Source organism: Pezoporus wallicus, unplaced genomic scaffold (assembly GCF_028554395.1).
Source record: "Pezoporus wallicus isolate ANWC-B61680 ecotype Strahan unplaced genomic scaffold, APGP_CSIRO_Pwel_v1 contig_1739, whole genome shotgun sequence".
Taxonomy (NCBI): Eukaryota; Metazoa; Chordata; class Aves; order Psittaciformes; family Psittacidae; genus Pezoporus; species Pezoporus wallicus.
Genome location: NW_026637351.1, coordinates 2,066,875 through 2,137,460, shown reverse-complemented (window position 1 = coordinate 2,137,460; position 70,586 = coordinate 2,066,875). Strand labels below are relative to the sequence as shown.

General features: G+C 42.5%; 1 protein-coding gene across 5 annotated transcripts; it reads right to left on the bottom strand.

Annotated features, from left to right (window-relative positions):
* Positions 1-25,480: 25,480 nt before the first annotated feature.
* Positions 25,481-45,076, bottom strand: NDP (norrin cystine knot growth factor NDP). Of its 5 annotated transcripts, XM_057405074.1 has the most exons (6): positions 44,734-45,076; positions 43,716-43,835; positions 41,106-41,166; positions 38,689-38,763; positions 32,684-33,038; positions 25,481-26,510 (listed from the first exon to the last, which is right to left on the bottom strand). In XM_057405074.1, exons 5-6 carry the CDS (start codon positions 32,900-32,902, stop codon positions 26,283-26,285), a joined length of 447 nt encoding a protein of 148 aa, XP_057261057.1. In that variant the 5' UTR covers positions 32,903-33,038; positions 38,689-38,763; positions 41,106-41,166; positions 43,716-43,835; positions 44,734-45,076; the 3' UTR covers positions 25,481-26,282. The 5 variants fall into 5 exon arrangements, with proteins under 5 accessions (XP_057261057.1, XP_057261058.1, XP_057261059.1 ...); XM_057405075.1 differs by lacking the exon at positions 38,689-38,763; XM_057405076.1 differs by lacking the exon at positions 41,106-41,166.
* Positions 45,077-70,586: the final 25,510 nt, after the last annotated feature.

The window sequence follows — 70,586 nt, the reverse complement described above, 5'->3', positions numbered from 1 at the left end:
AGAAAACAGGCAGGGTTCAATAATTTTTTAAAATATATATTTTACATAATTTCAATTTTCTTTAAAGCAATCAGTGTAGAAAACCTGAAAGCACATCTCAGTGCTATTGAAATAGCATACAATTAGATGAGCATAAGCTCCATGCCAGGCTTTCCAATAAAGGAAAACTGCTGGAAGGAGTCTCCAGAGGTTGTCTAGTCTGTCCCTTTGCCCTGCGGTGGCATCAGCTTAATTAGCAGTGAATGTTAACTGGAGAGGTTAAATGTTAATAGCCAAGATTTTTAATCCGTGAAACAGCCTGACATTAATCTGGAGCTAATAAGCAAAAATTGAATATTTTACCAGTCAGATTCCATTCGAAGTAGGACTGATCATTAAATGTAAAACCTACAAGATTAAGCCCATTAGTGGAAGCAATGAGTGAATGTAAACACATTACTCCTCAGCACACAGAGCCTTAGCGCAAGAACAGAACAAGGGTCTGAGTACCATGGTGCAGCCAGGCCAGCAGCTGCCTGAGGCTGTAGGGTGGGATCATGGGAGACCCCATGGGATGGCAACAGGGCAGGCCCTGGCAGCCCCATCCTACCCCCAGCCTGGAGCAGCTGAGGGCACCAAGGCAGTCCCAGCCCCAGGCATCGGGCACATCCCTGTGGAATGGGGACTAGTGAGGCAGGGCAAGGCCGTAGTCCTGCAAATGGGCCTGGCTTAGCTGGGTTTATGGCAAGGTAGAGCAGGGCTGTTAGGAGCTGGAGACCAGCTCTGGTGTCCCTGGGGCAGTGGCTGACAGCCACAGAGGGGTGATATGGGGTCCTGGGCCATTGACAGATATGGGGAGCACTGGGGAGCTTCCAAGAGGCAGTCAGAGCTGATGGTAACTTCAGGGCTCTCAAGTTGAGTGAAAACTGCTTTGCATATTTTCAGATTTATCAGAAAGACCAGCAAAATTAGGTCCCTGCCGATACCGTAACTATTAAACACAAGTGCACAAGTTTCTAGACCACGGCACTGTAACACCAAATAATCTTGACTTTCTTCTTATTAGCTCTTCATCTATTTAGACTTAAGGATCCTCCTGGCCAAAAGCATCTGTAATGAATACAGAGGCAGCCTCCAGCTCAGTGGAGGAAAGACATATAAGCTGTAACATAACGATAAGTCAATCACATATTCCCTCATTAGAACTCATGGAGAACCCATTCATTCAGATGAGAACACTAGATCTCATGGAGAACCCATTCATGAAATCCCAAGGAGTGTAGGCAAGTTAATGCGATGTCTCAAACCATTCCATCTAGTCCTATTTCATAGTTTCTAGTTCCCTTTCCCACTCTTAATAAGCCTGCTTTTACTAATCTGTGACTGATGCAACTACCATTCTGTTGCAGGGATTAATAACAATTATGATAATTGTACAAGTATGTGCATACTTATTAGTATAGCAAATACAATAAAAACAGGGAAAAAAACCCAGCATAAATTCTTTTACCAGGATCAAACTCATCCTTGTGTTATGCTAATCTCTTCCTCAGTATTAGCTGGAAGTTCAGGCTGGTCCAGTTTCCTACACCTTTTTCCTTTTGTAGCCTCCAAAAGAAATTCACCATCCAATTTGCAGTGATGTTTACTATTGGTATTAGCATGCATATCTGGCACAAGTGCCTGGTACTGCCATAGCATCTATGATGTAGAGTTCTACCAGTTTCTAAAGAGACTTTGCATTCATTCACAGGCAATGCCAGTTCATGCCATGCAGGGAAACTAGCAGACAGGTCCACAGGTAACCCAGGCAGAAAAAGATAAAGACAGAATGGAAAGAAACGTGTTAAGTATATTTAAAGGAGTTAGAAAATTAAAATCCCTTAGAAGGTAATAAAAATGGAAAATGGAAAAAAAAAAATATCTCAGCAGCAGCAGCTAAACTGAGCTCCATGTGTGCATCATGGCAAGGTGGAGCACTGGATCCCCCATTGTCCATGTTGGAGAATGAGTTTGAATGAGGTGCTCCTAAGCCCTCCGGATCACTTATAGCCTAAATGTAACAAAATTGACAACCAGGCAGAGCATGACCTGAAACGGCAGAGTGCAGTCCAAGTGAGTATCTTTCTGCTTCAGTCAGAGCAGACTTAAATTTGCAGTCAAAGGGCATTGTTCCAAAATAATCAACATTTTTAAAGCAGTGACCAAAGGATATATGTTCTGAACTGAAAATCTGAAAACTGAAAATAGTTTTTACTATGTAATGCCTATTTTCTTTCATTCTGGATCCTTGTTTAGAGTCTGTTTCAGCTTTGAGATTTTTTTTTTTCTTGAAGCAAATGAGCAAAGGCTAAAGATGCAAAGCAGATGACAGCAGTGAAATTCCTTCTTGTACCTCTAAACAGACAGTGCTTGTATAGTATGCATTGGCATACTTTAAAACACACGAGGAGATAAAACACTTTCATCCTTTTAACAAAAATACCTGCCATGTCCTTCACCAATAGCCTAATCTGAAGAGTTCCTGAAGAGACAGGTTATGCCTCACACCCATGTCAAATATTTTCTTAGTGAATAAGGCAGGTGACCTTTTATTTTTTCTTAAGCGTGCTGGTCCTGCTGCTTTGCATCTATAGAAGTCACAGCACATTGTTTCCATCTGTCACTTGAAAGATAGCTCCCTCTCAGTCTGGCCACTGCCAACCTTCATTAATTTGCTGCTAACCTATTTCACCTGAAGTGGAGTCAAAAGGAGTTCCTAGGCTTGCATTCCTATGATTCCTTATTATGCCTTTTGCCCCATGCTTCTTCTAATGCCTCATTTTCTAATTGTTAGCTTTGGTGAAATAGACTGACATCAGTAGCTAAGCTCATGTCCTTCTGCAGGGAAAAGTATTCAGGAAGCTACTCTGGAAGCTACTACAGTGCAAAGTTAGGAAAGAATTGATATAATGAACAATGGGCTATCATGTATTGATATGGAGGTTACTATCACTGAGGAGGTTATTATTCATGTATATATGTATTACTATGTGTGTATACGATAATGCTGCTGTGACTACTGGGGGGGCATTGCTTACACTTCTGTGCACACTTCTATTATCCAAGCTGGCCCTGTATAAATTGAAGTGGTTCCATTGAAAAGCCTGAATATAATTAACTTTGGGAAATATGCTTGCTAGTGAAAAATCTAAATTTAAAGAGGAGAATGTTAAGAGGTTATAGCTTTTACAGGTGGGATTCATTTCTCCTTATGTTGACCATCTTCACTGACCAATAAGATCCCTTCTCTGGGCAGTGGAAGAAATAGGTAGGTCTGTAGACTGATTTATACAATAGTTAATCAAGAGAGGTGGGATAACTTTCCTCCTGAGATGCCTGGCTTTCTCCGAGGACACTTAACTAATTGACTTGAACTTTATCTAGTTCAATGTTCAGATGATTAGAACTAGTGAACTAAGTCCTAATCCAGGTATGTACTTGGGGAGCAAATTGCTACTCGTGCTGTTCTTCAGTGAAGGTGACAAAAATGCTAATACTTGTTACCTAGAAAAAAATGAGAAACCAATACAAATCTTCCCTGGAAACTTACCACTCAGATTATTTTGTACAGACCATAGAATCTTGTCTTTCCTCCTGAGAAGTAGAAGAAGGTTGTGACTTCAAGATGAATTGGCTCCTTGATGTTCCCTCAAGGCTAGGATTACGTCTGTGTGTCCTGCTCATCCTTTGTGCCTTTCATCAGTGCCCCTCAGTGTCCTGAAGCAAAGCTGATACAGATTCTTAAATGGCCATGGAAAACCACTTTACATAGGAAGAATGGGACCTTGATAATTATTAACATCATAGCACAGATTTTAATCACCCACAGAGACAAACAGCATTAGCTGTGTGCTGGATTGGAATCAAGTCTTTATCTTATAATTGCCCTTTGCACTCTGTGTTTTCTAAACATTCAAAATACCAGCATTGCAAAGTTCTGAGTTTAATCTGAGTCTTTCTGTGCGATACCCTCTGGATCAGAACTTGATCCTGTTCTTTGAGGACTGGGGTAGATTTTCCATACTCCTTTTTCCTTTCCATTGTATACACAGTTTTCATTCTTTTCAGACCTAAACTTTTTCCAAAAGCTTTACTTACTCTATAAATTCCCAAGTCCAGCTCCTTAACAACTTTTCCTTGTATGCTTCCTTTAACTCATTTCCGTAAAAGATAAACCTCCTACACATAGATAACTAAAAAATCCAAAAGTATCTGTAGAATATGGTCTAATAATGAGCAGGGCTTTTCATATTGTTTCCATGCTATTTTTTTGCTCTAAGTATTTAGGTCTGTCTTCACTTATTGTCTTTGATTTTATAGCCTGCTTATTTTGAAATGCTTGGTTATTTTAACAAGCCTAACTTGCAAAGGTGTTATGTTTATATTAGCACTTCTCTACAGTACAGCTAGGATCAGTCAGAATTCTGTTTTCTGCCAAATGAGCCTGCTGCATTCACTTTATGTTTACAGATCTTCTACAGAAGCCAATATTCTAGTTTCAACAAAATAAAAATATTTTGAGTTTAGGTACCTCAGAATTTTAACTGTCACATATAGATACTGAACAATAGTTTTCAGATAAAATTATTATTTGACGTCCTCTCACGTCTTGTGATCAGTATTTTTGTTTCATGAGGTAGCCAGCATGTAGTTAGTATTACTGTGGCTTGTATTTCACAGAAGTTGGATTTCAGAGGAGGTCATTTCTAGATGGGATATTTAAAAAAGCTGTTACTTTACAGAGATGAGCAACCAGATGGACAGCACCAGGAGGTCTTGTCTCTGTCCCATGCCAGTTTAGTTTCTTGTTGCTGGTGACTACATTGAATGAAATTGTTAGGTTTGAGACCAACTTTAACTATTTTACCTAAAGACCTCATCTAGTCCTGTATCTACCTTAATGAACTAGATTCTTGAATCAGAATATCATCTAGAATCTAGAATATCACCAACCATCTAGGTTGTGGTATGAAAACAGAAGCTTGTAACGTTCAAATACCTGACCCTAATGTCTGAATGCTTGGGAGAACTGCAGTGATCCTTCATTTGGCAATTATCATTTCATAGCAGATGGCAGAAAAAATCAAGGTGAGCCTTCTGTGTTTTCTCTGTTGGGATTAAAATCTTGGTCCTGAGCCATCATGTGCATTAGACTGATTGCTTCCTTTCTGTATGCAGCGGCCTTTGGTTTCTCCCATGCCCTTCTGGGGAACGTTTGATACCCAGTGGTGGTGTGTCAGACTTCTGTACCTCATTGTACACAGGCACTTGCAGCAGAGTACTCTGCAAGACTATTTCCAGCTGCTTTGTTGGTTCAGACAGGAATTCTATTATTTAAAATGCTCTATTAGAACTCCAGATGATGCCCTGGGTTCAGACTGCACTGATTTGAGTTTGTAATCATTCTGAAGTCTTGCCTGCTTCCATAGCATCCTTTTGGACTATCTTATTTTGCATTGTTTTTTTCTGGTTCCCCATTGTTGGCATTCTCTACTGTTGCTGAATAAGCTTGAACTTCGTCTCTATTCCTGTTACTTGCATATATCTTCAATATAAGCATAGTGGTCAGGGAAATGGCTATGACATCTTTCTGCATATAGTAGCACTGCTTACTGCTCTTGTTTATGTTGTGCATATGTCTAGTTTAGCTGTAGGTTGGTCCATCAGCTATGTCCACCAGTTTGGAGATAGGTCAGAAAATAAATTTCATGGTTTGAAATTTTTTAGTATCACAGACGGTGGTGTGAGGGGCTGCTTCTTCTCTACATTCATCTGCAACTTCTGCCACATTGTTTTTTTTGCTTGGTATATTGCTGATCACTGACGTATTTTGTGGTTTTGTCCTGGTGACTGTCAAGGTTGGTGGAGAGATTTGTACTGGTGTCAGGGACTGTTTTCTGAGAGCCTGTATTAAGTTTTTATCGCTATTCTAAAATTCTTGGGGTTTGGGAAAAAAGCGAGATTTTAGATAAAAAGAACATTAACTTAAGCAAGCAGTTCACTGATGTTAGACAGACTTTTGTCTAAGCCACACATTTTTCTGGAACTGGTGCCTGTCAAGAGATATCTGGACAAAGGTACAAGAAATATCTCATCTGGTAATTCTTCTGGCAAATAAATGTGACTTTTAAGTTATGTCACTCAAGTAAAGCAACTGAAGCAAGTCTGTCAGTCAGGTCTTATAAATTCACAGTCATAAATGTCTTAGCACTGATGTAAGATTTTAATAAACCAAGTATATTTGCATCATACTTGGAGAGTATGTGTAGATAGACGACAACAGAAAGAAACGGCCTTTTGAATATTGGTTAGTGATTTGAAATACCCTGAGTTCATTAGGGTATTTTGTTTGGGATTAACTGACCAATAGAAACAGTAGAGATAAGCAAAGTAAACATACTATGATTAATTAGCAAATATATGTGGTATTTCTGAAAAAAAATCTTGACATTTTCATAGGAGATTATGGGATTGTAAACATTGTATAACCCTGTGGCTTGCTTAATGAGGGAATGTATTCTGAAGTGAGATTCTCTGATGTATCTGTGTCTTTTAAACCAGCACTTAGTAGCCATATCCCCATGAATACTGGCTTTTACTGTGTTAAAATCTCATTCTCTTGAGAAACAGGAATAGGTTTTACTCTGAAGAAGGTGTTGCACAGCATGGATTAGCACTTCATTGCACAACTGCTGGGGTCTGGGCTCCATAGACTTGGTCCCATGGTGAGTGGTGGGAGATCTTGCAAAAGGTGGCCAGTAGCCACTGAATTATATACCTGAGAGTCAAACTCTTAAAGCCCTCTGTCCTCCCCTTGAGCTGTCTCCTGGAGAAAGCCAGCAGCATTTTCACGCCCCTAGGAGATCACTATGCATAAAACTGTCTTCTAGGTTCAGTGCTACTGCAAAACTGTGTTGCAGAGCTGGGCTGGCCAGTAGTGTCTGTGTTTACTCAGGTTGTTCAAAAGGTCAGAGATAAACTCGCAGGTTACACATGAGCTTGGTGTTGATGGAGGGCCAGAGAGACCTTCTGAAGCCAGGATGGAGGCTGCATTCACACTATTTCAGGCAGTGCTGATACTGAACATGTTGCCAATCCATGTGACGAAATAATGAGACTTTGGCCTAAGAAGGTGTAGAGGAACCCAGAAAAATAAGCAGTGGTGCTGTTCACTTGAACAGTCTTTCTAGCTACTCTGAATATGAAGGGATATGAGTCACAGACTCCTTCCAGGGAACTTTGCTTTTTCAAAAGTTTGATTTATCGTTCCCAATATCATGCCTGCAATTTTTCATGTCATGTTTTCCTTTGCATAAGCCTTTTTAAAGTAAACAGTGTTCATGCCTTCTAAACTGTGTTGTGAAATTTTGTATCTCCTCATCTTGTGACTTGGCACTGTTGCTGCACCTACTTTCACAGTGGTTTCCTATGCTTGAAAAAGAAGCTGCAGATGTACAAGATTTTGGCAATGAACAGTAAACAAGGAAGTGCAAATAAAGCTTAGATGAAGGACTTTATGGTGACAGGAGGTTAAGGTAGCACAAGTACATGCACAGGTACTGTAGAGAAGAGCATGCACTGACAATCAATCCAGACATGTAGTATTGTCATGACAGCTGTTTGATGTTGACTCATGTTTTCATTAGGAACAGCAGTAATTTGTTTTCACTCCCCTCTGAAAAATATTCATGAAAACAGCCTATGATAGGTGTCCTGAGCTCCAGATGAGTGTTGACCAGTGACTGACCACTGAAACAGGTATGGCACCTGTGAATAGGACTCTAATAAAGGTAAGCACAAGGATTCTGCAGACTCAAGCACAGTTCCTCTGTGTATAATTTTGCAGGCATACAGTAAGTCTTATGTGGGTAGGGCACTCACTGTTAGATTTGAGGACCTTTTAAACTTGGGAACATAGTAACCTGGCTCTGAGATTTGTATATTTAGATGGTACTGTGCATTCATCGTTCCCCAAATGATTGAGGTTAGATAATATGATGTCATGGGCAGTAACTGTGTAACTTCTTTCAGTTTACAACCTTCATAGCCTGCTCGTCTTCATCATTGACTGCCTGTAAAATGCATCCTGAACAAGGGCCTGTTCCAGAGACAATGGTGTTACTTATTATCCACCAAATAATGTTATTCCAAATTTTAAAGGAAATTATTCTTTGTACCCGTAAATGAGTCCATAGGAACTGTTTGTCTTGAAATCATAGTGTTATGTAAGACTGTGGCAAGTGATCTGCAGATGATCATGCAGCTGTCATCACCTTCATAGTATTCCTAGTTAAAACTGTGCTGAAGATGCATGGTTTCCTACAGAAATTCTGAGAAGTGACATGGGTCTGAAGGATAAAAATCTGGAATTCACTAAGCAAAGAATGCCAGACTCCATAATTTCTGGGTGTCATGGAGCAGTGAAGATAAAATATAAATGAATATTAATGTCTGAGGACAGCTTAATGATAAAACATCAGATTTAAATGATGTCATTAATTCCCAAGTATGGAATAATACTGTTTATGAGAGGTATTGCTTTATTATTTCTTATAGACCGAGGGAAGTACAGACCAGTCAGCTTCACCTCTGTGCCTGGCAGGATCACAGAGCAGGTTCTCCTGGAAACCATGCTAAGGCATATGAAAAACAACAAGGTGCTTGGTGACAGCCAGCATGGCTTCCCAAAGGGCAAATCATGCCTGACCAATTTGGTGACCTTCTATGGTGGAGCTACAGAACTGATGCATAGAGGCAAAGCAGTTGACATCGTCTACCTGGACTTGTGAACAGCATTCAACACTGTCCCACACAACATCCTTGTCTCTAAACTGCAGAGACATAACTTTGATGGATGAACCACTCGATGGATAAAGAACTGGCTGGATGGCCACATGCAGACAGTTGCAATTAACAACTCAATGTCCAGCTGGAGACCAGTAACGAGTGGTGTCCCCCAGGGATTGGTGTTGGGACTGATCCTGTTCAACATCTTTTTTCATGACATGGACAGTGAGATTGAGTGCGCCCTCAGCAAGTCTGCCGATGACAGGAAGCTGTGTGGTTCAGTTGATATGCTGGAGGGAAGGAATGCCATCCAGAGGGACCTGGACATGCTTGAGAGGTGGGCTGATGCCAACATTATGAAGGTCAACCAAGACAAGTGCAAGGTCCTATACCTGGGTCAGGGCACAGCTACAGGTTGGGCAGAGAAGAGATTCAGAGCAGCCCTGTGGAGAAGGACTTGGGGGTGTTGGTTGAAGAGAAACTGAGCATGAGCCAGCTTCAGTGTGCACTCGCAGCCCAGAAAGCCCACCACATCCTCGGCTGCATCAAAAGGAGCATGACCAGCAGGTCAAAGGAGGTGATCCTGCCCCTCTACTCTGCTCTCCTGAGACCCCACTTGGAGTATTGTGTGCAGTTCTGGTGTCTTCAACATAAGAAGGACATGGAACTGTTGAAACAAGTCCAGAGGAGGGCCACGTGGATGATCAGGGGACTGGAGCACCTCCTGTATGAAGATAGGCTGAGAAAGTTGGGGCCGTTCAACCTGGAGAAGAGAAGGCTGCATGGAGACCTCATAGCAGCCTTCCAGTTTTTGAAGGGGGCCTACAAGGATGCTGGAGAGGGACTTTTCATCAGGGACTGTACTGATACAACAAGGGGTTATGGGTTCAAACTTAAACAGGGGAAGTTTGGTTTGGGTATAAGGAAGACGTTCTTTACTATGAGGGTGGTGAGGCACTGAACAGGCTTCCCAGAGAAGTTGTGGATGTTCCATCCCTGGCAATGTTCAAAGCCAGGCTGGACAGAGTTTTGGGCAACATGGTCTAGTGTTAGGTGTCCCTACCCATGGCAGGGGGGTTGGAACTAGATGATCTTGAGATCCTTTACAACCCAAACCATTCACCATTCTGTGATTCTATCATTCTATGATAATTATTAGAGATGCTTTAAAAAAAAAAAAGCCTTTCTCTTCATAAATGTATGTCTGCCTTTGGCTGATATGAAATACATATCTCAGTTCTATCAACTAGAAACAGTATAGGTCTTGAAAGTCTTACTGTGAAGAAATACTTATAGCACTTCAAGATATAAGCTATAGCTTAAAAGTCATATATTCCACATGCAGCATCATATAGTTCATTTCAAAGGCAAGCCATCACTGTGTATATTCTGCAGTTAGCATTAGTCCCATCCAATCCTGCACTAATATTAATTGTAGACTGTAGCAATTTTTGTTGTGTTTCAACTTTATTAGTGCTCTACAAGAGGAATTATTTGTAAATATTTGTAACAAATAAATACTCAAGAGGAATATCATAAGATGAACAATTTGTATCACAAGCCTCCTGCAACATGGATCTGCTCCTTGCCTCACATGTTGGAAGGTAGCAGAGGAGCCAATGTCCAGCAGGCTCTTGCTGCTATCTGTCCATGCAGACAGGGAAAAGAAACCTCACAGACCTTAAAACCAGAAAAAGTATGGTGTGACACATCTTTATGTTGTACGATGAAGTGCTCTGCTGAATCCAAAGGATGAGGAATTGGGCCTTGCTCCTTCCTGGTGGTTTCTGTGGTCTTTCTTTTTTCCCCACTAGCTTGTCTGTGAATACAGGAGAGGGCATTTTAATGTTGCTTCAGTTGAAAGCTGTTTCCAGAGTACCCATAAGTAGGGAGAAAAGCAGGGGGTACACACATAACTCCCTCTTTAGCTGGGGTTGTATGGTAGGGAGGTGGAAAATAGGAGAAAAGCATGATCAGCTCTTTTTAACAGCGGAAGTACTTGCTTTGATCAGTTCTAGTGAAAAACAGGGTTTAGTAAAAGGTGATACTGTGTTACAAGCAGTCTGCAAACCTGCCCAGGAGCCTCCTGACTTGGTATCTCAGAGCTATGGTGCTTTAGCAGAGGCGTACACATGGCAAAGCTTTGGAAAGACTGAAGTTCCTCACACAACTTCACTTAACCTTTGCTCTTTGCTGTTAGCAGAGGCTCCAGGAGATGACTGCTCTTACAGACAGTGCAGCTCTGTGGAACCAGCACTTGCATCTTTTTTTTTGAATTGCAGTTAGAAGTCATATTCCTACGCCTTACCACTACCTTCTACCCTCAAATACTTTCTCCTGGGCTGTTTTCTGAGGTTTCAAAACACTTTTTTCCCTGCCTTTTGCCCATCCCCTTTCTAGTAGACCTTCACAGCTATAAAGCTTAAACCTCTCCCTTCCTTTATTCAAAACCATGATATCTTATTTCTTATGGTCTTGATACTGTACTTTAGACCACTGGCATATCTGTTTATTGCTGGAACATTATAGTAAGGAAGGATTAATGTAGATACTGGCTGTGTCAAGGACCTAACTTCAAGCCTCAAGAGATTTCTAAGCCTCCTGGCTACATTATAAGAGTTTTAAGGTCTTTGGAAGTGCAGAGTATAGGCAAGAACAGTAGTAGAAAATGAAAACCAGGAGGAAAAGAATCAGGTCATTCACAGAGAGAAAAAGTGTGTGTGTGGGGGGGAAAGGGTAAAAACAGATGCATAGAGGTATGTTCAAGACTTGTTGATGTTAAATTTACCCCAGATCTACAGGCATTTGCAGTGGGTGCCGAGAGCTCAAGCTCACAGCTGCAAGCTAAAGCTAGATTACCTCTTGCCAAAGAAAAGTCAGGCCAAATAGGCTACCTTAGCCTACACCTTAACAAGCCAAATGCTGCCAGGCCTGTGCAGGCTGCCCTGTTATGTGAAACAAATTCATGGTCTATTTACTTTTTCTGAATGTTGCAGCTCTTCTGTCTTTTTAGTTCAGTTTCAACAGCAGCTTGCAAGTGACTCTCCTTTTCTGCTTCCCAATCAGAGAATCGTTTTGACATAATTTTTCTGTGGCAGCTGCTTCAATGAGGACACATGCCTTGACCTCCTCTGCTTAGCTTAGTGGCACATTTTTTTAACCCTCTCCTTAGGGGTCATGCATCATGAACTTATCCAAGATAAAGATACTGTCACAAAATGGTCATGATGCACTGTTACACACAGAGGCACTGAAAGAGAGCTGAGGAGATAATCTAATTCACTGCACCATCTGAGGTAGGATTGACTATACCTAAACATTTATCTAAACTGTTCTTAAAGGTGCCTAAAGAAATGTCTTAACAGCCACCTACTGCAATTATTTCCAGTCATTCATTGTCCTTCATGTAAGAATGTTTTTTTTCAGTATGGATACAATGAGTTTAATCCCTGCAGCTGCTTTTTGCATATTTTAATATTTGCAGCCAATTTTTTCTCAGCCTTCTTTAGGTTATACAACCCACTCCTTCAATTCTTTCTTAAAGGCCATGATTTCATGCCCTTTGATTTATTAAAATTTCTCACCTCTACACTTTCTTCAGTTAATGAACTTCTTTCTTGAGCTCAGAATGGATGACACTATTGCAGTTGAAGTTTCACTAACACTGAATAAAGTGGAAGGATTGCTTTGGGTACCTCATGATGCCACCAATTAATTGTGTTTAGCTTTCTTATAACAACATGTTGTTATTGACTTATGCTCTGCTGTGACCCACCATAACCCCTGTATCTTCTCCTGGTGAGGGTTTGTATTTGCACAGCTGATTATTCTTTCCTGTCTGCTGCATCTTTCAGATCTGTCTTCTGTTTACGTTGGGCAGTACCTTCACTTTGTCAGGATTGCTTTGAATCCTAATTTGTATTTGCAGTCCCTCCTACTTAATGCCATGTGCAAATACAGTAAAATCCTGTCTATTCCATCATCTCATTCATCAGTGAAAAACTAAAGGGCCCCAACTGATGTAATCTCGCATTTTGACAGTGTTCACTAGTAGCTACTCTCTGAGACTAGTTGCTTGCTCACATCTCAGAAGAGACCATGCTTCCTCACTTTATTTGTGAGGATATCACTAGAGAGACTATGGTAAGAATGAGCATCCCTGTGACTCCTATTAAACTCTACAGCTGCTGTACCTTGATCTGGGTTCTCTGAGTTAAAATTGTCCTTTTTAGTGTGTGTACAGTATATTGATATGTACATGTGATGTTCTGCTGTAAGAATGATAGTAAATAATAAATTATAGAAAATGGAATTGCTCTCTTTTTTTGAGGAAAGAAATAGCAGGTTGATCAGCTTGCCGATTAACACTGGAGAGGATATGTCTACCTATGCAATAGGTGTCAACCTGCTGTTATAATCCACAGGTATCTAGTCAGGACAGACAGTTGACTCTAGACAGCTACTCAGCTCACCCAGAGGTATACATTAATGTTGAGTCAGGTGAGTTGATTCTAGACCCAGTCATCTCGACTGGATCTCCACTGACTGCATCAGGAAGTTAGACATAGGCTTGTTCTGCATGCCTTGATCTGTAAGCCAAACCCCACCTGCTAAGTTCTGTATAACACACAAGATGATATGCTGTATTCGCTATATTCAGTCATGTTTTGGTACACATTTTTAGAGTGTGGAAGAAAACTAGTGAGAAGGGTATTTACCCTACAAATAGGAGTAATGCTACAGCGCTGGAATTTGTTATTGCTGATCTCAGAGCTACTTACTGTAGTGGGTAGTGGTCTGTTGTGTGAAGAGGTGGTGAGTCTTCCTAACCCTGACCTATGAGATCATCTTAAATTGCTCATGTTGCTTGCATTTCTAGTAGTTGGGCTTTATTACATGAAAAAAACAGGGGACTAGGACGGAAAATGAAGTAATAACAGAATGAGAAGCACGCACCAGCAACACTTAAAATTTGGTTTCCCTTATAAACTGATTTCCTATCAAAACTTATCAAATGCATGAAAGGGAGGTTTGGATACTGGTGTGAGAGATCACAAAATGGAGAAGGATTTTTAGTACAGATGTAGTTTCAGCTGGTGAAGTTTTGTCTGGAAAACAGCTCACTGAACTATTAGATATTTTCCAGATATTCACAATCTTCAGAATTTTTGTTTTTTTTCTTTCACAAGTAGAGAAGAAGACCAGGAATTTCTGAGAATCCAATAAAAATAAGCAGGCACTAAAGTAAGAAAGAAGGATAGCTCTGCACGCTGCAGAATTACAAAGTCTGTCTGGTTTGGATTTAAGCTTAGATTTGGTTTTTCTTTTCTTTTGTTTCAAAATGCCTCTTGAACTTCTGGACTTTTTTTTTTTGTCTATAGCATGGCTGCTGACAGTTCTTCCTTAGAGGCATCAGTATACATCTCCTCTTCTACCTGTAGCTGATTCTTGGCTGTAAAGACTTAAATATCATAAAAGTACAAAGTTGAAGCTGTATCACAAAATCTGCTCTTCAAAGGCCTTGGCTGCTAAATGACTATCTGAACTTTGCCTCCCGTTTAGTTGCCCCAGCTTCATAAACTCAGATGCTGTAAGACAGATTCTGCTGTCCGAAGCTGTAGACTGGCAATTTCAGCCTTGTTTGTCCCTGACTAAACTTCATGTCAGCTTACGTTAAGTACAAGAAGGAGCAAGAGCTCATAGTCATGGTATTTCACAAAATGTCATGAAATGACAAAAGCATCAGAGCAACCCTGTTATTAACACACATCACCACTCTGGCAGCAGAGTCAGGAGAAGCTGTCTGCACACTGACCCCACAGCCTAGGTTTGTTCTAATCACCCAGTTTTTTAGTTCAGCCCTGGGGAAGCAAGCCTGGCCAGTTGTTATAACTCTAACCTTTTCATTCACTTCTAGGGTTTCAACAGGGTATTTGGCATCTCCCGATCCCTCTTTGGTATCCAGGCAAGATCGTCACCACCCCACAGCTGGCAACAGGACAGCCTCAATGTAAAGCTGCTTTTGTAAAAGTTTACAGTCCAAATATCTGTCCATCCCAGGAGGCTTGATAGTGTAAAAATATGGTGGGCAAGATTTAGGATGATGTCAGACTCTTCTGTGAATGTGGTGTGATATTGCTGGCAGCTTCATGCATAATAAGACAAGTGGAATGCATTGATTTTGCTTTTTCATGTTTTGCAAGTAAGGAACATTCTTCTGCTGTCTAGAGCTATCCCCTCATTTTCTTCATCCTCCTGGGCTAAGACATGACCTGCTTGTGATGCCTGGTATGACTTTTGCAGTGTGATATAAACAATTTTTACAAGTCTGGCTTTGTTAAACAAAATTGCAAGCCCTCACGTGTAACTTAACTTCAGTCTACTGATTTAGGGTTTGCTACTAGCATGAAGCTTTCTTCCACTTGTTTCTGCCTACTCTCCAGCTTGCCAGATCTCACAGAAGGGATGGGAAGAACTGGAAACCACTCCACAGTTGGTGCAAGCCTGCCAAATTTCCCTGAGCACTAAACTTGCACAGAAGCCTGCTTCTTCATGCTGCTTGTGCAATAGCCCTCTTCCCAGTCATACAGCCTCCACACTGCACTCCCCATCCCACAGTTCAGCACAGCTTTTTGCAGCCATGAAGCAAAATGTGGCCGATGCTTCCACTGTCCTGTGCTTCTGGGCCACACTATGTCTCATTCCGGAGCTGAAGGTCTATGGGGCCATTTAGACTGGGACGTGATGTAGATCTGAAGGGAGCTTCCCCGGCTGTGTAGACCTATATAAAGAGTCTCTGATACCATACTCATCCTGCAATGGTATCAAGGGGCCCACAAAACCTCCAGCCCTGACAATATAGTCTAGCCAAGGTGGATCCACTAGCCGCCTTATGTCCCTTATATGCACTAATCGACACTGCATGCAAGACAAAAGTAATTTTCAAATGGCTTTTGAAAGAAATCATTTTTCAGCTTGTGAGTAACCTGGTTATTAACAGGAGCTGTGAAAATAAGGAGACTAACTCTGCTTTCCTGGCTATCTCTTGCAGGGCTGGGCCAGTTCAGCTGTATGCAACAGGAGCTGCTGCTCCAGGAGCAGTGAGAAGTGAGCTCCACCTAAACGCTCAGCCCCAGCTCTCTTCCAGGAAGAGAAAAGGTATCCGCAGGGATTTAATCATGACTGAGGCTTATGCTGTGCTCCACCTGCAGGAAAAGCCGTAGGTTACTCAGCAAAATGTAGGAGCAGTCAGTAATGCCCTTTGCTTCCCCCGCAGCCAGGTGTGCTGTTGACTTAGCATAATTTTGTATTTATTACCTTTTATTTTATTGTGTTATTCATCCAGTTATTTTGCAGCAATGGCATTATTGGGGTTTAAAGGCATAAAAATATATTTATGAATATATAAGAGTAGATTTTTGTGCGTGTTTGCATGCTTCTCTTTTATAAATCATTGAAAGACTGTAATATAAATCATTTCCCACAAAGCTGTGGGAAAATCAATTATCCAAGTCAAGGCTAGAAACTATAGCCTTTTCCACCCCAAAGTAAATACAGTCTTACCTTCCCTGTCTTTCTATCTCTGACTGTGTGTGTGTGTATGTGTGCACATACACATACACTTGTATCTGTACCTATTATTACAGTTTAAAGGAAAAAAAAACCACAAAGTAGTCAATAGTGAGTTTCCAACACCAGGTCACAGAATAGCCTGATGTTCTGGAGTTTACAGTGCTTGCAAATGAAAAGTCAGAATTAGTACATTATTCAAACTTTGAAACTAGATGCAAGAGAGGAAAGAAGTCTTCAGTTATAGAGGATGATGATGCATAAATTTCCCCCATGAGGTTGTTTCCAAATTGGAGAGTACAAAGGAAGAGAGGTGGAACTGGATCCCCATTGCTCAAGGCCTTAAAGGCAACAGCAAATATAAACAAAGAAACATGGGAGAAATTAGGAAGCACAGGAGTGGGTTCTCCCAGTATAGGGACCCTCTTGCACTTCAAAGGGAATGAAATATGTGAGGCAGTAGTAACTCTAGTCCCTGGAGTGGTAATATTTGAACATATCTAGCTCATACAGAATTAGAATTGGTTTTAAGTCTGCACAGTCTTGCTGCAGAAAGTCACAGGTTTCTCATTCCAGCATCCCATTCCCAGTTACTGGGAATGTTTGGACAAGCCCTGTATGTGACAAAGTGAAGATGTGTCTGACATTAGCAGTGGGATCCCAGCAGCACAACTGATTCCACATGTTAGAGGTGCAGGGTGGGTGAGGAGGAGCCGCACAGGCAGGAGTGATGAAGAAAACTTAAATAGAGCTTCTACAGGAACTACCTGGGAATTTGCATTTGTATAAAATCATTTGGCATAGAGAAAATTCAAGTACAAAGAGGATGTGAATTTTACTCAGTTAAGGGCAGCTGACTTGTGAACATGATGCTGAAGACTGCCCCTGTTCTGAGCAGGTGCCTTGCAGAACTGAGTGCTTTCCCCTCTTTTCCCTCCTTGCCTCCTCCATCACCCTCAGGCAGGAACCTTTGCAGTGCTGGCCAGGGTTGTTCTCACTGAAGTTACTGATTGCTCTCCATCTGTATAAATGAAAGTGGAGGTAAGTCAATACCCAGCACCTCTGAAAAATCCCACTAGAATTAATTTAGTGTTTATTCAATTTTTCAATTAGGTATTAATTATGAGATCTCTTTAAATAGAGAGAATTCTTTACTGTCATTTCATCAAAGTGTAGAGTATGATGTCTTAATTCCCCTGAGCATCCTCTGTTGCATTTCACCTTCTGATGTATTTTTCCTAGAGTTACAGTCTGTAGAAAAGAACTACATTTTAAAATATTATTCCAAGGATGAGGCATGGTACAATTTCTAAACACCATACAATGATCTTGCTAAAGTGTCAATAATGTATTTGTCAATACTCTAAAGGGATCAAAACAAGAGTTGGGAAGATCTCCAATTTAAAAAAATAAGAGACCCATAGAAACGACCGAGGAAAAAGTAAATGTAGACGTGCAGCTTCACATGGTATCACTCTGATCCCTTTTATACAAGGAGCATCAGAACTTTATGTTCGGAATACTTATTTGGCTCCAGCAAGTGACCCTTGATGTGAGAGCTGAGAGCTGTATTTGAGCAGTCAGCTGAGGGACTTAGGTGGATTTAGGCGCCTACTGTGATGTCTGACTTCAGAGTGATACAGGTCTCCTACTTACTAAATTTTTCCCATTTTGCAAGCAGTGGTGAAACACAGGTGTTCTTCAAGCAGTGAAAAGGGTCTAGGAGAGGTCTTTGCTCCTCTCCAGCTACCAGGCTCTCAGGGAATGGCAGAAGGCTGCAATGCTGAAAAGAGATGTTTGCGGAATGGAGCTTCTACAGGAGCTACCTGGGAATTTGCATTTGTGCAAAATCATTTGGCATACAGAAAATTCAAGTACAAAGAGGATGTGAATTTTCCTGGCAATGTTGAGAGCATGCTTAGCTCACTCAGACTGTGCTGCATTTACCATCAACTGCTTTGGTGATTTTACCACCTCACTTTTGCACACCTGCAGCAAGAATACATGCTTACCCAAGATAGCAGATTCCAGACCTTCCTTTAAACAGGGGGTTTGATCACCATCTGTTATATAGCTGGGGATTGATGCTTTTAGGTGAGAGTACCTTCTACCTCTCCTCTGAGTATCCCTCATTTTGGAGACCCAACAAGACAAAGTCTAGTGCTTAAGGTAGAGAACTAGGGGAGACTAATCCTGGCGTACCACTCACTGCTGGTTCCAAGATCAATCCTCTTTTTTATACAGTGATTGTCAGCACTACACAACATCAGTACTAACCTCTGTTAGATTTTGTGTTTGAAAAGCCTCAAAAGAATGGAAAATTATGAAGTCTTGAGATCCATGTAGAGCTTGGAATAGCAGTTGCGCCTCCAAATGAAAACAACTCTTAACTCAGCACTTGCTCTTTAACTCTTCCTACAAAAAAGATCAATTTAATGTATATGAATTTCTTGGGAATGTGATTAACTGGTTTTAATATTTCATTTTAATGGAATATACAGTAGTTTAGCATCTAAAGGAAGTATTAACTCTGACTCAGACAAATAATATATAGCCTTTGTCTTTTCATACATGTTTTTGATTCCTAGAGTGCTCCCAAATGGTCTATTAAAAAAAAAAAAAAAGAGAAAGCAAAACATTTTAAAATATGCATTCTTGATGCAGGCCAAACAAGATTACTTGTTCTCATTAGTGAACTCTGATCTTTTGTATCTTGATGTACATAAAGCATCTCCTTGATACCATAGAAACACCAAGAACCATTTTCAGTGTATTAGCCCGCTTACGTAGTTTGCATACCAGTCATTACCTGTCCTCTCTGTTTTGAACCATAAATAAACATTGTGACCCCTTGCTTGTAAAATAAAAGGGATAAACTTACTATTTGGATTTCCAACTATCTTATTTGTATAAATGCAACACAGCAAACTTAACAGAGCTGCTACATTCCAACATAGCCTGCTGTACTTTTGTAAGAGTATCTGTCTCAATACCTGTTAGATATAACATGATCTTAGAAACCTGTCAGTTGCTTTTACCCTGGATATATATATATTTTTCTTTTTCCAAGGCCCTGGTATTTTTAATAACAGAAGAGTCCAATAAAGTAAGGCACACCCTTAATGGAATTTGGATTTCTCAAAAATATTTATGGTCCAAATCAGAGAAAAAAATTCCTTTCTAAGTGGAACTGTGTTTCCTAGAGGGTTTAATCCTGTTTCAGACAAATTGAGTAAGAAATCCTGCCTTTAAACATTTAGGACTAGGCACTGAAAAACCACTCACCCACAGAAGGGAGCTCAGGGGCACTCTTTTCTCACATCAGGTCCTAAGAACTGAGGTTAGATACACAGAGCAGCAGAGCATTGCACTGTTCCTATGAGACAGACCTCTCCTTTTTTATTTCTTGTCTCTTTCACAGAAATATTCTGGCTGAAAGCTACACAGTCTGCCTGAATTTAAGGGCTTTATGGTAGATCTGCAAGGACTTGGTATAGAGGTCTCAACTGAGGCTCAGCTGAAAGCTCAGCACAGACTGTGGTGTGCCATGGATATCAGCAAACTTCAACTTTCCATTATTGCCATGAGCACTGTGACAGTCACTTTCAAAAGCTCCAACAAAGGCCACCAGGAGACAGCCAGCGTTAGGATCTCATGTCTGGTAAGAGTTCTTCAACCTCAGAGGGCAATGTGAGGTGTAAAGAAATTCAACGTGGACATCTCTGAGAAAGCAGAGAGTTCTTCAGTTTGATGATTCATATGAAGCTTGAATCAGCAAACCGCTTAAAGTGCTTAACAGATCCACTGAATCAGGGAGCAGAAAAAGTTTTCAAAGTCATGGGCTCTTTTATTCTGGCCATTATAAGGCTTTTCTTACAAGCAAAGAGTACCAGCAAAGGTCTAGTGTTTCCCTCTGGTCTCCAGGAGTACCAATCCAGCTGAAACATAACACCACCACTGCTGGGATGAGTGGCTTTCAAAAGTAAACCAAGCTGGACTCAGAAACTGAATCAAGAGAAAATAGGGCACAGGGTGGTGACAGTTAAAAGTCTGTATCACATCTCACCTTGAGCAAACCACAGGATGATCACAACTGAACCAGCCTTTCTGTGAGGGAAGATGGGGACTGAAGGGTGAGGCACAGTAAGGTTAAAAAGAACAAAGCCTTCTCATTCTAGTCCTAGCAAGAGGATGCTTTAGCAAATAAAAAGACCCACAGCATTATCTGGACAACTAGACATCTTCCTCCCCATTGTTCAATTTAAGAAACATTTATATGGTAGTCTGACTTGAAAAACAGAGCTTAAGTGTCCAGAGTAGAATCAGGCTAAGAAATCAGGAAGCCATTTCAGACCAAAGAACCATTTAGACTCTTTCTCACCATGGGCCATATCCTGTAGTTTTTACTTGTAGTCTCATTTTCTGTTGCTTCAATATGCCTTCTGAATTTTAACATGGGTAGCACTTGTGTGCTTCATTCAGCACTTAGTTGCCTAAAATACTGATAAAAAAAGTACCAAAATATAACTGACTCCAGGGCATTTGGGTTTGAAGAATAGCTCCTCTTTTCTTAAATGTTAATATCAAGATTGTCTAACAAAGCCAAAAAGGAGAACTTGAAAGTTTGATTCATCATTTAATATCCAGTTGTAGCTATTTGCAAGTATGTTTTGTCTTGTCTCTCGTCATTTCTGTTATATTCCTTCCATGCATTTATTTGAATCAACAGTTAAATTAGATAATGTTCAATTTACCTCAACATTTATGCCTGACAACAGCCTCTATGGTCACAAGGTGATGATTTAATTAGAGGAACCAAGCAAAAGTAGAAGGTATGTGTGGTGTGAGAGAGGAAAAAAACCCTTTTGTTGAAACATGTATTTTTTTCTGTGAGATGGATTTGAGCAATTCTAGCTCTGGCACTGTGATAGTGAGGGGATATGGGAATAAATAACAGTCAAGTTCTTCCCTCATTATAAATACTCTTTTCTGCTAATCAGCTCAGGCATGTCTCTGCTCAAACCCCTCCTCTGTCCTTACCAGAGGACCATGACTTGGGCCACGCTGCTTTGCCACATCCTGTCCAGCCAGCAAAGCCACTTGCAGCCATGCAGGAGTGATGCAGTCGTGACTCAGATTTCATGTTACAGCCCTCAGCATCCCATTTTGCACTGGCAAAGGAGGTCAGTAGTAGCATGACCCTGAGGAGGTGATGCTGAATATAGCAGTTACCCTTCAAATGTTCCCGATTCCTTAGATAACTCCATGGCATTGCTTGTGTGCAGCAGTCTTTATACCCACACTTAGAGTCATGCATATTTTGTAGTATAGTTATTTGGTTATCAAAGGTATGGTAAATGTTTCAGATAAGGACTGGAATTTTCTATATATAGGTAACAGTAGGGGGTGGTGCTTATCTGGATAGTGGGATTTTTAGATGCTGGAGGTTGAAAGAGAGTGGAAAAGGGATGCACATATGATCTTTCATATAAAGTAGTCTGGTGACAATGCCTGGCTCACACTCCCTTCATTCACCCTTTGATGTTCAGACCATGCAACAGATGTGAAAGGAATGATTGACAGTGCCAAAACAACACATGGTGTCTAATGAGGTCACTGGGGCTCATCACTCCCAGTTTTGATATTTTAATCTGAGCTCCTCAGCTTCTAACAGTTTGATTCTCCCTTTTGTTTGCCCACAGCTGTTGCAAACTGGCCATCTTCAAGTCATCCCCGGAAGACAAAGACAGTCTGGCACCTGCAGGTGTACCTGTCTCCAATCTCTTTCCACTACTGACTGTCAACCTGCTGCAGGATTTGGCTTGCAAGGCCAGGGTCTGTCACCGACCTGCCTTCACATCCATACATATTCACCATGAGGAGTCAGTGTAATGGAATTCGGCCTTGCCTGAAAAGTCACAGTAAATCCTGTATAGAACACAGGATGACTGCCCTCCCTGGCAGACCTTGGGGATCCCCTGCGGTATCAGTGTGCATCCTCCAGCTGCTGCATATGGCATTTGCTGAAGACAGACAGTCTGGGTAACACTGAACAAATGAACCAAACACTGGGCTTGGATAGCGCTTCTCCTCCTTACCATGAGGCACTGCCAGGCATTGCTGTGCAGGGGAGATGCCGCAGCCTGTCCCAGAGAATAAATGTGGGACTAAACATGTGTGTGCTACTAAAGAGCAGAAAGTACTCTGTACACTCTGTACACTGATTCCAAATCCTTGCACAGCAAAGATGCTGCCAACAACTTTATGACTTCCATAAAATAAATGGCTCAGCCAGTTCTATGTGAACATTACATATTGCTGACTGCCATTGACTGCCATTTAAGGAGATAAGAACAGTAATATGAAATAAGAAATGTTATGTTTCCTTGCAATTACAAAATACTATGACTGAACGTTCCTAAAACCTCTTGTTAATGGAGGAAGGACAGAGTTTCTCACAGATACCAAATACGATTCCAAAACTTGAAACCCTGTGTGATTTTGAGATCCTTTCACCCTATCAGTCACTGCAATTCATCTAGCTCCTCGAGGCATTTCTTTCTGCAGTGGTGCTGCAGGGGAAAGCAGCTTATGGCCTCACCTGCTTCTTGCAGAGCAGCACTGGCTACCCCTGCTCTGCAGGACCCTGCAGCTCTGATGCTCTGGCTATGGGACCCTGAAGCTCTGATGCCCTGGCTGCGGGTTAGCTTCACCTACAGGTGAGGTCTGGGCTTGTGCTAGCACCACCACAGCCTCCTATGTCCTTGTCTGGAACGCCCTAAGCAGCTGCCAAGCTGAATGATCAGTCAACCAGGACCACAGGTAGCAGGTGAGTCAAGACACAGCCTTAGTGGTCAAGTGGGTAACGGACTCTGCCTTAAAGTTTGTATGGACATGTCAGTGTGATTACCCTGTGTGGGATTGCCTGTCTTTAAAAGGCAAAATAGTACTTCCTCAGGGGCCTAAGAGGTCATTGGCCGAGGTGAGCAGCTCCAGAGAGGAGCCTTCAACCCCGGAGCGAGGGAGAACCCCGCGTGCAGGAGCTCCGGTTCCGAGCGGCGAGAGCCACCGAGGGAGCCTCGAGCCCTCGCCAGGCCCTGCCCGGGAGCCGCAGCCCCGCTGAGGCGAGCGGGGACTCACAGGGGGCGGGGCCAGGAGGGACGGCCCCGCCCTGAGCGGGGAAAACCCGCCCCGGGGAGCGCGGGAGCAGCGCGTGGCGCGGCGGTTGGCGGCGGCAGCGTTCAGCGGGCGGGATGGGGAGCGCTCGCCTCAGGGCCGGGGCCCGCTCTGGGAGCTCTGCTCTGGCTGCCCCGGCGGTGGCAGCGTCGGCACCAGACAGAGCCGATGAGAGGGGAGGCTGCAGCGCGGAGCTCGGGGTGTAGAGAGTGCCTGCACTGGTCTGGTGAGGGGAGGGTGCGCCATGGGCAGGGCTGCACACGGTGCCCTGGTGGAGGCTCTCCTGCAGCAGGGGCTGAGCTGCGGGGCGCTGTCGGTAGCTGAAAGGTGTCAGGGAAGCTGAGAGGGAGCTGGGCTGCTTGCTCCAGGCCCTAACCGTGCAGGGGCCACAGGCGTCCACCATAGCACATATAGAAAAGGAGGAGGTCAGTAATACAATACAAAACACACACACATACACCAAAAAAAAAAAAAAAAAGAGGAAGAGGACAATTAAAAGCAAGGGGCTTCCTCCAAAATCTGATTCCCCCCCCCCCCCCAGAACCACTTTGCAGTTCTGCAGGAAGCTAAAAAGGAAAACCACACAGCATCAAATGAGCATCCTGCTGATGTTCCAGTAAAGAGGATCATTACTGGTGCCTCCAGGAAAAAGTGGCAGGTCATACCAGTAGATGGCTCTACTTTGAAGAGCACAGAGGCACCCATCTGTCAGTCTGACCCAATCTCAAGGGAAGTATGTTGCCTACGAGGGGCTCGCATCAGGGATGTTGCGGAGAGACTGCCTGGTCTACTAAGTCTTGCTGACTACCCACTTCTTGTGGTCCATGTGGGTGCTAGTGATACAGCAGTAGCCTGGGAATCATTAAGGACTACAGAGCCCTGGGACAGGTGGTTGGGGGCTCTGGGGCTCAAACAGTTTTTCCATTGATCCTCCAGGTCAAAGGGGAGGGCCTTGAAAAGGACAGGCAGATTGGGCAGGTTAATAAATAGAACAGTGGTGCCATAGTCATGGGTTTGGTTAGTTAGAGCATGGGGCTCGATTTGGGAGGCCAGGTCTACTGGCGGCTACAAGCTGCTCTGGTAGACTTGCCAGGCTGGTCAAGGCAGCTTTAAACTGGATGTATTGGGGGAGGGGACATCGCTCCATCCCAACACTCCCGGTCAGTTGCCAGCACCTCTAATAAATGTTTTGAGTGATGCAGAGCTATTTCAGCTGTTCCAGCCAATGGGTCAGCTTCACTTGGAGCTCAGCTCAGATGCCTCTATAAAAATGCCTGTAGTATGGGCAATAAACAAGAGGAAATAGAGATGTGTACATGACTGCAGGGGTATGATATCATTGGCATTGCAGAAACATGGTGGGATGGCTCCTATGACTGGAGTGTTGGAATGGAAGGTTATAGGCTCTTTAGGAAAGACAGGCCAGTCAGACGGGGAGGGGGAGTAGCTTTTTATGTCAGTGGTAGGCTGGAGAGTATGGAACTCTTGTCTGGGGACAGGTGATCAGTCAACACAGAGTTTGTGGGTCAGGGTCAAAGGGAGAGAGAACAGTGCTGGGGGGTATTACTGTGGGGATCTGTTCCAGACTGCCCAATCAGGAGCTTAGATATAAGGAAGAAGTTCTTTACTGTGAGGGTGGTGAGGCACCGGAAGAGGTTGTCCAAGGAAGTTTTGAATGCTCCATCCCTGGCAGTGTTCAAGACCAGGTAAGATGGACTCTTTGGTGACATGGTTTAGTGTGTGGTATCCCTGCCCATGGCAGGGGGGTTGGAACTAGATGATCTTAAGGTCTTTTCCAACATTAACCATTCTATGATTCTATGAATAGTGTAGAGTATAGATGAAAATAAGTCCTAGGTTTGGTCATTATTTTGGTGGCTCTGTCTCTGTACATCAACAGGTCTACCCAAGTTAAGAAAAGACTCCATTTAGTACATGTTATTTTAATCTTTGATTAGTTTTTAGCATTTGAATAATAGCTTTTGTGACATGTGTGACATGTCACATTTCAGGCTTTTAGTGGGGCATAATGAATATCATGATTTTTCACTTCTCAAGGGTCCCTCAGCCACTGAACTCTGATGCTGCACACTACAAATAATTTCAGCTGGTTAGGGCTGGGTAATCCCAGCGTGACATTTCATATCCAGTTCACTTTTCAATGATTTATTTGTAATTTCTGCTAAACTGCACTTAAAGTTATCCAGGACTTGACTGCTAGATCAGTAACAGGTAACCCTTGCCAACAACACAGTTTGTTTTGAAGGCAAATATAACTAGGAGACTGATAATAAATTGACAGGTTAAGAGATTGTGGGTGGGAACTGATGCTCATCCTCTCTCCGAATGCCAACTTCCAGAGCATTGTGCTGTCATCTGGCTGACCTTCCTCTCTTTTTCTTCTGCTGACTGTGGCCTAAAGTAAGAGCACCTCTGTAGTCAGAGCTGAGCCTGAAAAAGAAGAAACTCACAAAAAATCCTTTCAGAAAAAAAGAAATGCTTCTTAAAAACAAGTCCTCGTGCTTTCACCTTTGTCACAACCCACACTTCAGTAGTGGTACCATCCAGGGCCCCATGACATTATTAGCTCTCAGATACAATCCAGCCTGGTTAGTGCTGTCCTTGCTGCAATTGTACGCTGGGAATATCGGCCTCACCTTGGATTACTTCTTGGGAGCCTTCCCCACCAGCAGCATCCCAGTCCCCTCTCTGCTGTGGTAGGTACATCCCTAAGAGTTGCACTCCTCACAGTGGCAGGAGAGGATGTAGCGATAGGTGGCAGTGAGCCGCATGCCCCCTGAACATCGCAACCGCATGGCCTTCAGCTTGGAGGTCTGCGGCCTGCAGCAGTGGCAGGTGGAGCGGAAAGGCTGCTTCAGAACAGTGCTGAAAGAAACCATCGGTTCTGAGCGGGACATCTGGCTGCAGCGGCCTTCACAGCGAGCCAGCAGTACCATCTACAAAGGAAAAGAGACAGGTTAGGAAATATGCCCCCATGGCTGCCAGCACATAGCTAACACCAGCAGATAGGTACATCCTTCCAGTCTGGCTGGTCTTTCTCCGCTTGCTGCATCCCCCACACCTCGGCTAGGGCAGCCAGCCCCACGTAGTTCATTGCTCCTGAGCTGTGTCTGGAAGAGGTAACAGCAGAGGAGGTAACATGGGCAGGAGGAAAAGCAAAGCTCCTGAAATCCTTTGCACCAACACAAATAAGGACCAGAGGGGGTCTGAAAGCTGGCATTGGGACACCATGACTTTCCAGGCATAGTGACTGCAGCTGTGACTTGCTGACCCCAGATCTGTGGCAGCCAAGCCCTTAAATCGTCACCCATACTGTTGCTTCAGTTGGATTATTTTCCAGTGTTTTGAGTGTATTTATTGGTGATCAGCAGGACTGGTCCTCAGGGCTAGTGAACATCTCAAATGTTTAGATATATAAACATGTACAGTACAAATATAAATATGATACTGTTTATTGCTTCTAAAGGATAAATTTCTAGCTTTTTTCTTCCTTTTACAAATTTCTTCGTACAAATTTTCTTCTTTCTTTCTTTTACAAATTTTCTTCCTTTTACAAATTTCTTCCTTTTACAAAGATCACCTTGAATATATATTTGAAATTATGTGTGTGTTTATATATATATGTAATTGCATCAGTTGTATCTGTATAAAATGCCCAGCATAGTATAAGATAGTGAAAGTGTAAGGGAGTGAAAATGTAAAAAAGATGAACTCATTGCCAGTACAGGCTGCATGGTTCTGAGTTCAGTAATCCGTGACCAGAACAAGGTAACTTGCACAACAGGAGGCACTAAGAAAGGAAAGCTCATAGGAGTCATCTGCTCCCCTTCTCAACACCTTGTTGAGCAAAGGAGATAGATAGTCCTCTAAGCCCTATAGAAAACATGGAAAGGATCTTCTGAAGCTCTGAAAATTATGTGGAAATTATCAAGGTAGTAATAGCTGTTACACAGTTTGAACAAACTCTTATGCCTTCGTGGGAAATTAAATATTAAGTCCACATTAGCTAATTCTGCTTAACTAACAGAAATGAACTTATATCATCCAAACAAGGTCAAAATTTGACAGAGGTAGGAAAGTAGGCAGTAAAGCAATCATAAATTTATCCTGTAAACAAGGAAGAAAATTGTATTTTAACCATGCTACACATCTCGTGTTTCTTCCAGACAATCTAAATGGGTAACTACGGACGTGACAGCAAATATTTTACTATGTCAAATCTTTTTGAGCTTCTTTCACTGCACATGCTGAATTGACTGCCAATCTCCAAGTCTTGCAAGCACGTATGTCAACTGTTTAGCCACAACCCAGCTTTTTATGAATCAGCTATGTCTAGCTCCTTAATACCTGTGTCTAGTGTACATGAGAACAGGGAAACAGACAATCTTTACAGTGCTAGCAGCACATTACTGATAGATAAAGAGCCACTTTTTTTCCCTTAGGAAACAAAACTCACTTCACATAGTGACATGCAGGCAGCTGGTAAAGAGCTACACAGGTACCTAATCCCACCTGTGTTGCAAAGAGAAGACAGCAGATTGGGACATTCAGAACAGTTAGTTTGCTTCCTAGCATCTGGACAGCTCTTGCTAGGTCCCCCATTTTGACCCGTTCACCAGTGCTGTCTGTCACAGGCCATTCCCAAGCATTTGGCTGAAGAGGAGGGTAAAAAGCACTACAACGACAGCTGGCAACTGCTTGAAGATTGCAAAGACAATGGAGGCAGACACTCCTCAGGGGTGGCAAAAGGGGACATGCAAAGGCCACATATTGTTTTTGGGAGTGTTCAAAGTCCTTTCCAAACAACATTTCTATGATTCTATGATTTCAGCCCAAATAAATCAGCATGCATTGCTATATGGTGGTGATTTCTAATGGTTGATGCTTATGGAGCTGGAACAGTTAGTTATTTCTGGTACCATTATTTTAAGGATTTTTTATGGCACACATCAGCTCCTGAACCTTCAGGTACTTTCAGAAATGCCGGGGTGGGGGTGGGGAACCAAACACAAAACCCCAAAAAACAAACAGCCAAGGGCAGGATTAAGGACTACAGAAGAGTTACAGCAGTGTAATTATAAGGTAGAATTACCTGACATGACAACAACTGTATCTCAATACATTTCTTATAATGCTTTCTAGTAAAAGCTTCCTATAAAAACTTTCTAAAGTAAACCCAGTCAATATTTCTTCAATGTGCAACTACATTTATCGTTTCTTAGCAAGCCTTGTCTTTAAAAACATGTATTAGTCTTTGAAGACTAATTTTAAACTCAATTTTATTAAACTCAAGTTTTATTTTGTTTTCATAAGAGTATGGTCAGTATTCATGTCATGTAAAATTACACACTGTTGAGTTTATGCCCTGTGTTTGGATGACAAATGGCACAGTACCATAGGTATTAATTGAATTTTCCAGGATTAAAAAAAAAAAAAAAAATCAGATTTCCCATTTTGATTGATATAGTTTTTAAACTTCTGGACTAACCTGAAGTTCTCCGGAAAATATAACCTCCTCATCCTCGTAAAACCAGAACAGCACCAGCAGATTTTGGCAATTGTGCAAATGAGCTGGAAATAGCATGTACTTTAAAAGCTCTTCTTTGCCATTTAATCAATTGCACCAGCTGCTGATTGCATCGTATACTATAGCACAATAGAGATTATCGCCTAAATAATTAGTAATGCTATGATGGCATAGCACAATAATACAGTGGGTATATAAATAGTAAAAATCTGAGGGAATTTTATAACCTGATATGCATGCCTCTTGGCTCCCCTTATCCTCTGCACATGTGAGCTTGTGTGTGTCACCTTGTGATGCTGGATCCAGAAGCACAGCATGCTACAGCATGAGAGTCATGGGAGTCTAGTTTGTGAGCAGCTAGGGAAGAACATGTTTTCTTACTTAAAGTCATCAGTCTAGGTCGGTATCTGGAAGGTCACAAAAACCAGCAGCTTGAATCTGAGGCAATATTTGACTGATCATTCAAGCTCTATTCTGGAAATTTGGAAGCTGTAAAGTAGTTTGTTATTAATGGTGTTTATAGATTCTTCTCCACATTCTTCAGCAACAAGTTGAGGCCTGAAAGCAGATGGGCTGAGATGTTTGAGAACGGACTTTTGCATATTATCCGTGGCCTGGATGCAAGCAAGCATTACTGAAAATTTCCTGAGCTATCTCATGAATATATCATCAAATATTTGCTAAATCTTTCTTCATCTGCTCCATGTCTGTCTGGGATGGACTCTTCAGTGCAAGGCTGTTAGTGGTAGCACACTTCTGGCACATCTGAAGGAAGCACTTACGACAGCCAATACTGTAATTTAGCAGTCTCTGGTTGCAGTGGCAAGGCAATCCAGCACATCAATGAAGACCAGAAGGTCTCTGTGACAGAGGTCAAGCAGAATCCAATATAGTCAGGAAAGACAATACCTCATCAGCTGATACAAACATTTCCTTGAAGTCAAAGGAAAACACTGTTTTTCAGGAACATATAACTTTCTTCCACCCTTCTTTTGTTATACATTCTGTTACTATAATGGACTACATTTCTGAAGGCTTTGGAAACCTGTTTCCAACATCTGCCTGAGGTCACAAGCAAGAGGGATTTTAATGATTAAATTAAATTGGGTGGATATTTCCAAACGTAACAAAACTACTTCCCATGTGGGTATAATTGGCAGCCTCCACGTAGAAGCACAGTGGACATAATCCTTTTTTAACCAAGACAGACAGCAAACATACTATGTCTTGCAATTTCTGAAGCCATTTTTAACTTCTGTAATTCTATGCTGCGCTAAAAGAGAAAACATATGGAGTGAAAAAGAATGGCTTGGTGGAACCAATGTATAGTGCCAAAAAAGGGCAAAGTCTCTGACATCAGTTGGCAGTCCAAGCTTCACAATGGAAACTCAGTGAAAACAAGAGGTACCACAATTCCCACAGCTACTGCCACAGAATGTTCCTTTATTTAACTTGTTTATATTTTATCACAATATATATAGGGACAGACATTGCATCTAATTTTCATTAGCAAGTCCAATATTGGTCTGTGTTTGTATGCTAGATCCAGAACAGAAGCCATATGTCTACCAGGGTGATTCAGATTCCTGAGACCTCAAAAAAAAAAAAAAAAAGGAGCTTGATTTAACAAACAGATGTTTTCTAGGAAATGTCAAAATTATTTTGCTTTGTATGGAAACTGTTTTCATTTTCCACTTCATAAGAAAGTCCATACAACATACAGTATTGTTAAAAAACTGTTCCTGAAACCATTGTAGAATTTGGCAAGCCAAGATATGTGATAATATTTTTAAACATGATTTCCATTAAAGGCTTGAATTTAAAAAACAATCACTGACATTTTTGCAGTCAGTTACAAATGTTTATGTCAACAGCTTTTTTCTCAAAGCTCAGTTTTGAAATAATGTGGTTTTCATTACAATGCATTCTGTGTTCTCATTTCTATTAGTCCCTATCCTAAAGGCCTGATTGATTTTCAGTGTCACTAGGGATGGTAAGAAATTGAGTTCTTGTTGACTTTCTGTCTCTTTTTCTTTCTCTGTCTCTTTTTTTTCTCTTTCTCTCTTTCTTTCTCTCTCTCTTCTCTCTCTCTTTCTTTCTCTCTCTCTCTTTTTCTCTCCTTCCATCCCTCCCTTCCTCTTTTCTTCAGAAAAATAACCCTCTGTCTGATGTCTGTGGGAGCCCAGAGTGCAGAGGGGGATCAAGTAGTACATGAGGTTACTGTTCGAACTCAGAAGCAATAGGGCAAAAGTCTGATTTCCCACCACTGGATCAGACATGGTTATGCCAAACTGGGCAGGCAGCACTGCTGTGAGACCAGTGTAATCAGAGAGGGGCTTTTCCCAGTGCCCCATTTTGAGGCTGTCAGCCCCTCTCTGGAGAGCAGGCACAGGGCAAGCCCCACAGAAGATTCACATTGCACTGAACAGGTCTTATTTTCTGTTGATGCTTCTCTCTGTGCTTTATTTTAATTCTTATGGCCTGCTACTACCTCTGGTATTACCTCACCCCTGTGCTTATCACGGGAAGCAAGTAACTCACTCTGCACACAAAGGCATCTGGGGGTCTTCTCAGCTAGTGCTGCACCCATCTGAACTGCACAGATCCTCCCTCCTTGGAAATCCTCTCAGGATCACCACTGCTGGGGTCTTTTATTAAGTAACCCTTTTGTCCTGAAACCTGTCACATACCTGTCTCCCATTGCTCTCTTACCCAGCACAGGGCTGGCAAAAGCGTTCGTGCTGGCAGTTGATCTCTTTCATTAATCCAGGGGTGTGGGGGCATAAGGCAAAGCTACTTTCTGCAGGACAGAGGAATGGGCCAGTTTGAGGCTGTACATCTGAATGTACAGTATGTGTTACCCCAGCCAGAACAAATTAGGACCAAAAAAAAAAAAAGGGACCAGTAAGGATCTTTCCATTGTTTTTCTCCATTCTTTTCCTTCACACAATGAAATAGATGACTGTAGGGTACATGTGCAGGCTGCTAAACCATTTTGACAGAAAAAAATTCAGGCTTAAAATCTCAAATGAAAGGCAATATTTTATTTCTATCTGCTTCTAACCCTGACAGTAAACATCTGATTGTCATTTTGTGTGAAAACAAAGGCCTTGAAACTAAATAGGGGAAAAAAAGCACTGTTTTTCACATTTTCTTTTCACTACCATTTTACAGCTTGATTCTTTATCTCTGTATTTCACCTTGAAATTTGTAAGTTTACATATTCTAGATTAAAAACTCAGTTGAAGGACAGGGTGGCTGGGATGATCTAAACTTCCAAACTAGCTCATCTCCTTGGCACCAGTGGCTGAGGCCCAGCGTGCTCCTTTGAATATTATTATTTAGCACATTAGCTTTGCCATCATGGTGTGTATCTCCTTTTGAAAAGGTGAAAAGAGAGTCAAGAGCCTTTCTCTCCAGTGCCAGTTCTAATGTACACACTTACATGTCTCTACATCTACATGTCTTTGCAACTAGATTTTGGTAGTAAGGAATTTGTGCAGAGAAAATCACTCCAAATGGCTCATTTTAACAACCCTGTCAATGCAGCACCCTGCTGTGAGGGGGTAAGGGAAGTCTTACCTTCGAGCTACACTTGTAGAGCGGGTGGCTGATGGAGTCAACATAGTGATGCCTCATACAGCGGCTGGGGTCGGGGTCGATCATGAAGGAACTGTCTGTTTTACTGTCTGCATCTCCCATCATTGCCAGGAGTGAAAGCATGGAAATCGAAGCCGCAAGTACGTGATTTCCCATTGTCGAGGAACTTCTCGCTGATAACAGCAGAGGGAGGCAGAGCATTAAAAAAACTCCAAATACTGGAAGCCAGTTCCTTTCCAGGATGGTGAAAAGTCTGGTTTAAGTGTCTTAGCTGTCATTCTTCTTCTCAAGTTGGAGTTTGCTGAAATTGTAATCCGTCAAAGAATCTCCTTCATAGCTGGAATAAAAACAACATCAATCACAATCCTGACCAAAAAGACCTCTGAATTAAAACATATAAATAATACAAAGGCACACAGGATTTTTGCTAGCCAAAATACATGCTCTAAGTGAGCATCATTCCCACAGTAGGCAAGTATATGGCATTAGGGAAAACATGTTAAGGCCCTGTTACCTTAAGCATTGCTCTAACATTTCACCGGGGAGAACCTTTTGACTTTTAACAGCACAAGTGGTGTAATGCTAATCTTTTTCACTGGGTGATATCCCTAATGGGTACCCCTCAAAACTGGTGATTTGGATCAACATCTGAGATTTCTGCAAATTGAAAGAACTATGTATCCACTCAAGTCATCCAAGGGGGCAAAGTTAGGGTGCCTCCTGCATTACAGATGGAGATTTCTTTCCTAGGTAACGCATGGGAAGGATGAAGGCAGATTGACCTCTGGCCTTAGGGCCTGTATGTAGGCCTCCTGCAAGGACAAAGGAACCCCCAGGATGGAGGGATGCTGAGGGTCTGAGTCCATACATGAGCAAAGTGTTCCCCAGGAATCTTGCTGAGCACTGACCTGCACTGCGTGGAGCACTACTTACGTCTCTGGCTGCCCTGCCCTCCTGACTATCAAACTCAGACACGTGCAGGTGGGCATGCCTTACTTGGTTTCTCATCAGGCTGCACTCGCTCAGTGTCAGTCTTTTCCCCCTTAATTAAATAGCAGCATCTGAAAAATACACTATATTCCATAATATCCAAATATTATGGATTCCATAATATCCAGCTGCCACTTGGGAAAAAAAAAAAACAACATATGCAGGTGGAGTCACATGTATATCCACCCAGACATCCGGATTTTTGGTGCATGTTGGAAACCAGGAGATCCCCCAGAAAACAGGCACAGGACAGCCCCTGAAATGCTGCCTGGAGCTCTGTGCCAGCAGGGAAATGGGGGGTATCTGCTGCATCTGCTTCATCACAGCCCCTTGATCCTTCTCACAAAGCCTGTAATCTCAAATGAGTGGTTTAATTTCTTTTTCTAAAAACAGCCGTAGCTTGAAAAAGCTCTGAATTATTCACCTAAATACAACCTGATGACGCGAAGGATAGTCATAACTAAACTTAAAAGCATGAGAACTTTCTGAAGAAACTTACGATAGAACAGTTCCCTAGTCACAGAGAACTGCTTCCCCAGAGCCTCTTGCCTATTTAAGAGCTGATGTGTGCCTTTATTGCCTTATACAAGCCTCTTTCCAAACTGTTTTCTGGTTTGCTGGCAATACTCTAAACCAACTGATACTCATCTCCCAAACAGCCTGAAATTACAAGGCCTCCCCACCAGAGTGCTTGATGATTTGTGTACTGCTTTATAGCTTGCTCAAACACTGTTGTGAGAGGCGTGCATAGCAGTGAGAAACACTTCAAGAGTTCATCCAAGCTGGGAGTCAGGACTTGTCGGGCTGAAGTGACAGCCTGGTATATTTTCCTCAAGCAAATGTTTTTCAATGTATATGGCATTAAAAAAATGCTATGTCTTTGCAGTATAAGGAGCTTAAAAAACACTAACACTGAGGATCTTGCATACATTTATGCACAGTCTCATGCATGTCCGTAAATATCTCTCCAAACGTTTTAGGCGGGTAAGAAAAATCTCTTGGTCATGGGAACAGGGACTTCTTCCCAGAACTGAACTGTTACTACTCTGGTTCATGCAGATGATGCCCAAGCGTTAGCTAACAGGAGGAGTGATGCACTTTTATTTTTTTATATTTAACCTTTTACCTACATTCCTATTCTTCTTTAGAAAGAGGCTGACCAAAACATGCTGCTTGGCAAGGTCTCTCTCCAACATAGTTAATCAGTATTACACACCCAGTAATTCTTTCTCTGTCCAAATAAATTTGCTTGATATTGGACAGTCTCAGCTCATGTAATAATATGTCTAGGGATCCCCATTTCCCACTCTCTCCGTCCCACTGTTAATTTTGTGCTTCTATATCTTTCTATGGTTCTGATCAGTATGATTTAATACAGTGAGAGAAATCCGGAGTCCTGGCTCGATTTTCAAAGGCTTATCTCTCTAGTTTTCTTCAGGAAATAATTGAATGACATAGAGTCTGCCTCATGAAAACACTTTGAAAAAGCTGGAAAGAAGTGGGGAAAAATGTGAGAAAAGGAAGATGTCTGTACCTTCTTCAGGGTAAGCACAGCACAACACAAAAAGTATTAACACTTTCACAATCTTTTAAAATTTCCCCAGTACCTCCCTGACAAAGAAATGTAGTGGGGTTTAGCAACAAAACTTTGAAAGAAGAAAAAAGTACTATTATCACATATTTGTTAGTAAAAAGAGAGACCATAAAAAGATGTAAATTGGACCCATATTTTGTAAAGAATCTGTGTACAGTTGTTGACAGACATACTGCCAAAGTGCATGTGTAGGTATTGGAAGCAGGACTGCAGACAACACCGGGCTGTTTGCACATGCCAGTATCTCTTAACATACATATATAAAGTATACAAATACATTTTTCAAGTACATAAGCCATGTATAACTGAGATACATGGGAAAAATGTCTCACAGGGACATTTAAACATATAGAAGTTTGCATGTATATTTTCGATTGTGCAAAAAAGTCTAAGTATCTTCACTCGGATACATCACTTTGATGAAGTATGCTGACATGACATTTGTATCTTCCATTTCCAGCTGATACTGTACAATGACATTTCCCTTTAACATTCTGTTGTTTGGGCTTGGGTTTTGTCTTTTGGGGGGTTTCTTTTTTTTTTTTTTTTTGTTGTTGTTTGTTCTAAACAAGGTTGTATTCTTTTTGAAATGCTGTCTGAAATTATAAAATTCTAAACAGTAGACAGTATCGAGTCATATATGTAGCTTCCAGTTTATTCTTCTGTCTAAAACCAGAAGCAAAAACACCTGTAATCATTAATCACTATAGCTATACTTATAACATTTTGTTTCATTTGAAAAATACATTTTTAAATAAAAATCAACAATAAAAATCAACATAGAACTTTTTTCTTTTATTTGAGCTGGTTTTCCCTTAATTTCTTTTCATGTGAAAAACTAGCAAACAGCTCATTTCCCAGGCTAACAAAAAGGAAGCTAAAATGCTTCCTCTTTACAACATCCATTAAAGAAAAAGATGCAAAGGTGACTTCATGTACTCAGGCTGAAAATTGGCTACAGAAATATTTGGCCTAACTGTGGATGAAAGCCACTACTTTCTGTTTTTTCATAATTCACTGATATGGGCATTACATGTTGTCAGTAATAGGCTTATAGTGTCTTTTCCATATAACTAGTTTTCAGGATTTCATAAAGACATAACATGCTAAAAGCTGTTACAGCTGTTACCTGAAACTGCTACAGCTGTTCCCCAAGAACTTCAGTGAAAGATAGAAGACATCTCAGAGAAAGACCACATGAACATACAATCCAAGACTGTATTACACATGAACATAGGGGTAGAATTAGGGTTATTTTTCCAACTTCATGTTGTTATTAACTGCTTTTGAATGTTGAAATAAAGATTTTTTTTTAATAGTCTTAATACCATTTAGAGAGTGGTGAAGGTTAAGATTTTGTTTTGCTTTAAGGACAGAAGAAAATTCCATCATCTGGAATTATTTAGCCAGTCACTTTGTGAGAACATAAACAGAAATTCCCTTTTTGCTATGTATCTTGGAAAAAATAAAGAGCTGAGCAATTCTCCAAAGGTCTATTGGATCTGTACCGCTTTTACCCTGGAAGGTAGGAAGGGAGCAATGGAAAAGCTCATTTATAGTGTATTTCTACTTAGCTGTTCCCCGCTCCTGAGCCCCCTGAATTAGGCATGCACGTATGTTCAGCTTGGCCTCCATTTGATGTGCATTTTGTCTGCTTGAGACTCCTGCTTGACAATGAGGGTACAATTCAAGTCACTCACTGCCTTTTATGTTTTGGAGGCTGCCAAAATGCCATTGGAGCAGCAGTGTGTATATATAACTAAGCCTGGCCTTGCACGCTGTGCATATTTAGTAAACACAATTACTTGGATCCTACCATGTGGTTCCCTCATTCTGAATTTGTTATGTAAACAGAAGAGTTACAAGACTACTCAGTTTCTCCAAACTCCAGCCCTAGAAAAGTGTTACTAACCATGTATGTGTATACATATGTGTATGTGTGTGTAGTTTGGAGCTGCTGTTTGGAGAAAAAAGCCACAAAGATCTTCATGAGACCAAACCAGATTTCTGAAGAACTTTACCCAGCCTGGAAAAGTTTAGGCCAGAAAGATGAGGGTGTGGGGGTTTTGTGCTCCAAGATCTGGACTGAAGTGGAAGTGACTGTTGGGCAAACTACACTGTCAGGTTATACCAGGGTTTGTTCTGCAGGATTATACTCTCCATGAGGAGGGCCATGAAAGGGATGGGGATGGGAAGGCAAGGAGGAACAATCTTCCTCTGGGCATGGGGTAGTGCTGTCATGTCCCCACTGATGGGGATTTCTGAATAATGGATCTGTGCTTTCAAGGTGCTTGAGGAACCATTGTTTCTGCTCCTGCAATAAGTTGCCAAGACCTCAGCTGGCCTGTCAGCTGGGGGGCCCCTAGAGCTATTCCATGTTCCATCAGAGCTACCAGATGTCAGCAGCAGCTGGACTGCACTATTGCCTGGGCTACCCTTGTGAAGGGGTACCTGTGTCCCAAAGCCATGCATTGTTCTTTATATCTGGAGCTCAAATCTTGCTCTAAAGACACATCTGTGCTGGCACATTAAACCCCCTTGTAGTGGCTCTTCAGCCCTGCAGCCACATGGCATGGAGAGGTCTGTTCTCAAACCTCCTCCAGCCTCCACAGTACTCAGAAGTCTTTGAGCCCCCACAACCACCTGCACCATGCCTGGAAACCTATTGAGAAATACTGTGTGCTATGGGACAAAATTATACGAGTGACTTAGCAATTTAAGAGAACAGTTTATCTGGTAGGAGAGACCACCTACGATGCTATGCCTGATCCTGTTGAAAACTTAGAGGCTGTATTTTAGCTCCATAAATAAATGTAGCTCTCTTCTCATGTAGTTATTTTACTGTGGTCTTCTCTGTTCCAGCAGTGAAGTGGCTGGCATCCTGTACATGTATCAAAATCCTCTCTCTGCTCTGCCCCTGACTTTCAAAACACCTGACAAAGTCACTGACCAGCCATGTGGTAACTGTGAAGCAGCAGGTGAACACAGGGAACTCTGGTTGTTTGTGAAATGTCTCCATGCAGCATTTGAGCAGGTTCCTTCCCCTCCCAAGACAGGGCAAATACCAAACTAAATATTTTGAGTGAGATCCTTATAGGTGTAAGTAACTGAAAAGCCTGCCCAAGGCCTCATTGTGCCAAATGAGCGTTTGCCCTGCTGACACCCAGCTGTGTTGAAGCTTGTCCCCTCTGACACCAAGGGGAATGTTCTCACCCATTGTACAGGTGCTTCATCTCCCCATTGCACAGTAGGTTGCAGGGTAGCGTTCACCTGCATGAAAGGTACACAAATAACACACACTCCTGATGCAAGCTGGCAACAGCAGGTGGGCAAGAGGAGAGGGGAAGGAAAAAAGCAGTAGAAAGGAAAACAGGCTCAAAAGAAGGGACTCAAGCCTCTTCACCTTGTGTCTACAGGAGGGGAGCACATCTTCTGGTCCTACCGAGGCTGTGCTATCCTACTGCCTGCCAGCCAGCAGCTGCGGAGTGTTGCCCCATAAAAACCAAGAAGATAAAATAGACACTACCTCTGAGCAGTCAGAAATGTCAAACACGCTGATGGTATTTGAAAGAAACTCTTGTACATCATTTCTCGCTGTGAAGCTTCGCTAGTCTTTTAGTTTTTCAGGAGATGAATATCTGTAACTGCAAGCAGACTGAAAAAACAGAAAGACCATCGTATTTGAAGCATAAAAAATAACATAGTAATTGCAGCAAATGTAATGGAAGAACACGCTGCTGCAAGCAGCCTGGGAGCATGAGCAGGAATGGGATGAGCACGCATGGGACTGGTTCCCTGGGCTTTGATGGGGTGACTTGTGCAAGGCTCTCTTAAGTGTTTACTCAGCAGGGACCCGATGCATGAGGTGGAACAAATTAAGCTGAACAGCACTTGAGCTGGCTGAGTTTCCCTCTCCTTTTGAAGTTTCCAAGAACATTTCCAGTCCTTCAGGTAGCTAGGAGAGGGGGAGCTAACAGCGCCTTCCTGCTCGGTGGTTGAAATAACAAACTCTAGTGGGTACTGCAAGCTGGCGCCCTGCCAGCAGACAGGGCAACATGGAGAAAAGGTTTTTAATATACTTGCAAAGAATAACTACTGGCGGACAAAAGAGCGCTTGTATTTTTGTTCTTTCCTTTTCCTGCTTCCAGGAAACTTTAAATAGATTGATTAAGGGCATGCATGGGATCCCTCTCTAATGAGCTAGTAGAGCCATTTAATGGCGAGGTGATGCCAGCCTTAGGTTCTTTCTTTATTCTTGTGTCTCGCCGAATATCAGAATAGTCATGGTCTTGAGTCTGAGACAGGAATTAAGAGGAATACAGTTTTCCACTTGTTCATCCAGAGAGTGTCGGATGGGATCACTCCTCACTGAAGCACCAGGTGCAGAGCTGAGCTAAGTAAGGTTGACCATCCCTCTCCGGAGGCAAACCAGCAAAGATGGTAGCTGGGTAAAGTGCAAATACTCCCAGCAAAGCATTAGCTATAGGATTTGCTCCAGTAATTACCTCTGCTTTAGTCTTATGACCCAACATGAGGCAAAATGACTCTTGGCCAAATTACAAGTCGCTGAGAGGCCTAGGGCATTCAGGCATGTCCTCTACCTGTTGGAGTGTGTTACAAGCAGGTGGGCAGTTTTTATTCTGTCTTTTGCATATTTTCTAGAGAATGCAAGGGACTGTAGTCATCAGTAGATGCAGCAATAGGAATGGGTTTCTTATTCTTTAAAACTAAGCAAAGACATCCCTGCCACTGGCACCAGCAGACAGTGCTATGCATGCTGGAGATAGCACATCATTGAAGGGCATGTTCCCTCTTTCCTGACCCAAGGGGCAAAATCCTTTCTTCTTTTATACACAGGCAAAATTCAGACCACAATCCATATACCTCAGCCTCTGATAATTAGGGAACCTAAATATTTGGCTCATGGTAACAATTTAATGTCTTCTAACAAGGGAAGCAGCATTCTCCTAGGTCCCACTCTCTTTGAGCGTGCTGTTATGACAGTAATGCAATTGTCACTGCCATGGTATGCTTAACCTTTGCCAAATCAGAGCTGAGGCATTAACTCAGATCCTCAATTCACATGTCTTAAAGGGCAACATAACCTGTGCTGCCTCCACACTGCCAGACCGACAGTTTGCAGCTCAGTAATAATAAGCACATAAATGTGACAAGTGTAAGCTGTAACAATGATTGATGCAAGTAGAAAAATAAAAAAGAGAAGCTGAAAATTGGTGATGCAGTGGAATTCCTAGGACCAGTGTCTCCATGGCACCAGCAGCCTGCTACCCGGACACCAGAAGAAAGGCTACACTTCTCTATGCTAGAAAGGAACTCCATGCCATGCAATGAAATTCCAGCAAACAGGACAAGGACTAATGGTGTCTGGAAGTGGTAGTGCCACAGCTACCCAGATAATAGTCTGAATTAGATTATGTGAAAAAAGGAGGAATATATAGACAGCCAGCTGCTCAAAGGCTTACTACAACCTTGCTTTTATTGTTCTGCTAAGTTAGAGGTGGGGCATCAGAGGGATTCCTAACATACCACTACTGAGAAATTTTAATATGTTCCCCTCTGACACATATAAAAAGGAAATAACAGCTGATCATAGTCAGCGGACACTGAAGCATATCTTCATATGCATGGGCAGAAGTGTGAGCAGAGTAGGGTACTCTTGACCAGGCAGACTCAGGCACCCAAGCTAACCTGACCGAATTAAACCTTTCTTCTGCCATTGAACCAAGTTTCAGCGAAAGGGCTGTCGAGCAGGAAGCAAGACAGCAGAAAAAAAAAAGCAATCTGAGCATGGCTACTCACCCCATCCCGAGATACAGGACGTGGAGAAGGGCAGGGGAGCTGAGAGGCTGCACATTTAACACTGATGAAAAGAAACACATGTTTACACAACTGACAATGATCCGGTGGAACAAGATATCACAGAGGGCAAAAGTTTAGCTGGGCTCAGCAAAAGGACCTGTTATGTATGGGAGGGTTACAGTTGCAAGGGTTTTATTTTTAAAGTTTCTGGAAAGGATATAAACTCTTAGGACTCTGAGAGTTCAATTGATAGGGTTAACGAAAAATCCTTCACCATAGCAAGTTACCCTGTAGCTGCCTGCCACAGGGTCTCTAGGTCTGTCTTTGATGTGGCCACTTCCAGCCACACTCAAGAGGTGGATTGTTCAAATAACATGGGACTGTGCACAGTCTCATGTAGCAAAACTTCTCTAAAACTCATAGAGACAACTCTCTCCTTACACTCATTTGAGGCAGAGGAATTTCTAGTATTTGTAATACAACTATCTAGTATTTGTAATTGTAATGACAAGAGTAGTGTTTGGGGAAAAAAAAAAAAAGAGTGGTTTTTTTTCTCTTTTTTTTTTTTTTTTTTTTACAGTTAAACAAACAACCCACCAGGCTTGTTGCAAAAACAAAAGTCTCAGTGGCTTCATGCAAGTTTTGCACCACAGATAGTCAACTCACTTCGAGGTCCAAGAACAACCTTGAGCATTTCCTAGTGCATCTGAGAGCAGCCAGGCCAGGAAGGGGACACAGTTGGTCCCAGGGAAAATGAAGCTGATTCCAGGAAGAGTCCCTGCCAAATGAGGCAACAAAGGCATCAATACAAGCCCCTAAGGAGCTAGCTCTCTTTCCTCCCACCAGGGCAAAAAAGACTGCTATCATGGCGACTCAAGCAAGCAAAATGCTGTCACAAGCCTCAATGGCACGTGAGAGGTTATTCTGTTGGGACAGATGGCTTTTGTGGAGATCAGCCATACATAGGAAGCTACCTGGAGTATTGCTACTGTAAACTGTACCCATTCTACCTGGAACAAGTATCCCACTCTGCAAGGGCAAATCATCAGCATACATGCATCTGATCAAAACCAGGTGCTGTACAAACCCAGGAAACCTACATGGGATACCTTCAGGTAAAGATCTGAGCTTTTAAGTAATCAGCAGCAGCCCCTAATTATACCACTTCACTAAATCAAATTGCATTTTATTTTATGTACTTGAAATATCCATTGCTTCCATATTTGCTCTTAAATGGAAAATCTTAAAACATCTTCTTATAATATTAGTATTGCAAATAATATTTAATTAATCCAGCAAGAGCATGTCTATATAAGTCACATTAGGAACCCCTTATTCAAGCTAGCAGCGACTCACCAAATAAATAGTTCTATTTAGGCTGAGGGAATTATTCATGTGTGTAACTGCTCACAGATATGAGTAAGGTCCTACAGCCTGAGCAAAAGTGAACATCATTAGTAATTCAAAGGAGAAGGAGGGAAGGAAAGGAGGAATGAGGGAAGGAAGGAAGGAAGGAGAAAGAAGAAAAAAAGAGAAAGAACGAAAGGAAGGAAAATAGAGAGAGAGAAAGAGAAAGAAAGAGAGAAAGAAAAGAAAGAAAAAAAGAGAAAGAACGAAAGGAAGGAAAATAGAGAGAGAGAAAGAGAAAGAAAGAGAGAAAGAAAAGAAAGAAAGAAAGAAAGAAAGAAAGAAAGAAAGAAAGAAAGAAAGAAAGAAAGAAAGAAAGAAAGAAAGAAAGAAAGAAAGAAAGAAAGAAAGAAAGAAAGAAAGAAAGAAAGAAAGAAAGAAAGAAAGAAAGAAAGAAAGAAAGAAAGAAAGAAAGAAAGAAAGAAAGAAAGAAAGAAAGAAAGAAAGAAAGAAAGAAAGAAAGAAAAAGAAAGAAAGAAAGAAGAAAGAAAGGGAAGAAAGGGAAGAAAGAAAGAAAAAATGAATGAAAGAAAGAAATACAATCCCAAAATGTCCCAACTGTTCTTTTGAGGAGGGACAAATAACAGCACTGTGCTTATTATGTCCACATTTATTGACCCCATCAGGCAGCTGGGTTGCTTCTATCAGAAAATAGCTTTGCAGTAAGGAGCTGATTTGAAGCAAACCATTGTCAGTTTTAAATAATCATTTGCCTGTCCGTTTCTAATATGCAAAGTTCTCACCACTGGGTGAGCAACTCTAACAGCCACTGGGACAATTACAAAGCTTTAGGAACTGTTAGTAACACTTAGCATACAGGAGGGTTGTTTTTTTTTTGTGCTGCAGAAACCCTAACAAGTTATTTGTCATGCCATCTGTCCCAGGCAGAAATAAATAAGATGTGTTATGGGGAGGCTATGGGAGAAATTTTAATGAACTTGAGGGGTAGGATAAGAAATCTGCCTGACAGTCCCACAAGAGTCAGAACACACACACTGTCTTGCAAATGCAGATTAGCCACAAGAAAAATTACTGCCCCCTCCCCCCCACCCTGTACTCTGTGTGAGCCTGCCTTACTGACACTAAAAGTTAGTTAACATCGAACTGAGATTAGTCTTCACATGGTTCATCTTTGTTACTCTTCTTTTATTTTTTTGCTGCTGGACCTATTCATTTGAACTCTTATAGGATGAATTCACTCACCTGAATCCTAGCAGGGAAACAGGGCTTTTGTCTTCATCAGGCTCTCTCAGGGTAGTGTCCGTTCCTGTGACTTGCAGTTACACTACACTTTATCACTGGGCTCAAACCAGGTAAACTCTTCTGTTATCCCAAAGACAGAGAGAACAGTTACGCTCGTGCCTCTGATGTTGATACACAGTGAAATATCTGCCAGCAAATGAGGAGAGTCTCCCTCTCTCCTTCAGTAGGCGGTCTGGGGTCCTGCAGCATCCTCCTGTGTCAGCTACCGACTGCACAGCCACATTGCATTACAATTTGCACTGACAAGAGTCGGCTTCCTACTAAATATACCCCTCGGCATTACAGCAAAGGCAAACACTGTGGCTTTCCTCATTTTTCAGCCAACCAACAGTGTACGTTAAATCTGTCCTGATCCGTAACCAGTGGTGTCCAGTCCATAGGAAAGGTTTCCAGAAGTTTGGATAAATAATAATGTGCAAATTAAGAGTGCTCTTGCAAAGCATGACACACAAAGCTAGAAATAAATATTGCCTGTTGTTTCAAATTATTCTAAGCACTCTGGCAGATGACTGGCAAGAGAACAGCATGCATAAATAGTGATAAAAGTAAACAGTCCAGCTTTAAACTAGCAGGCTTGACTGTGGTCACAGAGCCCTATTGTAATGGGACAAAGACGGTGCTGGCAATATCGTCGCTCTCTCGAATTCAGAGCAGAGTCCAGCATGTCTATTCACTCCAAAGCCATACAGCTAAGACCAGCTCAGACCTGCAGACGTGATCGCAGCATGCTCATGACAATAGACGTTTAACCAAGTTACTCAGAAGGACACCAGACTACTTATTTGACTGCATACAGTCATTCTTCAGTCAGGAGAGATAAAGATACAATTCCATATCAGCACATTTTAGTTTTAAAAATGGTACAAGGAGTGCATGCATTTGTCAGATAAGGAGATTGAGAGCTCATTTTAAGTCCCTGTAGTACTTAAAACCTGGAGGAATCTATTTGTGTGCTTACCTTTGGAAAATGCACTCCTCCTTCTTCCCCTCAAAATCTTCGGAGAGCTAAAAAGACGTCCTGTTACTTCCAAATGCTTTTGTTCTTCTGTCCCTCTGTCACATGGCTTGCCTTTTATATTTGCAACACACAAAAGTTAGGGCTGTTGTTTAAGAGAGAGAGAGAGAGAGGGAGGGAATGTCAAATGGAAAAGTGCCATTGCAGTCATATATCAATCAGGGCAGCAGCAGCAGCAGCTCGCTGGCAAATGGGAATTCCACAGAAATGTGAAGCTCTTGTTATCTGAGAAATTGCAAAACACCACCAGCCAAGCTCCCCTCTGCAGGGACTTCTTATTATTGGCAAGCCAGGAAATAGAAGGAAATGTAGGTGCTTTTTTTGTTGTTGTTATTGTTTTGGATATGGGGATATGTGTGCTGCAGCATGTGTAAGCCAGTTGAATATAAATCCTGAATCAACTTCCTTCTTAAACAAATGCACTGTGTGCAAGATAAAGCAAACCACTGAGAAGCAAGGTAACAGAGCTAAGTGAAGAATCTGAATGTAACAATTTAAAAAAAATTATATCCGCTGCACTTGGAAAATATCCATTGAGAAACTACCTTTTCCTTGGTTTGCTCACTAAGCTCCTTTTTTCCTGGCAGGTTTTTCTTAACATTTTTCTGACTGCAATTGATCTCAGATACCCTTAATTCAAGCAGTGCTGCTTTACTACAATTGGTCACCTAAATCACCCCTGGCTCTCCAGTTGGGTAGGCAGACAAGCATTTTCTGTGTAAATACTTGTCTGCAAATATGCAATTCTGGTGCTTCAGATAACCTGCCCTGAAATGCTAAAGTTTCTCTCAAATAAATTCAAAAGTTTGCTCACAGAAGCAAACATCATCTTTCTGCTTTACTCACCTTCCTCTGAAGAATGCCGAGTTTGAAAATTGTTATTATTCAAACCTTTTATATAAATACTGTGGGTTTATGCAAATAAAAATAAAAACAAACCGAGGGGCTGAAAGCAGACTCCATCCACTCAAAAATCCCACTTATAACAAGCACATTACAGCTCTGGATGCACCAAATGCTCTTCTCATCTCCACATTTCCCTTTGCAGTGCCCCGTAGCTGTCCTGTGGCATCATGGGAAACACAGACCTTATCTGCTTAATTAAAAAATAGGCAACATAGCTGGTCATTCACAAGCTGGATCTGTTCAGAGGCACTGTCCAGCAGATGGACAGGGTCCTGTGTCAATTGCATTTGAACTCTAAAGGAAAGTTGGTATTTGATGGATGATGTTATTAGCTAAATGTCTTATGTGGTATAAGATCAAAGAACAGATGGAAATTATGCCTTAAAAATAGAATAATCTAAAAGGGGAATGGCTAGTAGATGATTAAGCATCATGGAAACAATAAGGGAGACGTTCTTTGGCTTGCTTTGCTGCAGAGCCAGGGTTGGTGGTGGGATAAACAAATGATTCACTTAGGACCCAGATTCTCAGGATGTGAGTTTTGACAAATATTTTCCCCCTCATATTCAGTGTTTATACTGTTTTGCCTCTTAAGTCAATCCTGGATTTCTCTCACCAACCATATGTATATCCCCTCTCTGCTTCCCTTGAAGATGCTACTACAGCCACCCAGGGTGGATTATGGCAGAGCTCACCAGCATCCTTGCCTTGCTGTAGCTGCAAGCTGAAATGTCTGGCACTACAGTTCCCTTAAACAGACAGACTACACACAGCAATGTTTTTTAATTTAGGAAACACCATCTTTTAAAATTGAAGCTATCGGCCCTTTGCTGATTATACTACCAGGTTGTCTCTCTTTTCCATGGGCAAGAGAGTGGCTCACATATTCTAGTTGCTTTCACTAAAGGCTTGCCATGTGCAAGAGACAAAGGCCTGGCTAAGTAGCTCCTGGATTATCCAGGAACCAGTAGATATCCTACTCATGGTCCTTACTGAAAATGATGCTTAAGTTTTTTACTGGTGCAGCTTAGGTTTCTTATTGTTGTGTTATCTACAGGTGGCAATATCTGTACTAATTGTTTGCTGGGTGCTAAGCATACTTTAAATAACACTTACCAATTGTACCTCAAACTGTGGTATTTTTGAGAAGTAATGCTCAGCAGTTTGCTGCCACAGCTACAGATTCTTAATAGAGGAAAATCTGCAGATATTAGACTAAAAATAAAAAATTTTAAAAAATGGCTTTCAATTTTGTATCTTCAGCTTCAAAGACATGTTTAGCAGAAAGTGGAACTTAGTTGGAAGTTAATTGACCTCACAGGCTGGTGAGTTATAAAGTGACACTCTTCTTTGTGGTCTTCTGAATGAACTTACACATTATCACAAGCACAAGAGGAGAAACATCAAATGCAGCCTGCAGCCACCTCAAGAACACTATGGCCCATAACTTTTTCATAGCTGTTCATAGATCTTTAGGCTCTCTCAACCACTATGACTTAATCCCACCCATAAACCCAGTCATTTTAAAGAAACAAATAAAAGTGGAAAGCACAGGAGCTCAGAGCTCAGTTTTCAAAGACAATTAGACATCTGAGGTGACCCCAGATATTAGATAAGGTTTCCAGAAGACCTAAGGTATCCTACTCCCATCAGATCTGATCTGAGTTCCCTTCAGAAGAAGTTTATCTCACTTAACAGTAGTTGCCTGAAAGCTAAGTTTAGGATTTCCCAGCAGCAAATTGACGTTTCCATCCCAAATTATCTTGAGTTCAGACCAGTTTCAGGTCAGCATCAATAATAGTTTTTCTCTCTGTGAAAAACCAGATATTCTGCTGACTCAGCTGGACAAAATATCTATTTTTTTAAATAGATAAAATTAGGTGAGACAAATCCATCCCTCAATGACTCAGGCTGTTTTTTAAGAGGTGAAGAACTCTATGCATCCACCTCTTCATGGAGTTCTACCAACCTGCCTAGTTCCATCCTCATGAAATGCATTGCAGACATGAAACTCTTATTTCCTGGTTTCCTTATTCCACCACTGTATGACCTACAAAACTCATGTTTGTCCTCAGAAAAGCATTGTACTACCATCACCTGCAATTCAGTGGGACCAAATTGTTTGCCTCATTGTCATCATCATACACCCTGTTGCTCCCTCAAAGGAGCAGGATTTCACCTCCATCACGTGCATGTTGTGAAATGCATTCAGACTTCTGCAGCAAAATTAAGCTTCTGTTTTCATCTGCAGGTTTTTCCAGTGCTGCCATTTTTTAGTTTTCCCCAGGCAATTTTGACATTCTGAGACAGTGAGTAACAGACCTCCATGCCATCAAATGTACTGTCAGAAGAGGCATTACCTGGTATCTGTGCTGGTTGTGTCGACGAAGATCACAAATGGAGTATGCATGCAAAGATAATTCTTAAGCATAGATATATGCTCATGCACAGAAAATAACATGCACGCTATTCTTGTCAGCAGTTAGAGGGAGTAGGATTTATAAAAATGCAGTTCAGGGAAGGATGATCCTTTGTGCCATTACTGAATTGTTAAAGGGTGGTTTGTATTTGGGGCTTGGTTATTGGTGTTCTTTCTGTAGTTGGGAATGTAGAAGGAACTGAAAGTGCAATGATGGTCCACAGTAATGAGCATCATACTTTGTGCAGACAAGAGGTACCCATAATTCTTAGAGGAATTATTTTCTATCACAAAAGTCTGTTTCAACACTCAATGCTTTTCATTTCTTCTTTCTCCCCATTGTGTGATATCTCAGATTCATTTTACAAGGATATTTTATGCTTAAACACATATATTCTTCTGTGACTTAGATGGGCTGCTTCTTTCAATGTTTATATATATCCATGAATGTGTGTTGTTAAGACACAGTATCTGGAAATGTTTATTCAGTGCCTTACACATGCACCTATATTACAGCAAGACTCCCTTCATCTTGGGAATAAGATGGAGAAGGCAGTGAAAATTTGGTCTAAATTATTTACTTATTCATTTTACGACAAAAGTCAAAAAGACATCTTGCCTGTGGACTACACTCTAGACTTCAGATTGACTTGAAAATGTGGATGCAGGAGGACCAGAAGGTGGTGTCCCCCTGGCTCCTTCAGCAAGAAGGAATAGTCGGTCAGGTCGGGCTCCCCTGAGGTGTGCTGCTTACAAGGAATAAATGACATTGGAGTATCGATGCTTAAAAAAGCAAGCTGAAGAGCTTGGAAAGGAAAACAATATACCAATGAGAGATCTTGGACAAACAGTGGCTTGAACATGTCTGTGGGAGAGAGACAGGTGGCAGTCAGGCAGAGGAAGGTTAGCACTGACATCAGGGCAGACAGACAAAAAGGCAACTCAATCCTATGAGAAAATCATAAATAAAAGAGTAAAGATGTCCTTTTTTCTACCTTCAGACTGCTGGTAGGTAGAGTCTCTTTCTCACAAAGGAGACTGTGGCCACCATGATCCCTGTTCTCATCACCTTTGGAGTGACTGGCTGCACCTCTCTGGTGTCCTTTGCCACTAATACCCAATGGAGAAAAAAGAAAACTACTGTGTTTCTCTGAATCTCACCAATTTGTATCAGCAGTTCTGCAGACACTTGTGAGATTTATCTGCCCTTCCTGAAGCTGAATACATCAGTCCTAGCTAGGATCCTTTTATTGTCAGTAAAAACCACAAATAGGTACTGCCTGAAGGGATGGAATTGCCTTTTGACAGTATCTATTTATCTCTATTAATAAGAAAGGGAGCCAAGAGTGAGTAGTTTAGATTTAGTCATCCAGATGTTGAATGACTTGGTTAGGGCAGATGAATTCCACCTTTATGGTTGTTTCAAATTATTTTACAAACATATGTGGTAGATACATAACATAACAGCTATCTATAGTTGTAAGGAGGTCAATGCTACAGATCTTGCTTTTTTGCAAAGCTTCAGGGACAGTTTTGTGTCAAACTGTGGGATAATGACACTTATGTGCAGTATGCAATTTGCAGTGTATTTATTCCACCTGATAGAGGTAGAAAGAGTCTCTCTATGAACACTTGTAATCTGTCAAATGTTTATCTGCATATCAAAGAACAGTTATGATGTGTTCTACAGGATCCCCAAACCACATCTAGAAGCGGTCTGTATTAACTCCAGTCTCTTGTATGAATGACTTACAATCATGCCCTCCAGGTTTCCAACAAGGAGTTTGGGACCTTGGGATATAGGTTACATGTAGTGTCTCTGGCAATTTCTCCCATGTTTCTCCAGCATTAGCATCTCCTCCTCCCCATGTGGGTGACGTATGGCGCACCTTGGGTACCAGTGTTGGACTCTACCCCACCATGCCAAACGACAAACAATAACGTTTCTGCTGTTTCCTGTCCACCATATTCCTGAAGAGGTCGGAATTTGTCAGAAAGTCCTAGACAGCATCCAGTGCCACAACTGGACTCTGTGCCACTGTTTTTTCTGAGTACAAACTGAGGTTAATGTGTCTAAATGTGGTGTAAAGTAGCTTCCCTGAGCATGGGTCAGATCCTGAGGGCTTCCTTGTAGCTTGTATATCTGTGAGGGTCAAATATAGCTTCATTTCCAGGATGGTTTGCATGAGAGAGAGAAAACACTAAGTTGGCAGGAGTATCTTCACTTACCTGAAAAGGGCATCATTGCCTTCTGCAGTATAATATCAGGTTAGGACTGTGATTTGAATAAAATTTTCATGACAAAAACCTTTCCATAAATTCACTTAGAGCTGCCAAAATGACATGGCAAGGTACAACCGGATACTATAATAATGGCAACCTTATTTTATTGCAGTCTCCTACCGATACCCACATGATGTGAATTTCTGGCAGTAAAAATGCAAAAAAACAAAGTGGAGAAGATGTTTTTCTCCACTATTTGCCATGAAAAATTAAAGCAAATTTATGTGTCTACCACTCAGGTTTGTAAGGCCAGTCCCTGTGCAAAACCTGATGTTTAAAAAGGAAACATAAAATGAAAATCAGTCTCAGCTAAATAATTTGGTTTAAAATTGCAGGGGAGTTTGCTGTATGCAAAGTTGCTGAAAAGATATGCTATTTAGAGCAGGAAATTGGTGATTCATAATTGACATTAACTTCAGTTACCCTCCAATGTGCATGCTGTACTTCATGTGAAATTATTGTAAGCAAAGAAAGGCCATTCCCTTGAGCAAGTTCAAGTTAATGTTTAGGAAACCATTTAAGTTATTATTAGGACAAAAGTCATTACAGTGGAATGGTCAGATGCTCAGACTGCACCCTCAGCTACAAAACCTGTGCATTTTAATACCTTTTTGCAGATAGCTCTTCAGACATACGGTCATTTTGGCCAATTCACCAAAATCCCAGCTTCATAAATGTCCCCAGTCGAAACTCCCACTTACCAAACCAAGCCAGAAAAAAGTACTTTTTTCAGCTCTCCTTGTGGGCAGCTTTCTAATTGCCCTGAAATCCATGCTGGTCTCTAGTTTTATACACACACAAGTCCCTTTGAACTCAGATGAACTCCTGAAGCCACAGCAGTTGGTGGGAGCACAGCCACAATGACACGCCTGTACACAGCTGCTTGCGGACCCCAGCTTCTATGCAATCTATGCCTATATTGGCAGATGCCAAAATTGCAGAAGGGAAATTGCAATAATTCAGACTATAGCAAGAGATCCTCAAGGTGGGATCCTCACCTAATGAGAGACAGCAATGATCTGTGGCTTTTGGTGCAACCTGTGACCTTGCACCAAGTGCAGATTTGGTGCCATCACTGCCTGGTCCTTGACAGCTCAGGGCTTTGCCTTCAGTTCTCCACAGCAGAAGGAAAGCTCACTGAATTTCCTTAGAGTATTGCAGTTTATTCAGTCCAAATGAACATATGAACTTAATTATTCCACAATACCATAAGCCTAGAATAGGAATTTAAATAGATCTTATTATGGATTTTGATGTGAGTGAAGTTTTGGCATCTTATGTAAATTTTTATGATATTTTATCCCCCAAAATAAAAGCAAGAACATTTTTCTTATATAGAATATGCCTCGAACTACAAATGTAAATCACAGGCAGATTTCAGGTACAGAAAGAGAGCAAAGACTCATACAGTTACAAATATAAGCACCTTTGAACTTGAGAAAAACACTTTAAATAACGGCTTTATTACTACCTTTACAAAAGAGTGATTTGGATTCCTCTCTACAAAGAGAGAAACTCTGCAGGTCCAATGCTGTGCATGACCAAGGACCCCAAAGGAAATCCAGTCGCTCTCTATAGCTGGTCAAGTTTCTGGGGCTCTGCTGACTGTAGAGGGATGGTCAGGGCACAGAGGGGTGAGAGGTCACAGAAAACCAAGGGGCTCACCGTCCTTCTTGGCCCTAGCTTGGGCTGTGATGAGCAAGCCAAGAGGGACTTTTGGGGTCACAAGAGCATCAGTACACAGCCTCAGGAGCAAAATAAATGAAAAAAAAACATTCTGTAAGACCAGAGGTGGCGAAAGACCTGGCAGAGCTGAAACACACTGGAGCTGAATAGGACAACGGAAGAGGTTATAAACTGTGGTGAATTGAGAGCGAGAATAGTAAGGGTAAGAGAGGTTGCCAGCAAAAAACAGGAGAGGCAGGAGAAAGAGCCATTCCTTGGTGTTTCCAAATAATACTCAAATCTGCTGGGCAAAGAAAAAAAAAAAAAAAAAAGTAGAAATGTGAGTCCTGTAAGCTAAAAGCTAAAAAAAATAAATTTGAGGTTTTCAGAGAGAGGGTACAAAAAGGAAAGTTTGCCCTCATGTGGCAGAGCCAAAGCTACAGCTTCGGGAGCTTCAGGAGCTGACCCTAGCAAGTACCTCCCTTGCAAATGCTGTTGGGGGCAGAGACTGCAGGCTACTGCAGGAAGCAGAATTAACTCTGGAGAAAGGAATTATGATTTGCCAAGCAAAGGAAGTCAACCGTAACAGAATGAGGCTGGTGTAAGGATGTCAGAGACTCTGAAAAGAGCCCTTAAATGGAATATCTACTGAGCTGGAAGACACTGAAAAACCACGTATGCTGCACATGCCTTGACAAGACACAGCTATGCCCACCATTTGGGAAAAGATGCAAGAATGGCAACAGATTACATTGCCTGAGAAAGCAGCAGCATTAACCTATGGTACACAGCATGGGTAGAGAGGTTGGTGACAGCACCATTAAAGGGAAGGGGCTTACTCACAGGCGCCATGAAAGATGCTGTGCACAAGATAAAAGGACAACCAGCCCGTAGGCAAATGGCAATAACCAATTTTCAGCTGGACAGAGCTGCACAAGCTGATAAGGTGTCTGACAGGGTTATGAGCACTGAAAGAAAAGCTGCGGGCAACATAAGGTAAGGAAAGAAAGGGCTCGGAAGGGCTGTTCCCCACTGAAGGAGATGAAGGCACATGCAAATGACAGAGGAGTTCATAATGGTGTCAGGGATTTTTAAAATGTGACATCCCTTGATCTCGTGGTGAGATCTACAGGTGAATGTACTGGAGTCAAAACGGTAGCAGGAAAGTCTGAGGGACTTCAGAGGGTAGAGATGCTCTCTGCAAACTGCAGAACAGAGCACAAAAGCACCTCACCCTTCTCATCTCTGCACCAGTGTGTGCGTGTGTGTGTGTGTGTGTGTGTGTGAATGGACCTTTTCATCACCAGTCCTGCAAAGATGGGTACAAGTGCACTGCTCTGAGAATTAGTGGTCCAGGGAAGAAACTCAGCCCTGAAGGCACTCCACATCCATCCACAGGAGGACGCGTCACTTCCTTAACAAATAAGGTAAATGAAGTCAGTATGTGAACAGAGCACATTTTCCTCTCCTCCCAGAGGGGAATGGACTTCAGAAGATAATTGATACCACATACTATACCTGACACACCAGAGAATGCATTCAGCATCCTCATTTCACTGCCCGGTGAGGTAAACTAGAGGTGTTTCTCATGAAAAGAAACCTCTCAAGAAAAGCCACCTTTTGACTATATACAGCTTCCTGGTCTCTATACACAGTCTATATTGTCTGAAGAGAAGAAAGTCTAGAAATCTGAGCTTGGGAAATGGCTCAGCCTCCCAGGGCTGACAACTGACAACTCCATGCAACAGAAATCACATCCTTGGCAGGGGGAGTACACAGTGAGGGTGCAGGCAGATCCTGTTAGAGCTGAAATCATAATGTATCCCAGCAGACAAGGACAGGATGCAAAGTATCTTTTGAATGGTGACCTGTACGGGGAGCCTACCTGTAGCACCAGCAAGCTGACAAGGACAGCTCAAGGGCAGCTCAATGTTCACAGTGTATATATTCTGGTAAAGACTTTGTGAAAGAAAAAGAAAGCTTTAAAAAATCCTTGACCCTGCACCACTGTGAGAATAAGCTGAAAACTAAATTTCCCACAGACACCTCCAAGGAGATAGATGAGTGAATCTCCTTCCTGGAGATCAGCATTTTGTGCATTGTGCACTAAATGTGCCTTTCCATAGCACCAAGAGCAAAGGAAAAGACACCTGAATGACATTTTACAGACCATGCACTGTGATTGCCAAAGCCTGTACAGGCTCTCACCCTGCAGTTCAAGATGTTGGCCAGGATGAGGGGACCGGGTTTTCCCATTACCTATGAAGCATTAAAGGGAAAATTTTCAGTCCTAAAAGAAATCTTTGAAGGTTGAAGGACACAGGAAGGGCATTAAGTGTCTGGGCATGCTGCTAACTAGAAGAGGCTGATGCAGCAAGCTTAGGTGTGGTTTCCTGCTGGTCCATGCTACACTCCTTGGCCACCCCAGCTGGCTGCCTCCAAGACAAACCTCACAGAGAAGAAAAAAGGACTTACCAGTGTTACTGTGAGCAACATTAATTGAAAAGCCTTGGAAAATAGATGGAAAGATTTGAGATTTCCCACAGGCGTCATACCTCATCTAAGAATATCTGACAAGGGCAAAGCCTCATGGTGACAAACCAGACCCTGAGGTACGTGTTTGGAAATGCAACTGTTCATCCGTGTAAGCCCCTACCCAATTTGTCCCATTGCAGCAGGCTGGGGGTGAGCTCCAGGACTCCAGAGGTCAGGACAGCCAGTGGGTTTGTTGCTTCCTAACATCGCTGGTGCAGATACCTCAGGCAAAGTCAGCAGCTTCACTCAACAGCCAGAGGCTTTTTCAGAGGCTCAGCAAGCAAGCACCCCTAATTAGTACATTGCCTACGTGGCAGTAATTTCTGTGTTGTTGATTTCTCCTTGTTACTTTTATTGTTTAACCTGGTAGGAAAGAAGCAGGAAACGTGTTTGGGATGCTTTTCTAAAAGCTGATTGGAATTATGGTTGTGAGTTGCATATTTCCTTGCTGGACTAGGCCAACCACTTGGCAACTCAGCCACTGCATGAACGAATAAATGAATGAATGGACAAATTAATTACACAGGTCTTTATCAAATTCCCTGGTTTCTGAACTTCACAGACATGGTGGTGGCTGCCAACAGCTGACTGTGGACTGGCTTAGTCAGAACTGGTCCAAAGCTCATAAAAGCTCCTGTTATTCATCCCCTCCTCAGATCTCTCCCCTTTGAGAAAGGGGGTGAATTGCAGCTTCCAGATCTTCCACAGGAGTGAAGTCATGGTGACAGTTAATTACTGCTGGAGACAGAGTGCTGGCTGAGTGGACATCTGCCTGGTGCAATGCAGACATGCTTAGGGTTCTATGGATGATATAAGAACATATATGTTATAGCTTGACACAACATGGCACAGTAGTTTGCTGAATAAAGTGAAGCAAATAATGAAATCCAAATGAAATGGTTTTGCTTCTTCAGAACAGAACATCTCTAAATTATTAAAATCAAAGCTTCTGACAAAGAAAGCAATATATCATGGTTTCTTGATTTTGTTTGTCTGAGATTTTTCTGAGATTGTTAAAGTTTTCACAGAACATTTCATTTGCATTTATGTTGTACTTTCTTGGAGAAAATGATGCTGTTAGAAAACAGGAATTATGTCTTCTGGAGCTCTATAATACTAAAATTACAATTGAGATTCTCTGTTGTTTTAAATCAAATTCATTTATTTAAATAGCCTAGTCTACAGAGCTCCAGAGGCCAGCTGGATCTATACAGTCTGTAACTAAGGAGCATCTTTTCTCAGCACAACAGTCTCAGACTGCTCAAACATTGATATCTCTGTACAAGCAGTTCCTTTAATTACCATTGCCAGTTCTGATTTTGCAGGTGAAGGCAGCCCCCTTGCTAAAATGGTGGAATCATTTATCAACTATCGTAAAGCAGAGAGTTTGTTGGTATCCTCCAGTGCAGTGAGACGTGCTTTGAACCTGATAAACCTGCCTGGTAATTCAGATGTGTCCAAGGACCAGAAATCTAAAAATAAGAACTAAGCCCACCAGTCAACTGTTAATTCATTTGCAGGTCTCCAGCTGGTAGAACTCCATCAGCAGCAATACCCCACCACCCTCCCAGATGCACAGAAACAGGCAGGAGCATCATTTGGAGAGACAAGCTCTAGCGCTCACTAATACACATGACCATGTACAAGTCTACCTGATGCTCCAGAGTTGCCATCCAAGTGGTGGTGGGTTCCAAAGGCAAACTGAAATCCTGCTATTCATTAGCAGTTTCTAGATAAGCAGGGGACATCATAAGAAAAGTGGTTGGTACTGTAGCAAGCTGGTGAAAGAGGCTTGGGGTTTGGGGCTGCAGTGGCATGGATGGAGCAGTCTCAGCACCACTTCACAGCCACTTCACTATGTTGGTGCAACTCCTCATAGCAGCCAGAGCATCAGGATCCTGCACTTCCATTCCTTTATAAACACGGTACCTCTGTAGGGCAGTGTTTACCAGACACACACCAAAAGCATTAATTGCAATGACTTGGGGTATTACCTTGTCATCCCTGCTGTGTCCCTCAAATTGCTTGGCTTTGTACCTGGAGTTAGGGGGTGAAGGTCCGTGATAAATAGCAAATCCCTACTCGCCATCATGTACGCTGCAATACTCAAAGCTGAGACACTGCGTGGACTTGTGAACCTCATTTGAAAGTTTTTATTCTTGTCTTTAACTCATGCAAAGGTGGGAGGATGAACAACCACTTCAGCCTTCATGTGGGGAAGTCTGGCTGAAGCATAGTCTGGCATCATGCTTCACCCATATGAAGAAGTGGGGGTGTGACAGGGTCAGTTGGGAGCATTGCTTCCCCATAATTTACCTCCCAGCATCAGCCTTTGTGTGCAGTGCCCTCCTTAGGGACATGAAGTGGGCACTGCCACCCACAAAGCGATGGAGCAATTTTGGCATCTGGGAACTGAAACCCCATGTGGGAAAGCAAAACAGAAGAAGATGGTTAAAGCATCTCTGACTTGTGCTAGGCAGCAGTGGGCTTTCTCAGGAGGGCAGCTGTCCCACAGCCCTACAAGGGAGGTGAGAAAAGGGCTTATGCCACCTGTCCATGGGATGTCTGCATTGTCCAGCCACTTGCTGAGCACCAAAATGGCCGGGACCAGAAAGTTACTGCCTTTGGTGGTTATTGGGTCTTGCTGTTCTGAAACAGCAGGTCATTAATGTATAGGCCTGAAGGGGTGGGTGCAGGGTTGGAAGCTTTCAGGAATCATTGTGTGACTTTTTTAACTTGGTCTATCTGTACCACTCCTTTTCTTGAACAAGCAACAGCCTTTCAATGAAATATGGAGATAGCATAACTTTTTACTTCCTCCTTTGCAGCTGAACTGCAGAGGCTGTACACGCAGTTCAATCCAGTGTACAGTTCTCATTTAGATTCAAGCACAGTGCCAGTAGCTGTTAGCAAGGGTTACTCAACCCTGCAAAGTCTATTTTTTTTCTTATTTGCTTTCCAAATGAAGACTACGTTTGAGTCCATTTTTTGATGGGGAAAAGCAACCCATCTATTGCTCTTTTCTCTTTTTGGTTGGTTGGTTTTTTTTTGCCCTCTCAATAGTAAACCCCAGCCTCAATGCAAGGATTACAAAGAAAGCCAAAGTGATTTTTTCATGTTAAAAGTTTGCCTAGACACTAAACGTGCTTAAATGCTTTCTTCCATTTTCTGTTATGTTCTTATAAATTAAGTTACCCAAATACCATTCTGCACATTTCCTCTCAAGAAAAAATAATAGAAAAAAAACCCATCTGGTATATTTCCTTTGTCCCATTTCTTGCTTTCTATTAGAATTCAAAATTTGTTGTTTGAACTTCTTGGAATAGGAACAAAAATCATTCAATCTATTGCTGGGTCAGGAAGCAAAGTGTTGGGTGGGAAAAGGACATGGTGATGGTAAGTAAGAGCAAACAAGGCAAAAAAAAGCTTGCATTTACTGAATCTCTAACTTTCAAGTGTCCAACCTACTACTGGTATTGCCAGCTGAGCCCAACTTTACTCCATTTTCTTTTGACATTTGAAGATTAAATAGATCATGTTTATGTGCGATAGTACCAGCAGACACTCGGCTCCGATCCCTCCCCACATCTTCAGGACTTGTCACCAAAATGATACCATGGAAACAGCATCACAGAGATGGCAGGGAATATGCACCCTTGCAGGAGACCACCACTATTAACTCATCTCCTGATTTAAGAGAGCACTGACGTAATATCCAGCCCTACCATATGGAGTGGCTGCTATAGGTCTGCATGGATGTGCAAACCTACCTGTTAGACATGTGCTTGCTATCTCTAGATATGTATTTTATTTGCCCCTTAAAATTTTAGTAAGGATGAAATTAAGGATACCAGTTAATGGCTGCTGTTTGTTTTATAAAGTAAGCATGAAGCAATTGACTGCAAGTATCAAGTCCATAGTGCTCATGGAGGACTAAAAGTCTACTTAAAGGTACTCCACTTTCTAAAGGTTTCTGAAATGTATGAGATTTGCTTGCAAAAGCAGTATATTGACATGGCTTTTATTTCTCATTTAGCTTTTGATCTTGCTTCTTGCGCATACAAGTTCATTTCAGCAACTTTGCTTGATGGTACGTGAGAACAACATCAAGGTTTTCTTTTTCCTGAGGATTCCCCCCTCCTATATGGCAAAAGGAAACAGATACATGGAAGGTATGGAAGGTATGGGGGGAGGGAGGCAGGGAGGGAGGGAGGAAAGGAAGGAGGGAGGGAGGGAGGGAGGGAGGGAGGGAGGGAGGGAGGGAGGGAGGAAGGAAGGAAGGAAGGAAGGAAGGAAGGAAGGAAGGAAGGAAGGAAGGAAGGAAGGAAGGAAGGAAGGAAGGAAGGAAGGAAGGAAGGAAGGAAGGAAGGAAGGAAGGAAGGAAGGAAGGAAGGAAGGAAGGAAGGAAGGAAGGAAAAGGAAGGAAGGAAGGGGAGAAGGAAAAGGAAAGAAGGAAGGAGGGAGGGAGGGAGGGAGGGAGGAAGGAAGGCAGGAAGGAGGAAGGAAGGAAGGGAAGGAAGGGGAGAAGGAAAAGGAAAGAAGGAACAAGAAGAAAGAGACGGAAAGAAGGAAAAGGAAGAAAGTGGGGGAATGGAAAGAAAGAAAAGAAAGTGCAACCTTCTTTATAACCTTGATTTAACATCCAGTCTGAGCCAAACCTGTTTTACAGAATATGTTTCCTTGGGGGCTTATAATGCAGCTACTACAGAGAAACCAGCATGATACAACACAGCAGGACCTATTCAGCAGCCTGCTACAAATACGAGTCATTCACAATGACAGAAGAATCAAACTGTAACTGCCTGGAATGTGAGATTATAAAATGTGAGATTATAAAATATTATGATCCAGATTGAAATTCAATATATTTATTGAAGTTGTCAGCAAAGGCACACAGGCTATTGGAAAATAGTGCATCTTCTACAGTTGCTAACTGTAGCCTTTGAACAAGACAAAAATTTGCAAGTTTCAAATAAAAATAAACTAGGAAAGGGGTTCTGATACCAATCCAAAATATTCAAAAATGGAAAATGTAAGCAAGTAGTGGAAAGCCAGCCCTGGAGGGGGGAACAAAGGCAACCGCAGCCTGTAGCACTGATGTCTTCAAGGCAAAAGGCACATTGCCCTTACCCAGAGGAATCTTCAGAAGGTACTCTGCTGTAAGACTATGCCCATGCAAAGTCTGTGCTGCCTAGGGGTTGCAGTATGTAAAGGGTTTTGCTATCAGCAGCAGCTCTTAGATTGGGTAATTTTACTTGCATCAAGTTAAATATCAAAGAGAGAACTAGCCAGCCTGCCAGACTAGCCACTAAGGTTAATGAAGGTAAGTAACAGTACAAAAGTATTCCTACTCAGGTAAGCAAACAGTTAAAGAAATGTTTAGACTTAGAACACTGCTTAAGTATTTATTTAATTTAATACACTGGGGCCAAAATTCTGCCACACGAAAGGTTCTCCATACCATAGATATGAAAGCAAATAAGATAAAAGGAAAGATGATTTGCCCTTCTTATCTCTAACACTAATTTCTTATTGATAGCTGAAGGCTGCCATGAGACCTTCACCACTGGCTGTGAACTTCATGTGGGACATGTATGAAGACAGGCTGAGAAAGTTGGGGCTGTTCAGCCTGGAAAAGAGAAGCTGCGTGGAGACCTCATAGCAGCTTTCCAGTATCTGAAGGGGGCCTATAGGGATGCTGGGGAGGGACTCTTCATTAGGAACTGTAGTGACAGGACAAGGGGTAATGCGTTTAAACTTAAACAGGGGAAGTTTAGATTGGATATAAGGAAGAAGTTCTTTATTGTGAGAGTGGTGAGGCACTGGAATGGGTAGCCCAGTGAAATTGTGAATGCTCCATCCCTGGCAGTTTTCAAGGCCAGGTTGGACAGAGCCTTGGGTGACATGGTTTAGTGTGAGGTGTCCCTGCCCATGGCAGGGGGGTTGGAACTAGATGATCTTAAGGTCCTTTCCAACCCTAACCATTCTATGATTCTATGATTCTATGAAATAAAAAAAAGAGGTGCTACTTACCTGTGATACATATTTTGGCTTTTTTACGGAGCCATTTGTAACTGTTCCTAGGCATGCTGTGTATTAAGGCTGGATCACAAATGACACCACCATGCAGCTGTTTCTATCTGGCTCACAAGTATTTGACTGCTGTTTGCCAGAGCTGATCGATGCCTTAGAGGGACCTTTCAAGTCTGACAAGCAGAGCCAGAGAGGAAGAAAGGGATAGGGTTTCCTATCTCTCTTACCTCCCTATTAAGCTTCCTATTATGAAACACAAGTCAACTTGAACAGAAATTCTGGTTGAAAAACTCTCCTGGTTTTCCTCTAAGGTAGTGAAAAATGCAGTGAGTAAGGTAGTGAATAGATGCAGGAGTACAGGGCTAGCTGACTAGAAATAACAGTATTAACAATACTGCATGGCAATTCAGGTAAAGCCTCCAGCAACAGGAGCTCCTGGCACAGCCTTTGGCAGTAGTGGGATTGCAGAGCATGTTGTTCCGACTCTGTGTCCTGCCCAGGGGCCAGAAATGTGTGCATTACACTAAAAAGCTGTCAAATGCTCCCACGTGCCTGGCAGTGTAGATTGTTCATATACCAAGCAGCCTTCCACACAAGCATTAAAAACCTTCCTGTGTAATGAAGAGGTCAGTGCTTTAGTTCCCCACAGGCTGAGCCTTCAGCCCCATTTTTGAAAGCCTGGTCACCATCATCTGCTCAGAGACCGGATGCTAGGTCTGACACTAGGCAAACCTATCCAAACCTGTCTGGAAAGCAGGACTTCTGCCCACTTGGTAATGTGAAGCTGGTGGAAAACATGGGCTGTGAGGGGGCTGCACCACCACATCTTGCCTGCGTTCTCCCACCCATCATACCATGAGAGGGATGAAAGCTATGGGGCAGGAGGATGCGGAAGGCAGGACAGGAGGAATGAGGAGGAATTCACCCCTTTCACTAACAGCCTGGCATTTTCAGAGCCAAGCAGCCGGGACTTCGGCAGAAGAGTTTTGTTCGAGAGGAACAATGCAACAGACACGGGTGTTACAAAGAGACCTTTGTGAACACGACTGGCCTGTAGTACCGGATAAGGACTTCTTTTCAGGATGGCTGCCTGGAATACTAAAGGAGGACAAACAACTTCCCAAGTCAGGATAACGTGACTGAAAATCCCAGTATATCCCCCTAGCTCCCTGCCTGAGCTACTCCTCAGCCATGCAGCAGCCTCATCCTTCACAGGATTTGAGTGAAAAAGTAGGGCAGACGCAGGAGGTCAGGGAGCCGGCACAACAGGCAGCTCTTTGCATGCGTACACACGTAGCCCTGGCGGCCAGGAGCCCGGCGGCTGGCGGAGCCGGGTCAGCTGCCTGGCTGCAGCGTTTGGGAAGCCCTGCAGCGCACAAAGGTTGTACTGAGACAACAATTCTGAATTCAGCTCTCTTGCTCTCCTGAGCCAACAGCACACAAAAAGCACCCAACTGCTTCCAAGTTTCTTGAACAATTACCACAAAGCAGAGGAACAATCCTCAGCCCTTCCTCGCGCAGAAAGCTGAGGATTTTTTCCATGGGCTGGGTAAAATAATGCACCCCAGATTAGCACCGCTCATGCTACCGCAGCCAAGCTCCACCTACACAACACCATCCGCGGAGAGAGCATTGCAGCCTCTCTTAAGTACCTAAAAAATACAACGTAGTCACAGGTTCCCAGATCAAACACAGCACCGACCTCATCTACTTCATCCCTGATCCCACCAATTATTATAGTTAATAAACTCAGGCTGTAGGCACCCAGTTGTACACCAACTTCTTTATAACCAGCTTGACAGAAGATTTTTCATTTTAAATAACTATGCCACCAATCCTATGCTTCAACCAACATTCAGAAATCACATGGTCACCATCTGGATTAGAAGCCTGTACTCTGTTTTCTGTTCCCATAGCAAATTCACTAATCAGCAATGCCATCAAACTGTCTCTGAAATATTCTTACACCTCTGCCATCTTTGTAGGCACTGTCATTACCCAAGTGACACATTAAGTCTCCCATGCACAAGCATGCCTGCAAGTCAACATGTGCGTTTACACTGTGCTTGGAACCATCCAAAACAAATTACATTGCTGAGCCTTCGTCCAGACCCTCGGGGACCACAGTGGAGTTCTCCCTGGAAGGAGTTAGCCAGGAGCTGGTAATTACTGCTTGAGGATGGGATGGGCATCAGGGGGTGGTGAGCAACTGCACTGTGCGTCACTTTTCTTTCCTGAATTTTATTTCTCTTTCTCTCTTCTTCCTATTATTACTGTTATTATTTCTTTTACTATTATATTTTACTTTATTTCAGTTATTAAACTGTTCTTATCTCAACCCATGCGTTTTACCTTTTTCCAGTTCTCCTCCCCATCCCACCATGACAGGGGACAGGGAGGAGTGAGCAAGCAGCTGTGTGGTACTTGGTTGCCAGCTGGTGAAATGCGTGTTATTGCACTAACCTTGCATGCACTTGAGCCCTTCACCCCATGACAGGGTATCCAGGGTTGCTGTGGGAAGAAAGTGCCACATGTGTGCCAGGAATGTGCCTCTACCAAGGATTAAGTAAAATAACTGTTATCTGGTTTCATATCTGTTTTCATGTTTGTATATGCATACCCACCACTTGCCCTGTCCAATGCTGAGACCTGCCAACTGCACCCAGTTCTTAGAGAGCATCTCAGTTTTACAGGGTCACTTTACTTTTCAATAGCCTTTTCTTTAGTGGATTGCTACATCTGCCTGCTCACATTCCCTCCCTGAACTCACAAAACACAGGGTTATAGTTCCCTAGAGAGTCACTTCGGGGACCACCCTTGAATTGCAAAGACATAATGATTTAAAAATAGAGTTTGCATCTGAAGAATAACGACTCCTGCAAGACTACCTTGGGTGTGCTAGTGAGATAAGGCTGCCCAAATATTTTTTCTGTGGCACGTAGGTGAGCTGTCTTCTTAGCCATTTCACTCATATTTTCCATGAGTATATTGTCTTCTCAGCCGTAATAGCACAGCTTCGTTAAATACTGCTTTTCCAAGTAACTTTCGATTAATTTCCAAGCTACTGCTTCACAAACTGGTACAAATTTTCCACTAATTCTCACTGATGTTGCCAGTGGCATCTGCAGGAAGCTGCTGCCCCAGAGTTCAACCTATGATCTTTAGTGAGCCTAACCATGCTAATTGTTAGTAGGCCACATTCTTCCTCTTCCCCCACCCAGAATTTGCAGCCATGACATTTCCTGGGCTTCTGCATAGAAAACTCCTGTTGGCCCTAAGGAAAAAGACCAGCTCTCTTTCTTGGAGAGACAGGGAACTGCAACACACCTCCTTCCCTGCTCATTTTAGCATGCTGCAAGAGAAACCTGGGGGGTTTGTAGTTCCAAAACGAGAGGTCTTCCTCTTCAGTCTTGTTAGCAGAAAATATCGTGCAGGTGGTGCTGCTGCCAAGAGTTTTGTCCTTACAGCCAAGAGCTTGAAGACAAAGCTGTAAGCTTGAGGGGGGCAGCAGCATCCAGTAGAACAAAGTAGAATTAAGCTTTGTCCAACTTTTGCTGGGTGAAAGCAAGCTCATAACTGCCTTCAGTGATGTAACTCCTTCCATTCACCCACTGGTTTTGGGGGTCTTTGACACTCTCTTGGTTTCCGCTGACAGAGACTTTGTCCAGAAAGCATACATTATTTTAAGAATCATGGGTAGCTCTTAAAAACATCTATGGATCCATGGTGTGTCTTGGGCATTTCTGAGAAGACTTCAGAGGCAGCTCCTCTGCAGCTGTTGGAAGTTTCAGGGTGGCTTCATCATGCAGGCAAGCGACAAACTTGTATATCACAGCATGCAGTTATGAGAGAGCTCCCCAGATGCTTTCTGTGGGAGGTGTCTGGCAGCGCTTGGGGCAGGACATTGTAGGTGATGTTGAATGAAATTGTCTGCCATTGTTTCTCATGGGAAAAGGAGGCAAGGAGACAAACTATCTCAGTTTCCAGACTTGAGTAGCAGCTACATGTCACAACTGCCCAGACAACTTAGTCACTTGAAAATAACTAGATTGTCATTTTTTGAATGTATATAGACTCTGTGTGTCAGGATCCAGATGGGAGCTGTGTGTGGAGCGCTGAAGATATGAGTCCTAAGTGTGCTGAAGCATTTTTTGGCCCCATCACTCAGCTACTTACTTTGCCAGGAGCCCAAGCAATGGTGCTTCAGGGCAGATTATTGAAAAAACTGGTCCCAGACCTTTGGCTGCTCCTGCAGTGAGGCACTTTCCATGAGTCACATGTGCAAAGAAGACCGTTTGAAGTCCTCTTTACCTGTCTTGCATGAAATTCAGCCAGGGGGACAGCCCGTGGAGATGTTTGCAGCAGTTGTGGAGGTGAGCAGTCCTCAGGATGAGAGCAGAGGGTTTGTTCCCCTTTCCTTCCACTCTGTTCACCACGTCTTCAGTTCTTGGTGATGCATGTCAGGATCGGGAAGAAAACCTTTCCTTGTGAAGAAGCTTGCTAAATGAGCCATGAAGATTTGTACCTGCCAGGACTGCAAGGAGGAAAAATGAAAAATAAAATAATAAAAAAGAAAACGCCATCCAGCATGAGAGCTGTGAGAAACACATTGCAGCCCCAGACGGGGAGGGCATTGCCAGGCCAGGCCAGGCACAGTCACTGCTCTTTGGCCATGCACCCAGAAAAGAAAGGATCCCAGTTTCTGACAAACAAGCCATGGGCAGGAGGCCAGCAGCCTGGTTTCTGAGCACTGAGAAGGGGAAAAGGCTGCTCCTCAGAGAAAGGCTGGACCCAGGGTATGAATCGGTCACTGGAAATATTTAACGCTTCCAAGGCTGCTCTTGCAGAGAGTTGCAGGGACAGCGAGTGTGCCCAGGCACGTACCAGAACTCACCAGAATGACAAATCCTAGCTTGCATGAGCTGATGAAGATCACTTTTATCACTCTTTGCCATCAAAGACCTTTACACAGTAGCTTTGGACCAGATAGACAGACATATATTTAACAATATACAGTATGGTACCAAATCAAAGATACATCAGCAATTGCACTATCCCCATGCACTTAGACAAAGGCACTTACCAGATTTCACAGTGTGGTGTTGCAGTCTCCATAAGTCTTGTGCAACAGTGTGAGCAATACTGCCCAACAGTGCTTTTCATCACTCTTTATTCCATTCATCTTGAAAAAAAAAGATCAAGAGACAGCTTGTGTAGTGCTGCCAACTTGCTTTTCCTCTGCAGCCAAATGCAATTGGTGCTTAACTTCAGATGTTAAATTTTTTTCCCCCCCCCCCCCCCCCCCCCCCCCCAGTTTGTTTGTTTCTCAGATATGTATGGGAATGTTTTTGTTTTCTTACTTCTTTTGTCCATCCACAGACCACCCTTCTGCTGACTTACAGACCAGCACAACGGGTGTACCAGAGACTGAAAATCACTTCTCTCTCCCTTCCATAGCTCTAGAACTACAAAATACCAAGAGTGAAACTACAGCGTTATACTAAGAAAGAGTAACTGTAAAATCCTAACAAATTAACTAGCAGAACACCTGTAACAGGTTATTAAGGAAACAGTAAAAAACAGAGGGGGCAAAAGACTGTTGCCTACTTCAGAGAAAATGCAAAAGAAACTCTTTTCTCAAGTTACACACACTTTTCAGCAACTTGTGAATGCAGGAGGGGGCTGATGCAGCCTCAAGATTGCACAATGATTTACTAAGGGTATGGAAGGAAATGCATAAAAAATGAGAGAAAGATATTCCTGGTCGCTTTGTTGGGTCCTGCTTAGAGATGTGAGCTTCACACAGTTCCTGTATCTATGAAGAAGTAACTCAGGTAAGAGTCAACGTTTGATCCCTTGCTGCATCCTCCAATAATTCTAGTCCCTTCAGGCTTGCCCATATTCCTGACCTTCATCTCTGCACTCACACCATCTTTTCACACTGCAGAAAGTCTTCTCAGGGGTAGTCCATACATTATGGATGATACATGCCTTCTAGTACTGTGCTTAAAAGACTCATTGTTCACTGCTCAGGAAAGCTTGCTACATGACCCCATGCCCTTCTGTGATTATCCATTAAAACACTTATCCTTCACATGGCATTATAAACTTTTGTGGCTCAAAAAATAAGAAGTGTCATCTGCTTTGGAGCTGTGAGCCTTAAAGCATCATCTGAGAGAGCAGGGAAAAGACTGTTCTTCTCCATTAATATGAAAAAAGAATTTCCAGAGTGAAAGCTTATATAGAGTAACTTCACCTAGAGATGTCTATGCTCCACTTTTCTTTTAAAAGCTGATGATTCTGGTTTAAGTGGTGCCAATGTAGAAAATTTGAGAAGAATATAATACCAACATATTATTTCATCCCCTTTCTTAAGTGGTTGATGATAGAACAAAATTTCAAGTTACTATAGCAACAAGCTTAAACGATACACTAGAATTTGTTGATTTTTATCCCATGATCTAGTGGTTTGTTGACTGTGCTACTCTGCAAGGATATGGCATTAAGTCAGAACTTCATGCTTTTAACATATGGTCCACAGCAAAGAAATTTTGCCTTGTGCTTTGCACTCTGCACTACAGTTATGTGCACCAACAGTAAGATTCATAAAGAAAGGCATTAGTTACCTGTTATTAAATCCCACAGCCTAGGTATGGATTTAAAATTTATGGAAATAAAACTATGGACATAAAAATGAGGTTGCGTAGATCCAGATGAGTGTTAACGAGTGTAAAGGACTGCAAGAGTAATGTGTTATTTTACTATTATTACAACATATGTTTATCTTTAGAGAAGGAATCTGTAAAAGGTATAACACAGAGATTTAAGTCATGTGGGTAGGTGCAAGTAGCGCAGGATTAGGTGGCTGGGCGACCAGGCTAAGATGAAGGAAATTACATCATTCCCAAATGCAGAAAAGTTAGCAGTGAATCTCAAGTGAACGGGGGAGAACTCCATGAAGCGAGGCTTGAGGAGAGGTGAGTGTGAGGATGTTGCACTATAGTTTTGTATTGTGGAGGAGCTAACTCCCTTTGACACTTTCCAAAAATACAGCAAAAGACAGCTGTTCTGTTGGTCAGCTCAGGCATCACTCCCAGAGTCGTGTATGGAGATCCACCTCCCATGGGACAAATTCAGCTCCCAGTATTACACAGCAGATTTTGACTTATTTGCAGCAGCCTTGTTCCTATGACACCATTTTTGTTACATGTTGGAAAGCAGCAAATTGTTTTTTGGGAGCACACAGCTCATTGAAAGCTCTCCAGCAAGTGTGTGTAGATCTACCCTATGGGATTAGCCATATACTCAATGGATACTGCTGGTGCTCCCAGCAATCACAGGAAAGGAGCTCCCAGTGAGCCAGGTGTGAATGACTTCTAAGATGTGGGATTCACTAACTGAGGGCAAAGTGTGGTACCCAGCTTTAGAAAGAAAGAGAAAAACCACCTGCCTAACAATAGAGCAGTGTTCTACCAGTGTTTGACTGAAAAATATTCACCTAAATTAGGCAATCAGTGTGTGACTCTCAGAACATGACAAAGGAAAGGGAAACAGTCAGAGTGGATTTGTGAAAAGCAAATTATGTCAAACCAACTGCACTTCCTTTTCTGGCAAGGTCACGGGGCCAACAGGTAGCAGTGTGCTGTAGCTGTGGTATATCTTGGCTTCAAGTAGATTTTTAACAGCCTGAGGCTGGAGAGGCCTGAGCAGCACTTTCACAGACAAAACTGGAACTCAAAGCAGTCCTGATAAAATAAAATAAAATAAAATAAAATAAAATAAAATAAAATAAAATAAAATAAAATAAAATAAAATAAAACAGACCTGAAATCAACAGGGTGAAACTCAGTGGGACAGACATAAGGGCAGCATGCAGGAGGGAAAACTCAGGTGCCCAGAAGGACAAGCTGGAAAGACGGACTGGGCTGCTGTGAAAACCAGTCGGGATAGGAGCAAAGCAGGGGGTGAGCATGAATCGACAATGTGATACTGTTGGAAAAATGGCAAATGTCATTTTGGGACATGCCAGCAAGTGCTGTAAACAATCACTCTGCTTTGCTCCACACTGGGGAGCCTTGAGAGCAGCCCTGTACCCAGACCTTGGCACCAGGCTATGCAGAGGATTCAGGCAGATGGGAGTACATAGGGAAAAGAGGAGTGAGAGGAGCTGTGAGAGGCTTAAATGCATGATTTATGAGAAAAAGATGAAAGAATAATTTGTTTAGGCTAGAAAGAGGGTTCCGCTGTAAATAATACTCAGAAATTCACAGAGTTGCTGGCATGGGGTGGCTAAGCTGGGGGTCTCTGAGAGGCTTTGGGCACAGAACTGGGGAACTGCTCCAAAATGCTTTGGAACAAGGAGGCTGCCAGGGGCAATGCAGATGCTCTTGGACTTGCTTCAGAGTAAGGAATGGTTACACTGACCTTCTGGGCCACCCACCTGTCTTCCCTGTCTACAGCTTCACAGTCCCATGCTCCTATTGACTGAGATCCAAACCCATCCGAGCTACCATCTTCCGTGAGTTGTCTGCACTGAGCTCACATCACTGGTGTAAGGAGCGAAGGGAACCAAGCCCCATACTCTGCATTTCAACACAGGATTTTCTTAGGCAATGCTGAGCCCCTGAGGATGCTGTGATGTGCTTTGGGTGTGCAGGGTAGGAAGGAAAGGACCTCGCTGTCAGTCTGTCTGCCACATGGCACCCCAGGGAGGCTGGACAGGTGTGGAGGAAGCATACTCTACTGCAAAAAAAAAAAAAAAAAAAAAAAAATGGAAATAATTTCTGGCTGTGGAGCAAAGGATGGGTTATGGATGGGTTAGCTCCATAAACAGTGAATCAGTCAGCTGAGGAAGGTTGAGTGGGGGGTTGCTGCTGGTGTTCGGGACTCTCTTCCTATGAACAGATGACAGTCTGGAGGATGAGGACAGAGTACCTTTCCCTAGTATCACTGGCAGGGGGTGTTTCTACCAAGTACAACTCTTTTTGGGGTGGGAGGGGGAGATCATTTGTGTCTCTGGCACTTGCCAAAACCGTGCTTATTAGTCTTTGGAAAACCAAACTGCCACTTACTTTCCCTGTGCTTCACGTGGCGTGCCCCTGCCCCGGTCTTTTTTGAAGAATCAGAAAGCAACTATAAAGTTTGTTTACTTTGTTGCTCATGATAAAAGTGCAGGGTATCCCAGTTCGGCTGGGTGCCGCGCTGTACAGACTGACATGTTCAGTGATTTTCTTGCACGCTGCACCTTGGCTGCTTTTATACTGTCCTTCAGTCTTCCCTCACCGATACATTTCTTTCCCTTATTCTTCCTGTGAAAGAAGGTTTTTGATAACGGATTGGAAACTCTATCCATCCTGAGTGGTAAGGGGCTCTATCTCTCAGGGATCTCCAGCATAGACACTGCAGTGGCATAGGAAGACCAGAGGGGCTATGTGGACCATCAAGGTCCTGGTGACAGGCTCAGGTCTTCACTTTGCCGAGCGGTACCAATGAAAGGAATGTTTGCACATCACATTGTCAGGCATAGTCTTCCTCAGCCAGGGTAAAGACAGGAACGTGACATGCAAAATTGTACCTTGAGCAGTTTTATACTGTTTTATGTTCCTAAGAAATAGCAAGAGCTTACCCTAATAGTAACTGCCCCTCTGTCAGTGGTACCATCTACATCTAATTTCCTACTCCCAGCTACATCAGGCTGCTGACATTTCAAAAGGACCTGCGGGCAGCAACACAATTCAAATAAATGACAGGAATTGAACTCCCACGGGAATCTAGACTTCTTTGGAACTGAAAAAGACTTTCTTTATTATTTTAATTGGGTTCTGGATTTTTTGTGAACTTGCCATTTCCAGACTCATTTTCCAAGTACGTGTCCTCTATAGTCCTGAACTGGATCACGTCAGAGAGTTTCACTGTCCTCTGACAATGGTCCAACCCAAGGCAGGTGTAAACTTTC

Excerpts from the sequence above, each read along its gene's own strand:
- NDP (XM_057405074.1), bottom strand. The coding sequence starts at position 32,902 with ATGCTCTGCCTCCCTCTGCTGTTATCAGCGAGAAGTTCCTCGACAATG. Across the intron at positions 26,511-32,683 it reads TCTACAAGTGTAGCTCGAAG|ATGGTACTGCTGGCTCGCTG; the intron begins GTAAGACTTCCC and ends TTTCCTTTGTAG.